This window comes from Telopea speciosissima, chromosome 11 (genome assembly GCF_018873765.1).
Source record: "Telopea speciosissima isolate NSW1024214 ecotype Mountain lineage chromosome 11, Tspe_v1, whole genome shotgun sequence".
Classification (NCBI taxonomy): domain Eukaryota; kingdom Viridiplantae; phylum Streptophyta; class Magnoliopsida; order Proteales; family Proteaceae; genus Telopea; species Telopea speciosissima.
Genome location: NC_057926.1, coordinates 98,274 through 170,362, shown reverse-complemented (window position 1 = coordinate 170,362; position 72,089 = coordinate 98,274). Strand labels below are relative to the sequence as shown.

The 72,089-nt window shown below is 42.0% G+C and overlaps 2 protein-coding genes across 2 annotated transcripts; one reads left to right on the top strand and one right to left on the bottom strand.

Annotated features, from left to right (window-relative positions):
* Nucleotides 1-23,172: 23,172 nt before the first annotated feature.
* Nucleotides 23,173-26,840, top strand: LOC122645569 (ABC transporter G family member 14). Its single transcript, XM_043838874.1, has 5 exons — nt 23,173-23,321; nt 23,534-24,329; nt 25,094-25,279; nt 25,613-25,791; nt 25,965-26,840. The coding sequence occupies exons 1-5, from the start codon at nt 23,202-23,204 to the stop codon at nt 26,625-26,627; spliced, it is 1,944 nt and encodes a 647-aa protein (XP_043694809.1). The 5' UTR covers nt 23,173-23,201; the 3' UTR covers nt 26,628-26,840.
* Nucleotides 26,834-58,162, bottom strand: LOC122645570 (RNA polymerase sigma factor sigB). Its single transcript, XM_043838875.1, has 7 exons — nt 57,888-58,162; nt 56,731-56,909; nt 55,372-55,980; nt 53,666-53,896; nt 53,417-53,557; nt 27,395-27,595; nt 26,834-27,300 (listed from the first exon to the last, which is right to left on the bottom strand). The coding sequence occupies exons 1-7, from the start codon at nt 57,988-57,990 to the stop codon at nt 27,019-27,021; spliced, it is 1,746 nt and encodes a 581-aa protein (XP_043694810.1). The 5' UTR covers nt 57,991-58,162; the 3' UTR covers nt 26,834-27,018.
* Nucleotides 58,163-72,089: the final 13,927 nt, after the last annotated feature.

Genomic DNA, 72,089 nt, shown 5'->3' with positions numbered 1-72,089 from the left:
TGCGAAATCGAATTAACTCGGTGGTTTCGACAGGTTTCGATTGAGTTTTTCTTTCATGCTTACTACACACTTGCTAACTCCAATTTGTCTCTGAATAGATCTCGAGAAATTAGAATTCGAATCCTCTGCAATATATATGGGAGAGGATTAATTCTCAATAAACAATCACCAATCTGGATATTAAACATATATATATATATATATATATATGCTAGAAAGGGAAAGAATCCAAAACACAAAACAATAGTAATTTTTGTGGTTAATGACAATTAATTAAAGCATTGAATGAACAAATGTTATTTATTTATTTAAAAAAAAAAAAATGAATAAACGGATAAGCTATAAATAATGACTTTCTTTGGACACTGGATCTAACCTAGCCATGCATTAGTTGTTGCTTCCTATGTTTTTTGTTTAACAGCCTCACTTTGGGTTTGATTGAAAAAAAAAAAATTTATTGATCAATTTGGTCAAGTTGGCCTAATTGAGGGAGGCTATCATCATCAAGCATGTTTCACCAACCATGGTGATTGGTGGGGCCGGTCACAAACCCACTTGACAACCAACGGTAACTGTTCGATTTACATGATTTCTTGCCCTTGTTGATCATTAGTTAATTCCGAGCTGTCCATTTGATTTATATATCCTGTCTGCTGCCTGTTGGCTGTTGGATCATGATTCATGATCATCTCCATCCAAGGGGAACATGAACATATATACTAGATAGCTAGTTGGCTAGCTAGGCCTACTAGGACGACTCCTCTCATCAGAGGGTCCTTGCTATGCCCAAATGCAGTTTCAATTGATGGAATTTGATAATTGAGGAAGGGCATTTATGACATATCATCCACTCGCATGAATATATCAGTGATATGTGAGGGGGTGTGTAACTTCATTTTTGAGCTGACATTGTGTATAATTTTTTTCCATATATAAATATAAGGAGCATTGTTTTCTGGATAGGACACAAGGACCATACCGCATGTGCCAGCCTATGAGAAAGAATACGCTGTGGCACAAAGAATTTCCACCATACATGGGAGGGGGGGCATGACGATCATTCCGGGCCCTGTTGTGCATGGACGTGGCCCCTGCATCCCACACAGAAAACATTCTCCCATATAAGAATTTCCAGGCTTGTGTTTCAAATGTGGCATCATTAATTATTAAGCGGAATCAACTTATTTGAGAATTGAAGGTCATCATGAAATAGATTTTCATTCACTAGCTAGTAATATATATTTCTATCAGATCAGATAGGGATGGATGACATATATATATTAAGGCTATCATCATATTCTTCTTCTTATTAGTTTCACTTCTGATAGGGCAGAAAGCTATCTTTCTTACTTAGTTCTTACTCACACACCAAAACCTAGCTGCTCAAATTGGAAGCGTTTATCTCTTTAGAGCATGCCAATCTATTCCATATATATATATATATATATATATATATATGTCTTGAAATCATGCTTACGTGATAGTGAGATAGAGAGAAGCTAGCTAGCTAGCACGCACGCGTGCATTCTAAGAGTGGTGTTGGTACATGCCGATTATCATATTCCCCCACCCCCACCCACTTGCAACAATCTAAGATCTGGATCCAATTAACAACAATATTACCTAATGCTGATCTCTCTCTCTCTTTCTCTCTCTTATCATGAGGATATATTGCATGGCCTAAAGAAAGATAAAACAAATATAGAATTGTATAATCCAAAGGCAAACCGACCCCAAATTGTTGATTAGATTATTACCGGCCCCACCATGATAATGATATGTGGATAAGATGCTCTTCATGCTATGCAACGCATGGATTCAACTATACTATACAAGGTGAATTAGTTTTGCTTTAATGTATTAATACTGAAAATTAATTTTTCTAGCAATCTGGTTCTAGCTACTTACTAGCTAAATGAAACCTAGATAACTATTTAATTATGATTAAGATGAAGGCCAGATTTGGTATGATTTTTATTTCAATTTCGGATTGATATCATGAAATAATCAATAAATAGATTATTGAAATTGTTTTGGTTGCATCAATCTGAAATATTTCAAGAATAAGAAATCTATTTGGTAGTTCAATTTATGAGAATAAATTCTCTATATTTCTTCGGAAGATCAGGTTTGTGGTGGCAGTGGTGGAGACGAGGCGGGGCCGGGGCTAGGAAGGTGGTGGTTGTGATGGCGAGGGGGTGGTGTTGGTGGTGGTAGCATGGTGGTGAAGAGGCCATAAGAAGAAGAAAAAGATGGTGTTTTATTTTTTTAACATGAAATTACTGGTTTGCCCATCAAATTAACCATGTGCTCATTAAAGAGCAGAACTTAATCAATTTCAAAATAGAAATGGCTTCTTAGCTATTTCAAAATTTCTATTCCATTTGATTTCTATTTCATTGAAATAAGGTGCAAAAATCAAACCAAACAATTTCCAAAATATAAATCATCCCATGAAATTGAAGAAATCAAGCCAAATCAGGCTGAAGTTTAAAAGCATGCAACTTTCATCTTCAGGATATTAATATATCAAAGAATAACTCTTTTCTTACTAAATAGAAAAAAAAAATTTATTTGGCAAATTTTGCGTAAAAATAACACACACATACACACCAAATCATTGTTTTAATTTTGCATAGAATCTCAATTTTAAAATAATTAACAACTAGAATGGATCTTTCCTACGTAATTACCAAAAAACTAGAAAGGAATCGTCAGCCACACGTAAATGAAATCTAAATTTAGGATTTCAAAATTTTCTCTTTGTAAATATTTCTACAATTAATGGTTCCAAATAAATCCATTTTAGATGCATGATGACTGTTGCCACTGAAATCTGTATTGACAGGGAGACCTGCAAGCAATAGATCAGAATGTAGACAGTAGAGAGGACTGGAGCTGACTTTGGGGAGGACTCTCCGATGCTAAGTCAGAACTTAGAGAAACAACAGGGATGCTGAAAGAGCAATAACTTGAGAGATATTTGTGCGTAAGGTTGAACATAATGTACCTTGTTGTAGACACTGAATTTTGTCACCCTCAGCAATGATGACAACTGGACGGACAGACATCGGTATCTCTCTCAAGAAGGACTCTTGTCCCTACATTTGAGCCAAATCACCCTGACATCCCTAAAAATGACTTATAAGACCCTTTTACCAAATGCTAAAGGAGGTACTGCTCATCCTGAGGGTACGGCGCCGTGGACAGCCCTCCACGGCGCCATGGCAAATTTTCATATCGTCGTGGGAGGTTGAAACGTCATTAGGATGACGTCATCCACGACGCCGAGGAGGACCCCTCCATGGCGCCGTGGGTACCCTCCACGACGTTGTGGTGGACCCACACGGTGCCGTGAAATGTGGGGCTCCTCCTATAAATAGGAGGGTACCCCTCCCCCATTTTGGGAAAAAGAAGGAAGAAGAGGTAGAGAGACCCTCCCATTTCTCCCACTCAAGCTCTCTTGCCCTCTTTTGAGTCATTCTGAGGTGAATGTGAGCGGTTTTGTCCGAGTCATGGGTAGATCCTTTGATTACCCACTTGAGTGACGAATGCTCCCGTCCCAACCCAGCTGCTATTCCATTAGCATACAGATAGCAATAATCTCTTTTGTATAGTCGTTATTCTGTCTGTATACAGATAATGAGAATCCCTTATACAGCAGTTGTTCTGCCCGAAGTCTGAGTAACGAACCCCATCTCATATAGTCCTTACTCTGTCCGACAAGAGAGAAGCAAGTCAATTGTCCGTCTCCACCTGAGCCATGGGACACCGCATATTTCGTATTTGGTATGTTTTCATTTATTTTTTGTATTTCTTGATAGGATCTGTCTCTTTCCTTCTTATTTTTGGCATAATGTAGACCATTAAAATAACTTGCTTTAGTGTTCATAGTAAATGATTTTTTTCTTTCTTTGTCATGTTTAGTACATCATAATCTAGCCTTGTATGATAATATCGGATGTATTTAGTAGAAAGACCGGTTTATCTGGGCGAGGTGGGTGTCTAATACCTTCCCACTCTTGTAACCTGCCTACTTACCCTGAATCTCTGATCAGACCATATGGAATCACGTATCCCTTTCCGCTAATCTCGGATGGGGCTACACCCATTGGGTCATAGGCCCTAATCCTAGGTGGCGACTCCATTTTTTTATGAAGCATGATCCCAATCCCCATGATGATATGTCGGAACGATATGCCGTTATTCATTGAAACCAATCCTTGTCGCCATAAGGCTGAGGAACCCTCATCCCGAGGACCGCGGTATTGACACTTGTGTTTTTTCTCCCTATTTATAGAATATACAGTGGAGTAGTTTGATTCCTAGAAGGAGATTCTGGGAAGGAAGGTCAATCCCAGTAGGAGCCTTGAATGGTAGGAGATATGCACAGAGAGTCTTGTTAGGGAAGGTTTCCATGTAGACGGTTTCCTTGGCTTAAGAGGGGATCCCAATCCCAATAGGAATGTTCTTATTATGGGAAGTTGGATCTCAGTGAATCACGTGTCGTTCACCCATTGGTGGGCGGTTTGGTCTGATCTCCTTTGCCACGTGTCACTCACCCATTGGTGGGCGGTTTTTATGCGTATCAATTACCTCTCAAATTATTGATGCTATCTTTGGCATTGCTTTCTTAGGAAGATGTGTGGGAAGAGAAAGATAAAGGCTAAAAAGGGGAAGTGAGGGAAGGTGTGTCCTTCACAATTTTGTTTGGTCTCATATTCAAAAACCATCTTAAACTTTCCTTCCCTAATTGTGTCCCACATTTTCCATGAGAAACATTTTGGAGGATACACTTCTCCAACTTATGATTTTTCTTTTCCTTAGGGAACCAACCAAACATATATTATATAATTTTCTTTAGGGGTAGTTTCTTAGATCTACGAGATAAGAATAAGAATTACAAGAAAAAAAAAAGTAGGTTTACAAGACAAAGTAAATGTAAAACAAAGTTAAACGTACTTGTTTTGTAATTAATTTTCTTATCTCGTAGATCTAGGAAATTTCCTCTTTTCTGTAATGATTTTTGTTGTATTTAAGGTCGGGTTGGGTGTCGGTGTGGGTCAACCTATATCTATATTCTTTTTAGATGCTGTGAATTTTTTGCTCCAAATTCAAATTCAAATTACAAAGTACAGACACACCCATTTGCATACATATAGACATCAGTATGTTTAGGTAAAGACACACCCATATGTCTTTAGATACCTTAATATATGTACAGGCACACATGTGTATGTACAGTCTCTTTTGTATTTGTATAGGTACACCCATACATGTAAAGGTATGAAATCTATATATGCTCAGTATTAGATGCTTGTGAGGGTTGTTGTTAACTACTACATTGAGAGTATTGTGTGTCTCTACAACAATACATTATGGAGGCTGTATTTCTTGTTCTGTGTTTACCTTCTCTGTTTTCTACTCTAGCGAATTCTGTTAGTAGGTCAGTGAGTTAGTGACTATAGCCTTTGGACTCTCTATGTAATCACATTTAGGAGTGCAACTTAAGTTGGAGGTATAAACGCATGGTCAAACTTGGATTGCACAATTTGGGGCGTTTAAAAACCTAAAGGACAGTATCTCTGATGCGACTCAACTCTAATGTCTATTGTTACCAAGCAGTAGGATTTGCTTGGACGAATTTCTTGGTGATGTGAAGTTCTACATTGACCATTTCAAATTCACTTCAGTGATATATTGCACTACGAATCAGATAAGTCTTATATCGATCGCCAGTTATATAATATTCCTAGAGTTTTTATTTCCTAATCTTACTAGAAAAGCAACAAACGTAGTAGTGTGTGTTTATTTCATTTCTCAAAATAAAGAAAAAGGAGAAGAAGGACAATGTTTCCTCTATCACTTGTACTGTTGCATTGAGAAAGTAAATGAAAATTGGTATAATTATCTAAGGATATCTTTTTTCCATGGGCATAAAGCCTGGCTCAGCCGGTTAGATTGTCAGTACAAAAAATATGCAACATGCATGATGTTGTCTCCTTACAATTCTATCGAGTGCTAGTATATACAAAGGCCAAAAAAAAAAAAAAAAAAAAAAAAAAAAGGATGATGCAATTATCTAGAAGTGATCAGAATAATTTATATGTATAAATATGTCTGTTTGGAATGACCAGACTATAAAAAGAAAATGAAAAACAAAAAAATGACTGAAAATTCGACCAATGACATTATTGGATAGCGTAATGCCACCACCTCAATCAGCTAGATAAGTTCATTAGTACATAAAAACATAACGCATCCACTCTATATAAAAGTAACGATCGACCGACGACATCATTGTATAGCGCAATGCCAGTACCTCAGCCAGTCAGATGGGATTGTTAGTATATAAACCCAACTTATGCACTCTACAGAAAACTAATGATCGACTACATCATTGGATAATGCAATGATAGCACCTTAGCCAGTCAGATCGCATCATTAGTACATAAAAAAACTATGTACCCACTCTACAAAAAAATACTAATCGACGATATCATTGGATAGTGCAATGTCAGCGCCTCATCTAATTAGATGCATGTGATCATTAGCTAGTACATAAAAACCGAGGGAGGAAAATGCAGAGTGTATGCTAAATAGTCATTGTCTTCCACACCGGGATACATCCTGATTGCATCCGAAGCTGTGTAAAGTGAGTGAGTATAACACAGTAGCGATGAATGCAAAAATGATGCAGGGATGCTTGCTAAAAACAAGAGTCATCGCCTTACTATCTATCTCTGGACATGTCCGATTGCATCCGAAGCTAAGTTACATATATATATATATATATATATATATATATATATATATATATATATATATATGAGTTCGCTGAGATTGCGATGATTGCAATACATGTAGGTTTGGTTTATGTATGTATATACATATACATATAAATATCCTCATGCATATATTCACAAATAAGGAACATTAACCTAGAAAACACATTATCAGATTGAAACCCCGATCAGGGTACTTAGCTAGCATGTTAGGTGACTTATATCTCTATTAGATTGAAGTTATTAGAGAGGTACTTAGAAGAAAAAGGTGATTACATAGGCATAAATATGTTGAAAGGAAAATAGAAACCAAAATTACTTACCCTTTGCTTCCAACTTGTCCGGAGAGATATGTTGGCTCAACTGCGCAGGGCCCTTACCGGAAGTCTACAAACAGCCTAGGTACCTCCAAGAATAGTTTAGAGTCTAGTGGGTGTCTCAGATACTCAATCTTGTAGTTCCTCTTTGATTCCATGCTTTGTCGCTTCTTTGTGTTATCGATGGTATTTTGGTAATTTTTGGATTTATCGGGTGAGGAGATTGAAAACTCTGGCTTCATTAATTGAAGGAGAGCCTCCCCTCTGCATTTTTAGTTTTTACTTTCTATTCTAAAGGTTTTTTGATATTTCTAGTGTCACACCCCGAAACCACCCCTTGGGAGGATCCGGCAGTTGCTCCTCTTCGGCTTCTATTGAGTTTCGGTTCGAGACCCGACCTAGCCTATCAGTCTAAGTGAAGACCGATTCCCTTGCTTCCCTTGCCTAGCTGATTGTAGACCACTCTCTCCCGAGTTTCCCTTGCTGACCGAGCTTGGATTTCATGGAGTAGCTAAGGCTGAGTGGTCCCGAATACCCGAAGTATCCAAATACCTGCAGGATCCAGATGCAGGAAATACACATCACAAGCACAACAAACATTAAGGATAAAGACATAGCATTGATCAGAGTACTCGGAAGCTAAGATTTACAAAAGTTATATTCACATTATTTACATTGTTGATCTCCCCATAGCCTAGGCTTACTATATTCTAACCCATTAGGCCAGAAACTAATTATCCAGAAATATTTACAGTGGATCACATCCACCAAAAGAATAGTATAAACATAAAAAAGAAAAGAAGTTCCTTGTCATCAAGCCCCATCATCCCGAGATATCCTAATCACCCGCATAAGAGGGGTCACAGCCATCAGGTCCAAACCAGAATGCTCACAATCACCATCAACCTCCACCTCGCAGTAATCCTTCTCGACACCATGATATCCACCTGCGAAATCATCTAAAAGAAGGAATTCCTCGGGGATGAGCTCCACTGAGCCCAATGAATGAAGATAAACCATACAAATATTTGTAAGCAAATGATCGTAAATGCATGAGATTCAATTTTAACTTTTAATTCCACCTAGCAACAATGCCCAAGTCCCTAAGCTTATGCTACGGTAACAACTAGGGACATTCACGGCTTCTTCTGTACCTCACCACACCGAGTCCTCAGCCATTACCCTAGGAGCCCGCTCAGATCATGGCATCGCATACCACCCATTGGCAAACCCCGATAACCATAGCCTATCCTAACCTGGGCAGAAGACAACTCCTCAGACATTAGGGAGCTATGATCACCCAACACCTGTACCCCTATTGGTAAGAGTTGTAGCATCAGGGTGCGATATTCCTAGCCTTATGCATACTAAATGACATAGAACGAAGTATACAGTGCTCCTGCATCCTATACTACGGCACACCATACCCCTCATTTCCAAGCCGACTACGACATCTAGACTAGCATGGCAATGATTCACATTTCAATACATCACAACATCTCATCAATAACCATCCATAGTTCCATAGTCCATATGCAATAAATAAAGATGAATTAATTGATAAATTTCTAACAATATATAAAGATGAGTTGCATATGCATGCATGGCACTCAACAAGAAATGAAATAAAATAAATATCCCCAAAAGAGTTAATGTCTATCCCCACTCACCTTGCTATGTGTGCGATCGCGTAGTTGAATTGGTCCCCGGGATGGTTGTCGATAGGCCTCGTCGATTGATTGGTTCTATCCTATGATTGTTAAGCCATACACACGTGTTAAAATGTGTTTAAGTAGAGGTGGGGTCCTAGGGTGTCCATGGGATTAGGTTAGATTAGGTTTAAAGATCAAAATTGCAATGACGGCAACTCTGGTCAATGGGAGTGGTCAGTCCTACATCAACCAGAGGTTGGCAGTGCTTAGGCTCATAATTTTCCTGAGAAGGTCATTCCCTAGTCGATAGGAGTGGTCGACCAGAGACATCGACCAGAGATTTTGCAGCAGCAAAATCAAAGTCGAAAACAGGGTTTTTTTGGGAAGGTTTTTGCTTGGATTAGATCAATTGCTCACAGGGATGATATCTAGGGTATAAATTTGAGTCCCTATGACCCAATTTAGGTTGAAGGTATGGACAATTTGATGTATTGGATTTGGGATCATCCATGCATGGGGATTTTGGTTCCTAACACATGGATTCCGCCATGCATGGCTGGAACTAGTTGCCAATGTTTTACTTCAAACATTCTAGGTGAGAGAGATTAGGAATTGAGTTAGAAACAGAGTTACGTTTAGGTATATGGGTTAGGATTTGACATGCATAGGGTAATTGAGTTCCAATTCCAAAGATTCTAAACCAAATTACATGTAACCATGGAAAATAACAAATTTCTATAGTTTTAGATTCTGAAAATAACCTAGTTCTCTTCCTAGGAGTGGATTAGAGGATAGGAATTCTTGTTAGGCTAGGGCTTACCTTGAAATTGAGGTGAATTATATGATTTTTCCCACCGTGGATCAAAATACACAAACTGAAAATAGATAAGAAGAACAACATGGTTCAGCCAAGGTTCAATGGAACTAGAAACTGGAAAGAAAAGAAGAAGGGAGTGAGGGAGAGGTTCCTACCTCAACTTGGTAGCCTAGGTTTCCTTTCCTATCTCTTCCTTTCTTCTTCTTCTCTTCTTCTCCTTCTTCTCTTCTCCTTCTCTTCTTCTTTCCAACGTTTTGAACAGTAGAATAGTTTTTAGGTCTTAGAGTCTGTTTGGCTAAGGCCTACTTGCCTAAAAATAGGTTATTAATCCGATTTTGTGTACGTGGGTCAATACTCGGGTCCCGCATACCAATGCTTGTCGACTAGGAAATTGGGACACGGTGACGAAATCCCTGACTCAAGACACCGGGCCCTGCACCCCCGGGACAGAGATTTGCCAGTACAGCAGCTCTGGTCGATGGGAGTGGTCGATCCCACATTGACCTGAGCCATCAACCAATGTGTGGTTTCCTTTCTGTTTTTGTGTCAGAACACCCCGAGTGTCGATGTCTTTGCGTACTAGCACCCTCCCAACATAATTCTCAAGTTAAAAGCATTAAATCTATGGCTAGGGTTCATCAGCCAGTGGTACTTACCATGATCCATACATCTGATGGTGGACCTTGCAATTGCATGGGGGAGGAATCCATATGTTTGTCGAAAAGTAGAATCTCACTACCGGGGTTCCTTCTTCTCTCTCAAACACCCAGATGATATTCCACAAGGCATTGGGGGCTATGACCTCTGGTTTCGAACCTATAATTGGATTCTGGTTAGGGCTCGAGTTGGAATTTGAGCCAAACAGTAACATCTACGGTGTGAGAATTTCTGGAGAAATTTAGGTAGAACCCCAAAGATTTCACTATTTCTCTCTCTTATTTTCTCTGTTATTTCTCTCTCTCTCTCTCTCTCTCTCTCTCCCCAAAACCAACCATACCTCACGTATATGGGGGATCTTTTTATAGGCCAAAAAATTACCTTGTGCCACAAGGAAAACCCTTGAGGTGTCTCAAAACTGCCAAGTGACAGTCCCTACTAGCAATCCTGTGTTTTTGTGCACTAGACTTATGACATTTGTAATACCCTGCCCCCATAAAAGTATTTTAATTTTGAGTTTTATTGGTGATCAGGCATAGACAGGTTCATTTAGACGGAATCCATTGAGTCAGCCCAACAGAGAAGTTTTGAACAACAAAGATAAATGTGATTCTTCATCATTTACATGTATTTAGTAAGTTAGAATGACCCTACGTCGAGTGTGGACCCTATGGGTGCTCCATATCAAAGAGAATTTAATGGAAATTGTATCGTTTTAGGGAAAGTGTTGACTTCATGGGAGCTTTAAAGGACCTCCATTCGGAATTTAGAAAATCCCAAAACACAAAAAACGTAGGTATTTGAGTTATATACTTTACCAAAAAAGAATCTAGTCAAATGGAGTTAAAACAAGAAAGTTATGGACAATTTACTGGCGAAAGGTCACAAAAAACCTACGCAGAGAACAAGTCCCAGTAGCCTGACGGTCGACCAGATCGTGACGGATGTTCACTGGTCGAACGGATACCATCAATTAGAGTGACTTAAAGCCGGTCAATGGCCTAATGGTCAACCGACAGACTGTGACGATCGGTCATCAGAGCACGAGACAACCCTTTTAAGTTCGTTTTTAGTTCATTTTAGGTCATTCCAAAGCCAGTAAAAAGAGAAGAGAGAGGAAAGAAAGAGGAAAAGAAGGAGAAGGAAGGAGAAGTTAGTTTTAGATCCTTGGGATCATTACATGATCAAAGGCATACATGCCTTGGGTTGAAGAAAGGTTCAAGGCAATTTCAGAGGGGATTATCAGATTGAAAAGGTAAGCCCTATGTTTCTTTTTTATTCTTTTGGATTTCTAGAGATGTTTTGATCTGTTAGAAAGATTCATATTAGTGTTGTGATGCTATTGAAATGAATTCCATGGAAAAGGGATCCCACAAAGTTATGGAAGAAAAGGCAGTAAAAACCCTAGTTTTGGGTTAGGTTTTCCCAGTTTGGATTACTAGTTCGACTTATGGGTTGACCGGTGGTACCTAGATGCCCAAGTAAGGCTACAAAGATAAGTTTAGTTAAGTTTGGATGGTGGGTGATCATTCCCAGTATTCCAAGAGTATAAAAGAGAATTTAATATTATTGATATGTCGTGTAGGGGTCCAGCTTGATCCGGAGAACGACAGAGAGTTAGTAGAAGTACTGTTGAGGACAGTAAATAGAGTGTAATACAAACTAATACAGACAGATGAGGGGAATTCTATCATATCCTTGCTTGTTTTCCCACTTATAGTATATAGTGTCATTGCCTCTGAGATTCATATGTTTTATAGAGAAATGAAATATTGTTTTTGTTTTATAAATGTTTGTAAGCACAGTGAGGCATGGTAAGTTAAAAGCATAGTAAAGAATAGGATAGAACAGTAAAAGATAGTAAAGAACAGAAAAGAATTGAAACTAAAGATTTCATTAGTGTCTATTCCAACAAAAGGAATAAAAGGACAATGGGGTCCCTCAAATTCTACCCCACTTGTATTAGGGGAGAATAAGGATTCCCATCAATGTCTAGCTCACCCTGGAGTTGAGATAGATAGTGAGAACTGGAAATTGAGGTAAATAAAGAAAAGCATAGTAAAGAACTTGTGACTGCCAACCCTTCCCATAAGGGGTCTAGGTATTGGTTGAGGTATACAGAGACAACCGAATCTTAAATGATTCACATAGTAGACAGCCAAACCTTAAATTGTTCCTATAGTTGGATCTTCATAGATCCCCATAGTCGGATCCTTACAGATCCCCATAGTACAAATTTGTGTATCATCATCCAGACAAAGCTAAGTGGCAGATCACCCAGACAATAGATAAAGTAAGCTAAAAACAGAGAATAACAGACAAAGCAAACCACAGATAGAAAGTAACAGATAAAGTAAGCCACAGAAAGAGAGTAATGGATAAACAATGTTTTCATTGTGCATAGTCATGCATCCCAGCTATTGTATGATCAACATAGTATTATAAATTGATAATTATCATAGTAGCATGCCATAGTATGATTTGTATAGCATAGCATGATTGCTTACATTCATGAGCATGATATGAATTGTGTTCTTTCTCACTGGGCTAATGTAGATCACCCCACATATATAATTGTTTTTACAGAGCATACACATGTCGAGTGTCAGTGCGCCAACTGTATCAAGAGAGCAAAAGGGAAGGGAGTAGCTCCTTCTAAGTAGATGAGCAAACACAGAGCCAGAGAGTAGTGATAGACCTTTTGATGTTAGTAGTATTTTGAGTTACAATTATGATGTAAAGTTTAAAGATGCTTTTGATGTATATAATAGTTGTCTCAGAGATGTAACAGATAGTTGATATGGTGTGATGGTTTTTGCCAGATGTTATCAGAGTTTCATACACACTATTTATAGTTTCTGATACAATAGATTTGATTTCTCTGATGCAAATGAAATTTAATGAATGTTTTATAGTTTTTCAAATAGTAAGTAATAGACTACAACCGTTATTTAACGGTGGTCCGTGAGGGCTAGCACCATATCCTTAACTCGGATTTGGGGTGTTACAACAATGATTTCGGGAAAAGTGGTCCTATTTTCATTATCCAAGTATCGTTGGAAAGGTCTTAAGATGTACTATCCAATTATATGAAAATTAGATGGCGATTTGGCCAAAACATGTTCAAAACTAGGGCGAACTTCAAGGTACTTCTTACGGGAATTTTTTGTAAAAGCAGTGGCTAAATCAAATCATTTTTAAAACATTTTTTAGAAAGTGTTTTAAAATGATCAAACACATTGGAACAAAAAAATTGGGACCATTTTGAGAAGGTTTGGGCACTTAATTAATACTAGGGGTAATTTGGTCATTTCATCTAGTAAAATTCTGCTTGTTAGGAAAACGAAAGCTCCTTCAAATTAAACTTTAAATTTATGTTAGATATGATAAAAACACATCTATCCTAGGAGTTTTGGTCGATTCCTGGAGATTTCAATCACAAAAGTAACACCAGGAGCAAAATGGTAATTTTCACCCGACAAAAATTTTCGACACTACAAATGACTGACATTTCTGATGAGACTCCGAGGAACTCCTTCCATCATTGCCCCCACACTTTCCGGGGTTGACAACATGAGGTGTCTACATTATGTAAAATCTTATGCTTTCGAAAATAGGGAAGGACTAGGATCCCATTAGGATGTTCTACCAAAGATGCTCATCTAAAAAATATCATTAATTATCATTTAAGACATTTGCCAGTATGTGCACCTCTAGTAAATATAACTCATATATCTCTCAAAGAAGTTAGGTCCCTCCACTTAATAATATCACGTAACGAATCTTAAGGCATGGAAATAAATATTGTCACCACCTTAATCCATTGTAGTTCCTTATATTGAATTGATTAATTATCTTTTTGCTTATTACAATAAATAAAATATAATTAAATTATATGATTGACCATAGTTAAAGAGATAGCAATCCCTTTAAGATTCTACCTCTACTCACTTTAGAAGCAAAGATGTTGAGCATTATGAAAAGTGGACAAGATCTCAGCAAATTGGAAAGTCAACTTTTAGGAAACTAGATTTGCACAAGCCAACAACCCGAAAAGAGGGTTTTATATATAAAAGGAGGAGAAGGGAGAAGGCTCCACGTTTTTGGAGCCTTCCCCTCTCTCTCTTGTGTGTGTGTGGTTTAAGAAAACTAGGGTTTTTTGAAACCCTTGTGTTTTTTGGTGATCTTCTATTATATTGTGTGGGATTGAAAGCTTCAAAGAGTTGAGCAATTCAATCACATCTTTTGCTCAAGTCGTAGAACAGCTATTATCTAGGGGAGGAGCTTCGCTTGTGGCTCTAAAGTATCCAAAGATTTTTTCCTCTTGTGAATTTTATTTTGTTCTCTTCAATCGATCTAAACAAAAAAATTGTCACCCCGATTCGAATCCGCTGCGTTATTGGGGCAATTCTAATAAGAATTAGGGTTTTATCACCTTAAGGATTTGATGGCCATGAGCATAGTTAGCAAAAATGGGAATAGTAAAAAAACGGAGTCCCATGGTACGGGTTTAAACGGTAAAAAATTACAAACAGATGATCAAAAAAACAGAGAACTGTAAAAGATGGAAAACGGCCAGTACGGATTTTAAACGTTTATATTTTTTTAAAAAAAAGGAGGAACAAAAAAAACGACACTATTCTCATATAAATTGAGGAACTTTTATTTGAAATGTAGCCCTTCATGTCATCTTTACGTTGGTGAAAGAATCAGGTCGATCAGAGTTCAGGAGAGAGAAATATGATCAATTAAGTAATTCGTAATCTAATGTCTTAAAAAACACCAAAAAAAATAGAAACATGTTTTAAACACGTTTAAAACAGGAATACTCATCGTTTGCCTTTATTCCCATATATTTGGCGACAAAATATTTTTAAAACGATAACAAACGGAAACGCATTTAAAACGGAGTTCGTTTTAAACGTAATTTTACTAACAGATATTATGAATGCTAAAACTAGATCTAGCCGTCATATTCACTATGGAAGTGAGGGTGGGGACCATAACCTCCATTTGATGCATATAACGTATTGCGTTTTGTTTCTTTGATTACAGCGACAATAGAGTCACCATTCACCAACATGAACTTATGGTTAAGTAACAATCATGGAGGATATCGCGAAGATTTTGTTTAGGTTTAATTACCATCAAGAGGTCAATGGGAATCTATTTCGAGTTTTCGACTGCATGAGGTGTCAGTTTCCTAGGAGATAGGGATTCAGGTTGGGGCCTCTGAGCATTTTTAGGTGCCGAGTTGCCGTACATGAGACAATGGTAGTCCATCAAACGATTGGTTTGTTTCCGGAAGGCACAAAAAATCGATTTCATATACACATGAGGTGGACGAGATAATATCGTATAGAAAGACTGTGAGAGAGAGAGAGAGAGAGAGAGAGAGAGAGGGGTCACTTCATGAGTGTGGCCTGGGGATCACACCAAATGAGAGAGAAACAAGAGGATATACGCATGGGATTGTGGGGTTTGGTGTCTGGGACTCACTCAGATTCAAGAATATATATATATAAATACATATAGGTCCTTCATTTGCCGACATCTCATAGTCATACTCCTCCACGTCCCCCCCCCCCCCCTCCCCACTAGTGGGCTGGCCATGAGGGTCTTTTTAAACTTTTTCCACGTGACCCAAAGTCTATCTTCTGATTGTCATTCGGGGAGTTGGATTCCCATTAAGCAAAAGACGGAAGGGTTTCAACTTTCAACTGAAACTGTGGGAGCCATATGTTGTTAACATCATCATTTAATTATGTATAATTAGATTCCGTATCTCACTCCCTTGGATTAGTCCTAAACCCCAAGTTCTTATTTGTTTACATTTATCATGGATGAATTAATTAAGAATATTCAAGATGAGGTACCGTAGTGTAAGCTTTTTGCCAATAATATCATTTTAGTGGATGAGACAAAAGTAAGGATTAATACTAAGTTAGCGATGTGGAGATCGATCTTAGAAACAAGAGGATTTAAGATTAGTAGATCAAAGATGGAGTATATGATGTGTAACTTTAATCATACTATAATCGATGATGACATGGTGAAAATTAAGGAAAGAGAGATACCGTCAAATGACTATTTCAAATATATGGGATCTATCATATACAAAAAGGTATAATAGATGATGATGTTTCACAAAGAATTAAAGTGGGATGATGAAGTAGAGAGGTGCGACCGGAGTACTGTGTGACCGACACATTCCTTTAAAGCTTAAAGAAAAGTTTTACAGGACTGTTATCCAACCATCTATGATGTATGGGGCAGAATGTTAGGCAGTTAAGAAGTGTTATATAGTGAAACTATGTGTTGCAAAGTTGAAGATGTTAAGATGAATGTGCGGCAAAACTAGGAAAGATAAAGTGAGGAACGAACGTATTAAAGCTAATGTGGGAGTTGCCACGATCAGCGACAAGCTCAGAAGAATGTCAACTGAGGTTGTTTGATCATGTGCAACAGAGGCCAATGGATGTCCCAATAAAGAGGAGTGATCTGATTCCGATTGAATAAGCTAAAAGAGTTAAGGTAGGCCTAAAATGACCATAGGTGAGGTTGTGAAGAATGGCGTACATAATTTGGGTCTTATGCCAAGTATGACCTCTTCAGATAGAGCTTATTGGAGGGCAAGGATCAACGTCGTCCACACCATGTAGATGAGATTTTCCTGATTTTTTAGGTTATCCTCTTACTCTCATTTTTCATTTTTCATTTCTCAAAATTTTTTTTATTATCTCATTTCTTCATTTTTATTAATTCTTCATTCTTCTTGCTTTCCTTTCCCTTTTTGTGGATCTCAGTTTTCTTTACTTTGTTTTGAAAGTATCCATGTAGACAACCCTATTCAGTTGAGATCATGGTACTAAATATCGTTTCGTTTCGGTGTTTCGGTCTGACCGAAATTTTTGAGATACCGAAATTTCGTCGAAATTTCTTTGAAATATGGTATTTTTCTGTGGGTGTAAAATACCAAAAATACCGAGATTTCTGAAATTTTCAAAACGAGATTACCGAAATTACCGAGATTTCCAAAATTTCTGAAACGAGATGACCGAAATATTCGAAATATTGCACGTGACACTTTTAATGACTTTTTCAATATCTCGCGATATATCGTGAGTCCACGATATTTCGTCGATATTTCACGAGATATCGTCGAAATATGATATTTTTCCATTTCGGATTGGTATCATATCTCGGACAGCTCGAAATATCGTCAAAATTTAACGAGATTTTGAACCTTGGTTGAGATAAGGCTGAGTTGTTGTTGTTGTAATTAGATTTCGTATCTCACTCTCTAAGACCATTTTCAAGCATCTGTTGAGGAAATGAGGAGGTGTGCTTTATAAATGGGAGGCCCATATTGTTGCAATTGGCATTTGCAAATTTGACATATGTATAACCGTTGAAAATTGTCTCATCAAGTACTTCCATGTATTGATAATACAATGAATGTGTTTTATGATCATCAGAAATGAGAGAAGAGTTTAGTCCCACATTAATTGGGTAGTATACAATAATTTAGCTTATGATCGATCCCACAAATTTTACATGTGACCTTTATATATATATATATATATATGTAGCGTTATGATCGAGTAGTCCCCTCCAAGCAAAATTGGGTCCTTCTAACTCTGGTCCCATGTTAATTAGTTGGTGTACTTTTTCCCATTATAGGAGGAATCTTAACACAGAGGAATGCTATTTTTGCCACATGGATCACTGGTGTATACATGCTTTTGATTGACCTGAAATTCGTCACCAATGCTGTCAACAATAATATATCAATGATGAAGTTTGAGGGCCAACTGATCTGTCACGTGACAGGAAAAAAAAACAAACAAAAACAAAAAAGCTTATGCCTAGATCGATCATAGTCTTACATGTGCCCGTGTAAGTTAAAAGCTGCAAAAAGATAATCATAAAGAATATATATAAACACGATCACAAAACACACACCTTTCCATCCATCCAGTAGGTGGTCTGGCTTGGATGGTATCCATCACATTTGTATAAAAACTCATTGATGACGAACACACCACCAACACCAACACCAACACCACCACGTGGGGAAGCCATTTCTTATTAGCCTTACCCCGCCCCATTTACTGCTTACTGTCAAAGGAATCATCACCTTTTTTTTCTCTTGGTTTTTTAGAACCCTTTTTTTTTCCAAAAATGGTAAAGGCGCATGCATGAGTCTATGCCTCTGCCTCTGCCTCACACAAGAATTATAAGAGAATAAATTTCAAAAGAAAGATATGGCATATCTTCTTCTTCATTTTTCTGTGTTCTCATTTATTATTGGACCCACCTCACACCCAAACAATCTAAATCTAAATCTAAATCTAACTCTAAATCTAAATCTAAATCTAAATCTCTGCTTTGATTTAGATTGAATTGAATTGAATTAAATTGAAGCCATGTGTCCGGGTTTTATGAGAGCCGGTTATAGGTTTGAGTCTCAGTCAATTTTGGTCCAACCAGAAAATTATTAGTTTAACCAATCAGAGACTGCTGAATCAAACTAGAACCTAGCTAATTAGATTTATTTTTGGGTGGGTCGGATCCATGATGGGCATGCATTTCTCGACCCAACTCATCAACTAAACAGACTATATGGGGTTGGAATTTTGGAATCTAGCTGCACTTGCTATCTACTACTGTGACTATGAGAGAGAGATGAAAAGGTTTATAACTAACAATCATTACAAGTGTAGGCAGACAGTCTGAGTTGTGTTGCATTTGCATCAAAGGGAGATAATGATGATAATTAACAACCTAATTAATGAAATTGCATAACAACCAAAATACATCTTTCCTACATATAGGTTTCATTTTGTTTTCTTCCTCACTCTTTTCCTTTTCTGTTTTTTTATTTTTTTATTTGTTTTAATTAATTAATTTAATACTATCATTCATCTTTAAAAGCATGCAACTTTTCATGCCTTTACAAGTATATTTCTATTTTTTTAATGTTAGCGTTATTCTTTATCGCTCATCATCATTGTCGTCATCATCATCTTCATCTTTCTTTCTTTTTTTCTTTCTTTCTTTGTAGTGCCATTTTTCCGGTTCGATAGAAGAAAGATAATGTAATTAATGGTTAAGTAATATTAAGGCATCCGGTTCGGCAGTTGTCTCCATCAAAGAAAGTGGAATTTCCACATTTTATGATTCTTTTCGATCCTATGAAGTATATATGAAAACCCATCCCCATTCCCCACTCCACAATAACGGTGCGATGCAACATGGCGGAGATTCACCCACACAATATAAGTGTGCGGATTCTACTCTTATCTCTCTCTCTCTCTCACACACACACACTCCTGTACATCTATATATATATATATATATATATATATATATAAAAATGTGTGTTCGCAATCATTCAAAAAGGTGAAAACTATGTATTACATAATGTTTTTAAGGAAGGAATTCTAGCCCTTTATATATATTAACATAAATATTGGATATGACGACACAAGAAACATTGCCTCCTTCCCAGTTTTTCTTTAATAAGTTGATCGAACTGTAATGGCAAATTAAGATTAATATAGATGATCTCTAAACCGCCCTCCACCCCTCCCCCCCCCCCCCTCCCTTCTTATTTATTTTATCAAAAGAAAAATTAATAAATAAAAATTCTGTTGGAGGAACAGTATATGTACTGGCTGATGATCACCAAATGGAGAACATAGCTAGTGGAGAGCACTTCACAACGGCATCTCATCATATATATATATGTATAAATATTCACTTCTCTTTCTCTTTCTCTTTCTCGAGAGAGAAACTACTTAATTAGTTACATCAGTGTTCCTGGCCGTTCATGTGATCATCATGGGTTACTTATATTTTCTAAGAAGTTGCTTTTTTTTGGTTTGCATGGTTAACCATCCCTTTCCATTGATGTTTGGAATTGGAATCGCTCGCTGCCACTTTATATATATATATATAGAGAGAGAGAGAGAGATAGAGAGAGAAAGAGAAAGAGTATTGTTCTTTGTGCCGTAGCATAGACTGTACCCAAGCACATGAGGATGGGTGCAATGACCACTCTGCCCCCTAAGTGATATACCCATATATATTTAGGTGCGAAGAACATTCACCTTTTATATATATATATATATATGAATAAATGATTCAGATTTAAGGAATATTCTTTGACATTTAACATACAGCAGTATATTGGTCTTAGAATAAAATAAAAGATTTCTAAATAAAAAATTAGGATGATATGATTTAAGATCAACAACTGAAAGAATAGAAGAAGGTTGAAAAGCTCATCAACAATAACATCATAATAGACAAAAGATAAAATTTAAAATTAAAATAAAAAAAAAACAAGGAATTGGGGACTGAGTGGAAAGTGGGGCCCTCCACATCCATCTGCTGCTGCTGCTGCCAATGATTTTGTGGATCGAGGGTGTCAACGTCATCAAAAAATAATATAAAGGACAGCGCACTGATCACAGGAGTGCTTGCCACGTGGCTATCTCTTAACTCCATAAGCTCAATAAGGACAAAATCCTGTATGGGTCCATCCTCCCACACACACACACACACACACACACAAAATCAACTTTAATTAGAAAACCCCTACACCCCAGAACAAGAACTACACAAACAAACCTGAGGAAATTAAGCTACAGTTTTAATTTCAGTATATAAGTCAGTTAAGAAAAAGGTACTTGAAGGGTTAAGGATTAAAGAGGAAGGCTGGGATACTACAACACCAATCAACTTAACCTTATCCCAACTTAATGTGATTGATTGTATGGATCCAACAAAACCAAAGTAAGGAAAACTGAAATCAATACAAAAAATGGAGAACAAAGAAATGGGAACGGGTGTTTTTGTTGAGAAGTTACCATATATGGTTTATGAGATAGGGATACACATACTGCCTGTATGCAGTAAATTAGCGGATGACACCAATGAGAGGTCGTATCACATTCTCATACAAGAATGGATCGGATCTCATACGTCCAAGGCCAACCAAATGGAATCCATTCCTCAGCCCAAAGAAAAGTGGATTCCAAATGACTGGCCTTGGACAAGAATGTGATCAGGCTCCAGTCCACCAATGCGGCTGTGGATGAGGTCTTGAGGTATCATACGAGAGGGATAGGGTCATTTCAAAGGGGAAAAAGAGAGACACAAGTGGGCGCTAGCTTACAGGTACACCATCGATTTCCCATAGTTCATAAAGTTGATTACTGATTAGTAATTAGTAAAGGTATGTTTTGGAAAATGTCTTCTTGTTAGTCCATTTTTTTTAATAAAAAGTTATCTGTATTCTGGTTTCAAAAACAGAAAAACATCTCCTGAAGAAAAGAAAAAGAAAAGTAAAGAAAAGCAACCACAACAGGAAGTCACGATGCACTTGTAGCCAAGTAGAAACCCAATCCAACAAACAAATAAAGAAAGAAAAAACAATAAAACCATTCCCAAAGTCAGGAAGCGCAGAAAAAAAGGTCACCGGCCGGCCAACCCCACACAGGGTGAATGGAGGGTTCCACCAAAAGAGCAAAGTCTTCTAAGAAAGCCCCACGAAGGAGGCTACCTCATCCAGCCCCCTCTCCAAAACACTAGCTAGTAAAAAGGGGGCATGCAGAAGCAGAAATTGGAATCAATGGTTTGGGTTGGGTTGGCCTTTAATTAATCATTTCCTCTTCTTTCCCCTCTCTTCAGTTTAATGATTAATAATAATAATCATTAAAAAAAAAATTAGTGATCATAAAGAAGAAAGAAAGAAGGAGGGAAGAAAGAATTTTAATACCCAATTAATATATGCTTTTAACAACAACTTTACTCTTTGCATCTTCAACTACTGCTTTAGTTCCATGCTACAATATATTTTTTAACTGTTATCGAATATTTGGGCGATACGAATGTCTAAAAGAAAGTCCAAAATCAGAGTATAATCATCCATTTGAAGCATCTAAGAATCCGACGCCTGCCTAGCTCGTAACCATAAAAGCCAAAGGTTACGTCTTTAATATTCCTTTTTTTTTCTTCTTTTTTCCTTTTTCCTTTTTCCTTTTTTATAAACAAAAAAAAAAAAAAAAAAAAAAAGAAGCAGAAGAGAACAATTGACCACCAATTAATGAGATGGTTTCATACATAGAACACAAAGAAAGCTCACCACCCCCTTCCCAAACAAGATTATTATTATTATTATTATTAGTATTGTTTTCTTTTCTTTTGATGCTAATAGCCTAATACTAATAATAGAGAGAGTCAAAAAGAATGAACAGTCATCAAACAGTTTTAAGAGAATGATCATCTGAAAAAGAGAAAAAGGAAAAGAAGAGATACTCCATGCCTCTGCTATAGTCACCCTTTGGTTTTTTTTTTTTTTTTTTTTTTAGGATATCAAAGAAATTGACTACACTGCTACGCTATGCCATGCCTTGCCTTGTCTTCCACCAAAAATTTCAGAAGAAGAAATAGAAAGAAAAGGATATCACTGATTCAGTGTGTAGCCCAACAATCCTCACAGCTCTCATTCCTATTATTATACGAATAATGATAATATAGATTAGATTAGAATAAATTTCTTACTTATTAGTGGTCAGTGTTAGACTAAAGTTAAAGAATGTGGGAGTGGGACCCCCACCATGGGAGGAGGCTAGGAGTAGACATCATTCCCGGAGGCTGATAAGGCATAAATAGGAAATCCTCAATTTCCTCTCTGATCTCTCTCTCTCTCTCTCTCCTACTACTAAGTATTATATATGTATGGGTCCTTCCTTCCATTCACCTTAGGAAACTGAAGGAAATCCAAACAGAAATTATATTACAGACAGACACACACACACACCCTTCGAACCTCTCTCCTCATCCTCCTATCTACCTGCTGCAGCTTCATCAATTCTCTTGTGTCATGCCCTTAGACCACCAGCCCTCCATGCAAGAGAATCATCCTCCTCCTCCTCCTCCTCCTCATCATCATCAACAAGACATGGGAACTCTTCCCAAGCTGTCTGAGCCACACAACACGACGGTCGTCCCATACCCCCCTGTTCCCTCCATTAATCCACAATCCGTTGTACGGCCCACTCTGTTTCCTATAACATTGAAGGTCACTAGCAAGCTTCCTAGCTCCTCTTTTTCCTTTTTTTTTTTTTTTCCTGAATCACTGGTACTGATCGATCGATCATTTGCTCTAATAATAACCTTTGTTACTACTAGCTAGTACTACTATTGTCTATCCAGTACTCTGAATGTGTATATTAGCAAGTTTTACATATAGACAGATAGATTTATGGATATATATGGTTGTTTGCTATGCAGTTTGAAGAAGTGGGATATAAAGTAAGTCTGGAGCAGAAGGGATGTTGCTGGGATGGCACATGGAGCAGCAAAGAGAAGACCATACTCAAGGGGATAACAGGCATGGTTTGTCCAGGAGAGATCTTGGCGATGCTGGGTCCATCGGGCAGCGGTAAGACCACCCTCCTTACGGCCCTTGGAGGTCGCCTAACAGGCCGGAAACTCTCAGGTAAGATCACATACAACGGACAGCCATTCTCAGGCACCATCCAACGACGGACAGGATTCGTGGCACAGGACGATGTACTGTACCCACATCTCACTGTGACTGAGACATTGGTATTCACAGCATTACTAAGATTGCCAGGCACCTTGACAAGGGATGAGAAAGTACAGCACGCAGAGGAAGTGATCACTGAATTGGGACTTAGCCGGTGCAGGAACAGCATGATAGGAGGTCCACTATTTAGAGGGATATCAGGTGGTGAGAAGAAGAGGGTGAGTATTGGTCAAGAAATGCTGGTCAACCCAAGTCTTCTATTACTGGATGAACCCACTTCAGGTTTGGACTCAACCACGGCTCTGAGGATCATGACCACAGTCAAGCAACTTGCCAGCGGTGGGCGCACCGTGGTCACCACCATTCACCAGCCCTCAAGCCGATTGTACCACATGTTTGACAAGTTGGTCTTGCTCTCTGAAGGTTGCCCCATCTACCATGGCCCTGCATCAGCTGCCTTGGACTACTTTTCCTCAATTGGCTTCTCCACATCTGTCACTGTCAACCCCGCAGATCTCCTACTTGACCTTGCCAATGGTATGAGCTGCTGATATCAATATCTAACCTAATCTAGAATCCCTTTCCCTTTCCCTTTCCCTTTCCTAATTAATTTCTTTAGTCGATCGATCACTAACAAAATCTTAGTGCCATAATATTGAACTTTTTAATAAAAAGAACTTTCAGAGAGAGCAAAGAGGGGGGAATGGGGAGCTTTCTCTCATCTCTTTCTTGGTCTTCTTTTTGAAAGGGAGATGACTGCTGAGAGAGAGAGAGAGTCTTGCACGGCCTATAGAGTGGAAGTGGTGGTTATAATTGTACTTCATACATTTCCACCAGAGAGTAGAAACTAATGGAGCATAATGGAAGTCCCCACATTAAGGCCACAACTACACTAGTTCAGAAAATGACCATCCATGTTTCCCATGGAAGATTCAGACACCTTCTTTCTTTTTCTTTTTCTCATTTTTTTTTTTTAGGGGGGTTGGGAGGGGGTGAGGGGTAGGGCCCAAGGAATTGTGAGGTGTTGGTCCTTGCCAACTAACCTACCCATTGGGGCTTGGGGTAAGGCACCTGATTAAACCTAATGTCATCCATCAACTTGAAGCATTTGAAGTAATTGACCTAATTGATTAACAATGGAAGAAATTAATCTACCCTGTTGTTTTCTGCAGCACCGAGCTATTAAATCCAACACTACCATCTCCTGTAGGACTTAAAAGAGATGATAAAGCCTCTGCATTTTCTAGAAAACAATCATAAATGTTTTCTTTGTAACTCATGATGAGCTGCAAAAACTGCAGGGATTGCACCTGATTCAAAGCACATCAGCGACCAAGGTGAACTTCAGGGTAGTGCTGAACAAGAGCAGAAATCAGTGAGGGAGGCTCTCATCTCTGCTTATGACAAGAATATTGCTACAAGGTTGAAGGCAGAGCTTTGCAGTTTGGACATCAATAACTATAGTTGCAACAGAGATGCATCTGCAAGTAAGTATTCCAAAAAGTAACAATCAGTCATTAAGCCCAGTGTCATGCCACTTAGATGCAGCAACATACATTGTTGCTCAAGGAACAGAAACATGAGATTACATTACTACTGACCTTTGTAAATTTAGTTTAGAATCCTCACCTCACTGCTATAGAAACTAAGTAGAAATCTGCTCATATTAGTTAGCTTGCCACCAAGACCTGTATTTTGCTGCTTAATGTGATACACATAGGCATTGTCGTAATTTATTATCTTCTAATGAAACAGTCATTCATCGTTGGCAGTTTTCTTTCGATCGATCTCAGTCCTTTTTTGCACAATGATGCATGCAGGGAAGAAAGAGCAATGGAGCACAAGCTGGTGGCAGCAATTTAAGGTCCTACTAAGGAGAGGATTAAAGGAACGGAGGTATGAAGCCTTCAACAGGCTAAGAATCTTCCAAGTTGTCAGCGCTGCTGTGCTTGCTGGTCTACTGTGGTGGCAGACCCCAACATCTCACATCCAAGACCGAGTAAGGATTGATTTCTTAAACATAAAAAAGAATATATGCATATATATATATATATATATATATATATATAGTTCAGATGATAATTAGACAGTACTGCTTCAATGTTTTAAATGAATTTGTTTTGGTAACATCCTAACGTACCGAAGTCACATTCGTTTTGCTCTTGATTGCAGATTGCCCTGCTCTTCTTCTTCTCAGTATTCTGGGGCTTCTTCCCACTCTATAATGCTGTCTTCACATTTCCCCAAGAACGATCAATGCTAATCAAGGAGCGCTCATCTGGCATGTACCGCCTCTCCTCGTACTTCCTAGCCAGGACTGCAGGAGACCTGCCAATGGAACTTGCCCTCCCCACCACCTTCGTCTTCATAATCTACTGGATGGGTGGCCTTAAGCCTGACCCAACCACATTCATCCTCTCCTGGCTGGTCGTTCTATATAGTGTCCTTGTCTCTCAGAGCCTCGGACTTGCATTTGGAGCTATCCTCATGGATGTCAAGCAGGCTACCACCTTGGCTTCTGTCACTACCCTTGTTTTTCTAATTGCTGGGGGCTACTACGTACAACAAATCCCAACCTTCATTGTCTGGTTGAAGTACTTGAGCTACAGCTTTTATTGTTACAAGCTGCTTCTTGGGGTTCAGTACAAAGAGGATGACTACTATGAGTGCTCAAACGGAACCTTGTGCCGAGTAATAGATTTCCCCGCCGTTAAATCCGTGGGATTGAACCACTTATGGGTGGATGTCGCCATCATGGCCCTGATGTTATTAGGTTACCGGCTAATTGCATTTCTGGCTTTGCATCGGGTGCACTTAAGGACTGTACGAAGGTAGCCAGCCAACAGTCACACGACATCCTCAGCTTTGTCCAGAGAGCCATTCCAACCAAGAAGACACAACGGCTGAAGAGTTTTCTCTTTCTTCAACCAAGGAATAACGTTGGATGAAAAATTAGGATTCCAATCCTTTGTCCTCATCAAAGTAGCATGTAGTTAGTTGCCTTTTGGTATTTGTTAAAAAAACAAAAAAAAAATACTGACTCATATTTTAAATTCTCTGCACAGCTGACTTTTTATACTGAATAAATTCAATGTGCATTATTATAATCCAAAAAGGGGAAGGGGGGGGAGATTCAAAGAGAAAGGAATGGACAGATATATTGCCACTACTGGGTACAACAGTCAACAAGGAAAAGGAAATTAAACCTCCAAGCACCCTGTGGGGCTTAAGAAACCAAATACTGCTGCAAATGTATAGTTCTTTTCTTATTCTTTAGCTTCCTGAAGGCACATGACTCTATCTGCCGGATCCTCTCTCTGCTAACACCCATCAACTCCCCAATCTCTTGCAGTGTCTTCATCCTTCCATCTTCCAGTCCAAATCTCCATCTAATCACCTGTTTCTCCCTTGGATTGATACTGTCTAGCACCTTCTCCAAATCTTGCTTCATGAATTGCTTGATTAACAAATCCTCCGATGTTTCTGCATTTGGATCTGCAATAACTTCCTGAAAACCAAGAGAGAGCACTCATAAACAAATGAACTAATCAGAGTGGGAGAACCCTTGATAGATATATTTGTGAAACAGAAACAGGACATACTGAAAGTTTTAGATCCTGATTCATCCCAGTCTTCTGGTCAAGAGACCTAGGAGCTTTGGGCGTTAGCAGCACAGCTGTTAACCTCTTCATAGACAATCCCGCAGCCTCTGCTACTTCTTCATTATCTGGATGTCTTCCAGTCTCACTATACAATTGCTTTCTGGCCTCTTTTACTCGATAAGTAGCTTCAACCATGTGAAACTGTTTAATCCATCAACAGAGAAAGTGTGAAATTGAAGCAGATTTTTCATTATAATAAGAAAATTCAATTCCAACACTTTTATTAAAAGCTAAGTTGACATCTTTAAAAGTCAAGATCTTAGGGAAGCATAACTTTCTCAGAAAGAAACCCCAGAAATGGAATTCTGTTTTTTTTAATTAAAGGAATGGCTTTTATATTACTCATGCTTGATTCCTCTTTCTTCTTCTAGCTGTGTAAAGTCAGTCAACAAACCAAAAAGTCCAAAACAAGCAGAGGACCCATGGGAGCTAATCACAATATCAGCAGAACATTTCCAAAAGAAGTATTCTCCATGGTCCAGTTCGGTTAGAAGAGATGCCGAGGGAAGTGAAGTGAAGTGAAGTGAAAAATAAATTCTTTATTGGTAAGTTGAAGTGACATACAATGAAAAGGCAACTTTTCAATCGGGATGTTTGATTGGAAGTCGAGTGAAAAAAAGTTAGTTTATCCCCCACCCCCAATATTTTTTTATTACCGCTGAAAGAGCAATATAGTATAACTACTACATATATAGGCCATAGCCTACATACACACGAAGGGTGTATAGTTGATTTTATTTTATATAAACCCACTTCTAACCAAACAGATCCTATGGGCAATTGCAGAAACCATGCCAGATTTTAGAAACTGCAGCAGACCGGACCCACATGGTGTGGAAAAGGAAATTGGATTGGGGGACCATGAAAACGAGAAAAAAACGGTTCACAATGTCCATGTCGTTTTCCACTTCACAAAGGGTCCAGGACCAACAAGACTTCTTTCTCTTTTTTTCTTTTTTTTTGGTGGGGGGGTGTGGGGGAAGGAGGGGGGCAGGTTGTTGGGATTCAAACCAACAATTTATCATTCTGAGTAAGGCTCTGCATGGGTTCAAGTAGCCAGGTATTGTCTAAATTTACATAAGATCAAATGGGCATGGCCAGCATCACAGGAGTCACCAGCTTCATTTAACCATCTAAGCAGGTCATGGTTTCAAGTATCGGTATCAGACTCGCCAAATTGGCTAATCTGTGTACGGATCAGCCAAGGCTGATCATGTATGAGTTGTATCGGGATAGTGTAAGCTTAGATCTCTTCATTCCCACACTGGCTGGGATTGGTCGATATGGAACTGATCCTGAATCCTAATCTCTAAAAGCTAGAAGGAGATACTAAAAGAAATCTGTTGACCATTTTTTTTCATTTTCTTCTTTATTCAGGATTGATATGGGCTTGAGTGGGAAAATAAAAGACGCTTATATCATGGGGTAGCACTGCATGATTTTCCTTGTGACATAGAGAAACCCAAAGCTATATATTTTCATTTACATGTTACAAGTGGAATTCGAAAAGAGGGACCATCACTGTATTCCTATCCTGATGCTTAGTTGTCAAAGCGTCCAGGGGAGTTGGTCGCATTGGTGGCCTTGTTGGTTTTGCCTTGCTTATAGGCGGGGCCAACACCTTGGGTCACCTAGATGCCATGACAACTATATCCTGATGCAGTGGCTGATGCAGTAGTGCTTCCATGGACCGGACAAATCTGATAAAAAAAAACAGACAAGAACTGGATCCAAGTCTGGTTGGGTCTAGTAGGATAAATAAGAGATGATATGTTATCTTCTATTTATTTTATTTTCTTTGGTAGGAGATAACTACATAGGGAGGTAGTAGTTTCCTAGTTTCTTTTAGTTTCCTGTTTGGAGTTGGTTTCTAATTTTAGGAGTTTTAATTTCTTATATATGCTGTAACTACAATGGAGTTTTCAGATTTTATAACGGAAATAAATTGGGTTTTGTTTGAGTGCCTGTGTGGCCTGTGCTTGTGCGCCTTCCTCCCTCTCTCTCTTCTCTCTCCCTCTCTTCTCCTCTCCTTGCTCGACTCTGTCGAATCCTATTCCTGGTAAGTCCTGCCCATTCTTATTCTTTTTTTTTTCTTCATCGTTTTTATCCTTCCTCATTCTCTTCCTTCTTCCAGTTACTTCTATTCTTCCTCTTCTCCTTTCATCTTCTATCTTGTATTTTTCCTCCTGTTACTGTTTTTCAGTCACAAAGTTTGAGTTCGACCTCCCTCTTCTCCAGCTCTTTCCTCCTCAAGATTGGTTTGTTGATGCATATCCTAGGGGCAACCCTACCGGTAAAATCCCTGCCCGAAGCCTTGCTGGAATAGAGAGTTCCCAAGTCAAATTCAGTTCTGGTTCTTGTTCTCCCGTTGGAACTGAATTGCAGAATAAAATATTAATTTATTTTGAAATCTGTTGGTCTGCTATCACTTGCATTCGATAGGGACGATAGGGATAGAAGTTATGAGTTTAATCCTAAAATATCTCTTGGATTAGACTCTTATGGTGTGAGTTGTACCTACCAAATCGAAGGAAGGTTACCGCTAGCTTGAGCATTGAAGTTCCATCATGGTTGAAGAAGACATTCTTCACTAAATTTACAATTATGCCCTTGCCTTTGTAGAATTAATTCTATCTTAGTCCTCACCACATCAAAATATCAGATGGATGATGGATCCCTTATCTTTCAAGGTTAATTACTGTTGTAATATAGGTACAAGGATAGAATTGTGTTATAAGGGTATTTTGGTCTTGTACTCGTTCTAGATTGTTCTCCATATTATAAATAAAGCTGGCCTGTGTCCCATTAGACACAAGTCACATTCACCAAACCCACAATTACTTATCAGCCCCAGCCACCTACTTGTTTTATCAAATAAACTCCTCATTGTGCTATGAAATTATGAAATTGACACTTACCTTGTTTAATTCAGTTGAGATCCATTCGGTTGGTGGGCCCATAGCGATCTGAAACAGGGGGTTTTCGAACCCCGGGATTGCATCAATTGGTATCAGAGTCGAACCTGAGGCTACATAATGGAGGTTGATCCATACGATTCGTTCCGTTCAATTATGGATGAAATCCGTATGCTCCAAGAAAGTCTATAAACAAGACTTCATGATCTCCAAACCGCTTCTTGATCTTCTTCTTGATCTTAGGATAGGTTGTCGAAAGATTGTTTGAAAATACCGACCGATTCTATGATGAGGTGCTGAGCATGATAGAAACTTCAGAGGATGGATCAGAGGTGGCAGAAAAGGTGGACAACGAAAGTGAAGATCAAGATTAAAGAGGATGAATTGATCAACGGTCCGATTGCAAATGTGACGCCCCACAATCAGATTCCAATCGTAAAGATATCATTTGACAATGATCGTCAAGAGATTGTGATGGTTGATCGTGAGATGTGCTGGATCATCGCCCCATCAAAGCCGATGATTGTGGATGCAGATTGAGTGGTTCTAATTCTCCCGTATTACATACCTCGAGGATGAGTTTTCTCCACACCAAGGGAATTGATGCAGCGGCGCTTCCATGGACCAGGCCAAATCCAATCAAAAACCCAAACCAAGAACCAGCCAGATCTTGGGTCTAGTAGGATAAATGAGATATTTATTTTCTTTATTAAGATGATATGTGTTGCGTGTGAAAACCTCCGGTACTCGGTTCGCCCGCGGATGAACCTGCAAAAACCAAGCAATGAGCGCAAGAGGGCCGGTGTGGCTCCGGCCTAGGACTCTCCGATGCTCAAGTCAGGTCTTCAACGCGACAGCGTAACTGCTAGTAAAAGTGAGATGTGGAATAGAGCTCCATACCTGGGTATTTATAGAGTAAGTAGGAGATGAGACGGTGGGAGAGTCCTAGTATGGTAGGAGTCCTTCTTTCGGAAGGTTCTCTCGCGTAGAGCGGAGTGGAGAGTTATTTTCGGGGTCAGACTCTTATTAAGGTAAGAGTCCATGTAGAGTGTGATTCTGTGTTGCGCTGGGATCGTGGCTCGGTCCTTATCCCGTGATTCTCGGGATGTGCTGACGTGGCCCGGAGATCCCCGGTGGGGTGCTATGGGAGTCTGCCATGGAGGAGGGCTCGGCCTACGAGGTCGGCCCGTGGGGTCGGCCATGGAGGTCGGTCCGAGAGGAGGTTGGTCTCGGCCATGAGGTCGGCTAGGAGTCCCTGGCTGACCCGTATAATCTCGGCCTCAGTCGCAGGAAAGCTCGCACAAACCAGGCTTTGTCAGGTGACTTATCGGATATGGAGTCGGCCCAATTTCCTGCTCGGCCCAACTCGGTTCTCGGACTGAGGTCGGGTCGGCCACGTGGCAGCCTCCGATAGGTGGGGTGTTTTATGCCTCATCACAGGCCCCCCCCACTCATCAGGTGTCGGCTCGGCGCTGATGAGTGAAATTCCCCGGGGCGCTTGTCGGGAAGAATCTTGCGGTTGAGCCGAGATTATTTACTGCTCCGGATTTGACGCTGCACGATCTGACGGTTGGGCGTCAGTGTCACGTCAGCAGTCATTATGGCGGGCTCGGGAATTCGAAACGTCCTTTGATCTGGGCCGTTGGATCATGTTGAGCTCTGGTCGACCGTTGGATCAGTAGGACCCAAGGATTATAAATAGGTGACTCCTAACTATTCATTCTTCACTTCTTTAAGTTATTGACTTCTCGGCAAGTTTGGATCCGTCACCTCGGTAGATCTCGGTAGACTTCTCGGCAAGTTTGGGTCCGTCAACTCGGTAGATCTCGGTAGACTTCTCGGCAAGGTTGTCCTCGATCGACTCGGCCGAAGCTTCGTTCGTGATCAACTCGGCTGTCGTTTCATTCCCTCGCTCTTCTTCAACCAGGAAGTCTTCTCCGCCAGACATGTCGGTTTGTAGTAGTCCTATGGGCGAAGCGCTCGCCAGGCGGCGGAGGGCACGAGTCCAAGCCGAGAACTCCCCGTTCGCTCTCCCACCATAGACTGTTGGGCTCGACATCGATGAGCCCGACGTGGTGGGCTTCGTCGAGCCGAGGTGGCCGAGCCCCGTTACCCATGGAGTCGACCACGCGGCCCAATCTACGGCCGCAGTCCGGGCCGAGAACTCCGGGTCGTTCTCATCCGATGAAGAGTCAAGTGAGGAAGATTCGTCCGAGGTGGGGGCTGGCTCGGTCGGCTCGTCTACCGACGCCCGAGCCCGAGGAAGGAAGTGTCGGCACTTTGTTCGAGCACGATCACGGAGGCCGACCTCGACTATCGAGGACGACCTACGCCATCCCCGAGGACATACGACTCAGAGTTCCTAATCCCGGGAGATGGCCCTTCATCGGGCCCGGCGAGGTGGCTCATGCGAGACGCCCTTCAAGTACGGGTTTCGGCTTCCGTTCTCGGCTGGTGGACCGGATCTTGGACCACTTCCACCTATCTCCCGGTCACCGGTGCCGAACTCCTGGCTGGCCGTCTATGGCTTCTACGCCCTGTTCTGCGAGATGGGCCGAGGTGCTAGCGTGGCGCTTTTCTCTCGGCTCTTCTTCCTGAAGAAGTCTCCCGAGAAGGGGTGGTATTATTTCTGCCGCCGATCAGGGAAGAGCGCGGCTCTAGGCGGTCACAAGTTTCTGGTCGGCACGCCGACCTTCAACAAATACTGGAAGCCCCGTTTCTTCTTCGCTTCCATTCCCAACAGCCCTCTCCGAACCGAGTGGAAGGAGATGAATCTGAATTATGTCAATAGAGTATTACCCCTGACCGAGAACGAGATGACCTCGCTCGACCTGATCCCCCAGCGTCCGCCCTTCGATGTTCTCCAGCTTCAGGACGAGGGGTTTCTCCAGAGTTGGCATATGACCCCGGGTAGGAGCCCTTGCCGAGCCTGTCGTTGTTGTTCGAGCCGACCCCTTTACTTAACTTGGCTTTCTTTTCCTTTTCTGACTCGTTTCCTATGTTTTCGGTTTCTCTTGCAGTGGTCGGCCACATTCCACCAATGGACACAGCTCGGCTACGGGCCGAGATCATCGCAGACAGGAAGAAGAAGAATTCAGAGAAGAAACCCCGGGGCGAGTCCTCCAAGGCCTCCAAGGGAAAGGGGGTGATGCCGGGACCATCGGATGCGGTGGTCGGCCTGGAGGCCGAGAAGAACACGGGTCAGGCCGTGTCTCCGAGAAAGGGGAAAGGCCGAAAAGGCGAGAGGAGCCCGCCGAGAGACATTAAACGCCAGAAGCTCTCGGTTAACCTGACAAGTGGCGGCCTTCCGCCCGTGGCCTCCCCCACCAACATCTCCCGATACGTCCTGGGGAGGGCTTCGGCCAACAACGTCCCTGTGAGGCCGACTGGCGCCTCTTCCGGGACTCGGCCTTGGCGTCGGCCGCTCACGCCAAGGAGGGTTGGATGCCGATCGGCTCCGGCCGACAAGGAGAAGCCGGAGGCGCCGTCCGACCCCGAGCTCCTCTCAACCCTATTTCAAGACTTCAATATGGTAAGTTTCCTTGTCGGCTCTTGCCTATGATCGATATGTGTATTTTATCCGATTCTTTGTTCTCATGCTTTTTTGTAGGGGTTCGCCAAAGCAGCTGGAGACTATGCTCCGCTTGAGCGGCTCTGACCGAGAACTATTCCTTGGGCGTCCAAAGCGAAGGCTTATCAGACGCCTGTGATGCCGTTCGAGGCGTCGGGAGACCCAAGAGAAGCTCACCGCCGAGGCCGAGTGGAGAGCTCTCGGCCGAGGTGGCCAGGCAGAGAGAGGGTCCGGGCCTGCAGTCTCGGCTCGCCGAGGCGAAGGAGAAGGCCAAGGAAAATCGCCACGGCTCGGAGCGCGGCGATTAGCGACTATCTCCACTCGGAGGAGTACGCCAATATCCGCCACGAGATCGGAAGCCTCCCTTCACCGAGGGTTTTGAAGGCTGGCCGAGCCGAGCCGGGTGGCGAGATCAAGGCCGCGTGTCTCGATCTCAATCTCTCCCGCTTTGACGACGATGCGACGACTTTTGCAGGGAGATGGGAGATGAGGAGGGGATCGAGGTCACCCAAGCTCACCCACTGAGGCACTGCTCACGATGTCGTCCCTCTGGTAGCTGGACCTCAAGACCCTGCCGCCGAGCCCAACACCGCGGACGCCTCCGAGGCTGCTTCCAAGTCCCACGCCGAGGAGGCGGAGATGTAAAATTTTTTTTTTTTTTTTTTTTTTTTTTTTTTTTTTTTTTTTTGTGTGGGGCCGAGCTGCCTCTTTTGTAACCGTGCCGATCAGTCGGCTTTCAATGAATAAACAATTTATTTTTGTCAAAATTTGTCTAAGTATTTGAACTCGGCGCCCTCAACATTCTTTTCCTTGGTGTATTCTATTTTGTTTGTGGCCGAGCTGCCGAGTTGTTTCCCTAGCCGAGCTTAGGAACTCGTCTCTTTTTTATCCATGTTCCCCGTTGTCGGCGGTTTCAATCATGCAACGCCGAGGTCAATGTGATCCTCACCTTAGTTGTTTAATTCGCCCCATACGCGGACACATGGCCGAATATCCTTCCTGGCCGAGCCCAATGCCTTGGCTTAGTTTTGTACCTTGTTAGGCTTGGCCAAATAAAAATGGCGGCCCTTGAGATGTCGGCCATGTCTATTTGGACAGGTCTTACGACCCGGCTGACAACCTGTGAGGGTCGGTCTTTGATGTCGGCCTGGTCTATGGGGACCGGTCTTATGACTTGGCTGCCGACCTATGAGGGTCGGTCCTTGATGTCGGCCTGGTCTATGAGGACCGGTCTTATGACTTGGCTGCCGACCTATGAGGGTCGGTCTTTGATGTCGGCCTGGTCATGAGGACCGGTCTTATGACTTGGCCGACCTATGAGGTCGGTCTTTGATGTCGGCCTGGTCTATGAGGACCGGTCTTATGACTTTGCCGACCTATGAGGGTCGGTCTTTGATGTCGGCCTGGTCATGAGGACCGGTCTTATGACTTCGACTTGGGAGCTTGCCAATACGTTGAGTGTTGGAGAAAAGACTTTATTGAATCAAATGTCGGAACTCGAAACCGAATACAATCATGTTGAATTATTGAAAAACTTTTTCAAATTTTCCGAGTTCCAGTCTCGGTACCTTCTTGCCCCGGAGTCTCCACGATATGTGCCGGGCGAATTTGCTTGGAGACTATGTACGGGCCTTCCCAGTTTGGTGCTAATTTTCCTTGTTGCCTCGGCTGAGATGCGCTGAGTTTTCTGAGAACAAGATCCCCTTGACGAAAATGCCGCTCTTTGACTCTTGAATCATAGTAGTTTGCCGTCTTCTGTTGGTACGCCGCGTTTCGGAGTAGGGCATTTTCTCGGACTTCATCGAGGAAGTCCAAATTGGCTCGCAGCCCATCTTCATAGGTCTTCTCATCGAAGTTGAGCACTCGGTATGATGAAGCCATAACTTCAACCGGTGCGAGGGCTTCGGTCCCATAAGCGAGGCGAAATGGACTCTCCCCGGTCGGAGTTCTCACAGTCGTCCGATATGCCCATAGGACGCTTGGGAGTTCTTCCACCCATCTCCCCTTGGCCTCATCCAACCTCCTCTTAATGCCGGCGAGTAATGTTCGGTTGGACACTTCTACTTGTCCGTGTGCTTGTGGGTGAGCGACCGAGATGGGTCGGAAGTCAATGTGGAAGTGCTCGCAGAATTCTCGGAAGGCCGGGTTGTTGAATTGCGCGCCATTATCGATGATGAGAACTTTCGTAGCCAACCGGTAGATGACCTTATCTCGAAAAAAATTTCCATGTTCTTCTTGATGGTGGCAGGGCTCGGCCTCGACCCACTTGGTGAAGTAATCGATGGCCACTACTACGTATTTTCTGTTTCCCGATCTTTGGGGTGAAATCTCCGAGAATGTCCATTCCCCACATAGCGAATGGGATTGGGCTCGGCATTGAGGTTAATTTTGTTCTTGGTCGGCTTGGGATTGGCGCGAGCAGTTGGCACTTTTCACACGTCTTCACGTATTTCATGGCCTCTTCTTGCATTCTTGGCCAATAGAATCCTTGCCAAGTATCTTGTATGCAAGAGCTCGGCCGCCATGTGACTCCCGCATATTCCCTCATGCACCTCGGCTAATGCATACTCGGCCCCCTTTGGTCCCGGACATCGGAGAAGAGGGGCCGAGATTGCCTTTGTAGAGTACTCCGTCGATCATCGAGTACTTGGAAGATCGGATCTTGACCTTCCTTGCCTCGTCTCGATTCCCGGGAGCAGAGTCATTCTCCAAGTAGTTGACAATGGGGTCCAACCAGGTCGGCCCATCCTCTTCAATGTGCTTTATGCTTTCATCTTGTAAGGATGGCTTCTCCAATATTTCTATGTATATCTGACCGGCTCGAGATATTGGAGATCGCCTTCGCCAACCTAGATAAGGAGTCCGCCGCGGCATTCTCTTCTCTCGGTATTCGAGTCATCTCGAAGTGTTCGAGCTCGGAGATCGAGATCTCGGGCTCGACCCAAGTATGCTATCATCCTTTCGTCTTTTGCCTCGTAGTCTCGTTGACCTGGTTGACCACGAGTTGGGAGTCTCCTCGCACCTTCAACCGCTTTATGCCTATAGCTTTCTGACTCAAGTCCATAGAAGGGCTTCATACTCACCTCATTGTTTGAGGCGGGAAACTTGAACCTTAGGGCATATTGGACCAGAAAGCCTTCGGGGCTTACAAGAATTAGGCCGGCCCCGCTTCCTCCGGAATTGCTTGAGCCGTCAACATTCATTGTCCAAATAGGGTCGGCCGTAGCCCCGACCTCTTGGATTGTCTTTTCTCCTCCAACCTCATGTTCGGGCCCCGTGCATTCGCAATGAAGTCGGCCAGGGCTTGTCCCTTTATCGCCGTCCTCGGTCGATAACTTATATCGTATTCACTTAGCTCAACTGCCAGGAAATCAGCCGTCCCGAAACGTCGGGTTTGTGTAATATCTTTTTGAGTGGCTGGTCGGTCGATTACCACGATCGGATGAGCTTGAAGTACGGCCTTAGTTTTCTTGCACCGTGATTAGGGCGAATGCTACTTTCTCGAACCCGGAATACCTTGTCTCGGCATCAACGAGACGTGGGCGACATAGTATATCGGCCTTTGAGTTCGACTCTCTTCCCGATCAACACCGCACTGACCGCTACGGGAGTGGCGGCTAAGTAGACTTGAAGTTCCTCTTTTGGTTCAGGTCGGCTGAGAAGCGGCGGGTTCTCCAAATATTTCTTCACTCTTCAAAAGCTTCTTGGCATTCGGATGACCGGATAAAATCTTTTGGGTTCGGATATTCTTTAGGGCTTTAAAGAACGGTAGGCATTTGTCGCCCGATCTCGACATGAATCGCGCCAACGCCGCCACACGTCCGTTTAGCCTTTGTACTTCTCGAATCGTCCTTGGAGGACTCATCTCCTGGATGGCTCTGATTTTTGCCGGATTGGCTTCGATGCCTCGACGAGAGACCATGAAGCCGAGGAACTTTCCCGAGGTTACGCCGAATGCACACTTGGTGGGGTTCAGCTTCATCCGGTTTTTCCTCAATACGCCGAAGGCTTCTTCCAAGTCGGCCAGTGGTGCTCGACCTTCAACTTTTCACCAACATGTCGTCCACGTAGACTTCCATGTTCTTTCCGATCTGCTCGCGGAATATATGGTTCACAGCGTTGGTATGTTGCTCCGGCATTCTTCAATCCGAACGGCATGACCTTGTAGCGAAATTCTCTTGGTCGTTCGGAAGGCCGTGTACGACTTGTCCTCCTCATGCATCATGATTTGGTTGTAGCCGATACGCATCCATGAAACTCGGCATTTCATGACTGCGTGGCGTCGATCGAGGTCGATCCGAGGTAGTGGGTACTCGTCTTTTGGGCAGGCCTTGTTGAGGTCGGTGTAGTCGACACACATTCTCCACTTCCCGTTCGGTTTAGGGACCATGACGACATTGGCCAACCAGGTCGGGAATTTCTCTTCTCGGATGAAACCTGATCGGCGAAGCTTCTCCACCTCTTCTTTGATTGCGTTTGCGATCAAGTGCGTAGTTTCTTCTCTTCTCGCGGATTGGTTTCCGACCGGATCCACATGGAGTCGGTGCTCGGCTATATGTCCGGTATGCCCGACATATCGCAGCCGACCGGCGAATACATCGGCGTTCGCTTTTAAGAAAACTCCGAGCCGCCTTCTTTGATCTTTATTTAGTAGTGATCCGAGCCGACCACCTTGGTTGGGTCATCTTGCCGAGATGAAGTGGGTCAAGTCTTCCACGGGTCGCCCTCTTCTCTCGAATAAGCTCATCCCGCTGATCCTCGGGGAGATGTTCGACGCACATGGCCATTCCTCGAACATTACCCTTGTTTTGCTTGACGAAGGTCGCGTAGCACTCTCGTGCCTTCTTTTGGTCGCCTCGGACCTCGCCGACACCGTTCTCGGTGGGGAACTTCATCTTCAAGTGAGTCGGGGAGATGATGGCCTGGAGGGCGGTCAATGACGGACGGCCGAGTATGGCGTTGAAAGCCACTACCGACCGTACCACCATGAATTTGACTGGGATCGTCGCCTGGCAGGGGGCTTGCCCAATTGTGACTAGTAGATCGATCGAGCCCTTGATAGTCGTGGCCGCTCCCGAGAACCCGTGAAGCGAGGTTCCTTCGGGCTTAAGCGCTTCGTCGCCGAAGCCGAATTGTCGGTACGCTTCCAATGACATAAGGTCCACGGATGCGCCGGTATCGACCAATACCCGGTGTACGGGTCTGTTCGCAATTTCTACCTGCACCACTAAAGCATCGTCATGAGGTAAACTTATACCTTCGAGGTCGGCTTCCGTGAATGAAATCGTCACCGCCGGTTTGAGTTTCTTGGCGGGCATCTCGGCTACCCCGACGAAGCGAGCGTTTGCCTTAGCCTTTCGAGTACCTTCTTGCCCGGGCCCCCCGAGGATAGTGTATATGGGGGCTCCCTTGTCGTTGCTCGGCCCGGATCCGTCCTCCTTCTCGGCTCGGACCTTGTCATCGTCTCTTTCAAGTCGCCTGGTTTCGGCCTTAGGCTCGGTTCTTCTCTGTTTCTCGGTCATCCGCCGACCTCCACGATCTTCTCGGCCTCCTTTGACATATCTCTTCAGTGGCCAGCTTTTATCGACTCTTCGATTTCTCTTTTCAGTGATAACAATCTTCGATGTCGTGACCGATGTCCTTATGGAATTGGCAATACTTGTTGGGATTCCGAGATGACCCCGCTTGCATCGGTCGGGGTCGGCGGATGTACCCCCATCTTGTATTTGCATCGGGATCTCCTCGCGAGATGCATTCAATGGCGTGTAGTCGGGGCTCGAGCTCGATCCGACCTCCGCTCGGCGATCCGTCCTTGGCCTTTTGTCTTCTCTTCGGCGTCGGTTGTCGGCCTTTTCTTGTCGATGCGACCTTCGTTGCCCTTCTCGGCTTGGAGGACCTCGGCCATGTTTGCAAACTCGTTGCACCTCTCCAAGAGCTCGGCCAGGTTTCTTGTCGGCTTAGGGCGAGTCCTTGATGAGGTCCATGTCGGCCAATCCGTTGCTCATAGCCGTATGGGCCGTGGCCTCATCCAAATCCTTGATATCTAAGGATTCCTTGTTGAAGCGGGAGACGAATGCTCGGATCGACTCGTCGGGCCTTTGCTTCACGCTAAGGAGGTTGACCGTGGTCTTCTTATGTTTCATGCTACTCGGAGCGCGTGACAAAGGCTCGACGAGTTGAGCGGCTTTTATGGAATTCGGCGGCAACCAGGAAAACCATGAGGTCGCCGCGCCCGGGATGCAGGAAGGCTCGGCAAGAACGATCTCGGTTCCCCGTACATGGTCATCATCGCATTAAAGTAGTTGATGTGATCGTCGGTCGGTCGTCCCGTCATACATCCAAACGGGGAGGTTTGAAACCGTGTGGTAGCGGCGCGCGTCATGATCTCGGGAGGATAAGGGTGACGCCTACCAAAGAGTAGGCATCCGGGGTCGCTTGTTTCTTCAATCCCTCCACTGCTCGCCAAGTCTCGTAGCCGTTTCTCCGATTCGGTTTCAGTGCTGCTCGCCAACCAGCTCCTCGGCCCGTGGAAGATAGGGTCGGTCATCCCGTTGTGGTCGGCCATTCGTCACTCGATCCTCACCATCTTTCCTTGTTCTTCTTTCTTCTTGGAAGTTGGACCCTCGGGGACTCCCCTGTTGTTCTTCTCGGGGAGGTGAGCTCGGACGCCGGGGAGTATGACGCGATCCCTCTCCATGCCTCGGTGCGCGCCTTTCAACCGGGTCTTTCCTTTGTTCTCGGAATATCCTTGGCGGTTCGTCCTCTCCGATCCGTCCAGAAAATACCGACCTCCTTGCTACAGAGCCGGCTGGTTCGATTTCATGCCCTGTTCGCGGGCTTTGGCGATGTTCTTGTTCACCCCGTCGAGCGCCTCTACTGGGGCGCGGAGGTGGAGTCTTCTGACGAGACGGATGCGAGGACGCAGCCCGACTCGGCTCGGCCCTACGTCGGCCACCATTTTGTTTGCAAGTTTCTTTCGGCCGCGACCGAGCCGGAGGGGCGTGGCTAGCGGCGCCCATCAGCCCTCCTCGGGCCATCCGGTTCGTGAAGGTGCGCACATCTCGTTGGTGTGGAGCATCTCAGCTACAAATCCATAACCTGCCGATTATTTGCGGGGCTTCCGGGTCCAAATTCTCCAAGGTGGCGGTGCGGGTAGGACATTCCCGTCCAAACTTGGCTCGGCCTGTACCCGGCTAGCCGCGGCCGTGGTTAGTGCACCTCCCCCATTCCTGCTCTCTGGAGGTGGAATGGTGCCCGTGATGGGCTGCGCACCACCTGCCCTAGGGGGTCTTCTGTTTATTCCCTGCCGAGAGGCTTCGGGGGGCGGCGATCGTCTCGTCGGCACAACGGGTTGCGGCTCCTCCGTACGGGAAGTAGAGCCATGCTGCCCTGACCTCGTATGCACCATTATTATTGTTCTAGGGATGGGCAGAAACGACGAGGCTTGTTGATGTCGTTCCCACAGACGGCGCCAAATCTGTTGCGTGTGAAAACCTCCGGTACTCGGTTCGCCCGCGGATGAACCTGCAAAAACCAAGCAATGAGCGCAAGAGGGCCGGTGTGGCTCCGGCCTAGGACTCTCCGATGCTCAAGTCAGGTCTTCAACGCGACAGCGTAACTGCTAGTAAAAGTGATGTGGAATAGAGCTCCATACCTGGGTATTTATAGAGTAAGTAGGAGATGAGACGGTGGGAGAGTCCTAGTATGGTAGGAGTCCTTCTTTCGGAAGGTTCTCTCGCGTAGAGCGGAGTGGAGAGTTATTTTCGGGGTCAGACTCTTATTAAGGTAAGAGTCCATGTAGAGTGTGATTCTGTGTTGCGCTGGGATCGTGGCTCGGTCCTTATCCCGTGATTCTCGGGATGTACTGACGTGGCCCGGAGATCCCCGGTGGGGTGCTATGGGAGTCTCCATGGAGGAGGGCTCGGCCTACGAGGTCGGCCCGTGGGGTCGGCCATGGAGGTCGGTCCGAGAGGAGGTTGGTCTCGGCCATGAGGTCGGCTAGGAGTCCCTGGCTGACCCGTATAATCTCGGCCTCAGTCGCAGGAAAGCTCGCACAAACCAGGCTTTGTCAGGTGACTTATCGGATATGGAGTCGGCCCAATTTCCTGCTCGGCCCAACTCGGTTCTCGGACTGAGGTCGGGTCGGCCACGTGGCAGCCTCCGATAGGTGGGGTGTTTTATGCCTCATCAATATGTAATATTTTATTTGGTTTTCTTTGATAGGAGATAGCTATGTAGGGAGGTAGCAGTTTCCTATTTGGAGTTGGTTTTTAATTTTTAGGAGTTTTAATTTCTTATCTTTGTTGTAACTACAATGGACTTTTCAGATTTGATGATGGAATGAAATTGGGTGTTTTTTTTTTAGTACCTGCGTGGCATGTGCTTGTGTCCCCTACTCCCCTCCCCTCTCTCTTTTCTCTTCTCTCTTCCTCTCTTCTCCTCTCCTCTTTCTCGACTCTGTTGAATCCTAATCTCTAGTAAGTCCTGCCTATTCTTATTCTTCTTCCTTCTTCCCTATTCTTATCCTTCCTCATTCTCCTCGTCCTTCCAGTTTCTTCTATTCTTCCTCTCCTCCTTTCATTTTTTATCTTGCATTTTTCCTCCTGTTACTGTTACTCTGTTTTATGGGCCATACTTCAGTCCCAAAGTTTAAGTCGACCTCCCTCTTCTCCAGCTCTTTCCTACCTACAAAATCCCTGCCCAAACCTTGCTGGGATAGAGAGTTCCAAGTCAAATTCAGTTCTGGTTCTTGTTCTTCCATTCTCAATATTTTGAAGGTGCTTGGTGTGAGTTGTTTGATTCTGCCAAATGCATCATTAAAGTTGGTCGACAGTGGTTGGAAGCACAAAAGGGTGTAGTTAATTATGATAGAAATTGAGTACCGTAAAGCCTTCTCGTATGCGACAAACATTTATTTTTTAAAGACTGGTTGATAAAGTATGCTCAAAGCCAAAAGAGGAAACACCAGCAATCCAGCCAAAAGAACAGCATGTCACGGCAAAGGAAGACGATACGATTGTGGTTCATGACGTGGATACAGCCTACCTGTTCAATCCCCTCTAGTGAAGAACATGAGTTTGGTGAAGCAACAAAAGACTCTACTGCAGCGATGGATGTTCTACCGATTGAGTTTGTTAATCCCCACATATTTCAAAATGAGGGAAGTGCTATGGCTAGAGTATATTCTGATATCAGGATTCATTCAATGGACTGGGTTGTGGATACAAAGGAGTTGGTGAGTACTCACAGATCTGATATGGCACTGGATTGGATTCTATCATAAATCCCCTGGAGACTATACTACATACAACAAGATCTTTATTTTGGATTCGTTCAAAGTTCAAAATATCGTTATCCAGGAGCATATCAGTAAATCAATTTAAGATAAATATCATGGACACACCTAGAAACACTAAAAAACTTAATAGACTTATTACTGAACTTTAAAATGCACAGAATACTTAGTTATGCTCATAACTCCTATTTTAATGCATACAAGAGCTATAGGATGACTCCCAAATGATAAATAATACTAAATAGAGAGACTGACTGAATCAACTCATACTTCCACTAACAATGTAGATAAAATCTGGCAACAATTCTAAGCTAAAGAAGTAATTAAACTCGTCGCTCGGGATGGCTCCCCTCTTACCACCGTCGCTGGCATTAAGGCTGAGGCGGCTTCCTTTTTCACCTCCCTCTTCAATCCCCCTCTCCCCCCTCCCTCTCCCATCCCTCCTGGCCTCATTAACAAATTTGTCCCCTCCTCCCTGACTAGCTTTCTTCTTGCCATCCCCTCTGATGATGAGATTACCAAGGCTATCTTGTCCCACAAGACCAACAAAGCCCCTGGCCCTGACGGATTCAGCATGGGGTTCTTCCTTAGATGTTGGGATCACATCAAGGGCGATCTCATCAAAGCCATCCGTAGCTGCCCAGATCAATCAGACTTTCCTTTGCCTCATCCCTAAAAAAGATGGTGCTTCCTCTCTTTCTGATTTTAGACCTATCACCCTCTGCAACCTCCTTTACAAGTTCATTGCCAAAATTCTGGCAAACAGAATCCAGCTTGTCATTCCCTCCTTGGTCAGCCCCAATCAATCTGCCTTCATCGCTAGCAAAAGCATTACGGATAACATTATCCTTTGCTCTGAAATTGTTCTTGGCTTCGACCGAAAATCTCACTCTCCCGCTGGCCTAATGAAGATTGATCTCCACAAAGCATTTGACTCCCTTAGATGGGACTTCATCTGCAATGTGCTCTCGCAGATGGGCTTTCCCCCTCCATTCATCCATTGGATTTTTGCTTGCATTTCCACCCCCTCCTTCTCAGATATTGTCAACGGCTCCCCCGCCAGTTTTTTCCATTCCAAAGCTGGAATTCGCCAGGGATGCCCTCTCTCCCCCTTTCTCTTTTCCTTGGCTTTGGAAGTCCTTTCTAGGAGCATCCAAGCCAAAACTGACCTTCATCTTATCTCCCCCCTCCCCAAGTGCAAGCAGCTCAACCTCACCCACCTGGTCTTTGCGGACGATCTAATGATCTTTTCCAAAGCCTCCCCCTCCTCCATCTCTGCCATCATGTCCTCCCTTCACCTCTTCGAGAGTCTATCTAGGCTCCGTATAAATCTCCTTAAATCCAAACTCTTCCTCTCTGGAGTCTCGGATCTTGAGAAAGATTCCCTCCTCCGTCTTACTGGCTTCTCTCTGGGCTCCCTCCTAGTGAAATACTGTTGAAATAGGCTGCTTACCCGATTGGGGTAAGCAGTCCTAGTTGGATTAGGATTAGTCCTACTAGTCCCAGCTGATTAGGATTAGTCCTAGTCATGTTAGGAGTAGTACTAGTCAGATTAAGTTCTTTTATTTTATTTTATTTTTATTGTTTTGCCCTCAGCCGAGTCCTATTCTGGCATTCCTAGTTGTATTAGGAATTCCTAGTAGGACTAGGACTGAGGTGTTATTATTCCTATTTGTACTTTGATCAGATTTATTTCAAGTTAATATAAATAAAGGGGCTTGGGTGATCGATTCAATCACTCAAGCATTTAGTTCTAAGGGCTGTTAACATGGTATCAGAGCCAATTCTGATCTAAAGAGCAGCTTTCTCAGTTTTTTGTTTTTTATTTTTCACTTTCCCCTCCCCACGGTTTCTGGTTTTCTCTTCTCCACCACTCTCGGCTCCTCTCTCTCATTCAGGGCAGCAACTATGAGGTGATCTGATGAAGATTTAGATGCTGCCCTCAATCCTACCTCATTGAAGACTGAAGATTATTGGTATGACCTAATTCTGCCGGTAGATCTCCTCCATTCTTGAAGATCAAGTTCTGCCTACACTTGAAGATTGATCTTTCCTTTTTTTTTTTGGAGATTATTTTCTGCTATTATTGGTGCATACCTTCCCTATTTGAAGACTGCAGAATTGGATCAAGTATAATTCAGATCCAGACCTGCAGATTCTCCAAACACAGGTTTTTTACCTAATTTCTGATCAAATTAGGGTTTCTTATTGGCTCATCAGAAAGAGCTATTTTTTGGAGGACTTCTTCCCCACTACTGGAGGATCACTCGATCTATCTTTCAGCCTATTCAGACGGCTGAAATTGCTGCCACTTCAAAACCCATACTTCAGATCTGATTCAGTTTTTTGAAGATTTGTGTTTTTTTCAATTTTGTGGATCGGTTTCTACCTGAACTATGGGTGATTCAGAGACAACTACTGCTACTTCTAGAGGGGATGGTCAGACTAGGAATGACTTCTTTCCCTATGCTGCTGCCATCAAGCTTGATGGTACGAATGATTTAATCTGGGCCAGATCACTATCCTTGACTGTGGCTGGTAGGGGATTCACTGGCCATCTCATTGGCACCACCAAACCAGCTGAAGAAGGTGCTGCCCGTACTAAATGGGCTGCCAATGATGCAATGGTAATGTCCTTTGTTCTGAACTCTATGACCACTGACCTTTCTACTCAGTATCTTCTCCTTGACACTGCTACACAAATATGGACAGCTGTCAAGGGCACTTATGGTCGTTCAGGTAGTGGTGCTCAAGTTTATGAAATCAGGAAGACACTCCAAACCACTACTCAGAAGGAGATGACTGTCACCAAATACTATGCTGCCCTCAAGTGCTTATGGCAGCAATTGGATCACTATGCTCGATTCCAGCCTACTACTACTACTGATATTACTGCCTACCACACCTATGTAGACCAATTCCGTGTCTATGATTTTCTGGCTGGCCTCAATGATGACTATGACCCTATTCGGGTGCAAGTCCTTGGACGGGTTCCTTTCCCCACTTTAGAGGAGACTTTTTCTTATGTTCACAGTGAAGAGACACGAAGGGCTGCCATGATGATTACTCCTAAAGTTGAGAGATCAGCCTTACAGACTGCTGGTCCCACTCCTGTTGCTTCTTCGGATAGTGGTGCTGCTTCCACTACTACTACCAAAGAGCCCGTTAAGTGTGAGCATTGTCACAAACCATATCATACTAAGGCTCAGTGTTGGAAATTACATGGGAAGCCAGCTGATTTTGAGGCCAAACGTGGTCGTGCTAAGTCTAAAAACAAAGCCAATCATACTGAAAGTGTAGCTCTAACTCCCACTGCTGCCATTGGTTTCTCCCAGGAAGAACTCCAGGCTTTGCGTCGTATGTTGAACACATCAACTGCCTCTACTACGTCTGCTGCCAATTCAGGTTCCTTCTTTGCCCGTACAGGTATTTCTTTTGCTGGTCATTGTGCATCAGTAGTATCCACTCCATGGATCATAGACTCCGGTGCTACTGATCACATGACAGGTTCTTCTAGCCTTTTTAATACATATTCTCCTGCCTCTGGTAAGGATAAAGTCAAAATTGCTGATGGGTCCCTCTCCTCCATCTCAGGGAAAGGATCCATTGGTTGTTCTCCTTCCCTTACACTGTCATCTGTGTTGCATATTCCCAAATTTACAACTAACCTTCTTTCCATTAGCAGTATTACTAAATCCCTGAATTGTAAAGTGACCTTTTTTCCCACTCACTGTGTTTTTCAGGAACTGGACTCAGGGAAGATGATTGGATCGGGTAAAGTGCATGGCGGATTGTACCTGCTTGATGGCGATCCTACTCAGGCTTTACCTTCGGCATCCTTCTCTTCTGATTTACATAAATGGCACTCTAGACTAGGCCATCCCCCCTTAGGTACTTTATCAAATTTATTTCCAGCATTAGTTAAAGACTGTAATAAGGAAGAATTTTTTTGTGAGCCTTGTGTCTTGGCTAAACAAACGCGTTCAACTTATCCTATTTCTAATAAAAGATCCTCTTCCTTATTTCATATTGTTCATACTGATGTGTGGGGGCTTAGTAGGAAAACTTCCCTGACTGGCCATCGGTGGTATGTCACTTTCATTGACTGCTATTCTAGGTTCACTTGGGTATACCTTATGCACACAAAAAGTGAAGTTTTTTTATGTTTTCAACACTTTCATCAAATGATTAAGACCCAGTTTAATGCCACTCTTCAAATTTTGAGGAGTGACAATGGGAAAGAGTATATGGAAGGTCAGTTCCAAAAATACCTTGCTGCACATGGAATCCTCCATCAGACCAGCTGTGTCGACACTCCAGCCCAAAATGGTGTGGCTGAGAGAAAAAACCGCCACCTCTTGGAGGTGGCTAGGGCCCTTATGTTTGCTCGCAATGTCCCTTCCCTTTATTGGGGGGAAGCTGTCCTTACTGCAGCCTATTTAATTAATAGGCTGCCCAGTCGGGTTCTTCTTTCAAAAGCCCCTATTGAGCTATTACTTGGCTCTTTTTCCTTTATAGTCCCACCTAAGGTGTTTGGCTGCGTTTGTTATGCTAGGGATACAAGGTCCCCTGGTAAACTTGACCCACGTAGCCTCCGCTGCATTTTCTTGGGTTACTCTGCTACCCAGAAGGGGTACAAATGTTACTACCCTCCATCCCGCAGGACTTTTGTCAGCATGGATGTTGTCTTTCATGAAAATGTTCCATATTATGTGTCCCCACCTCTTCAGGGGGAGAGTGTTAGTGAAGATATGCTGACTATTGACTCTCCACCTCCACTTCAGTCTGTTTATCATGAGTCTGAACCAGTTCGGCCTGCCCCTAGTACTCCCTCTGAGTCAGGGGGAGAGGTTCCTATACAGGGGGAGCCCATTTCTATTTAGGGGGAGCAATCTACTTCGGTCCAGACTCTTATCCAGAGGACTATTAGTGAATTTTAGAGGAGGATTGATGCCAGTAATGTGAAGACCTATGCAAGGAAACATAAGCAGGTTCAATCAACTGTTGCTCCAGTACCCATCCAATTGCCGAACCCGGATCCAGAACCTGCCTCTCCACCTGGTAATGATCCTGACTTACCTATTGCTCTTCGCAAAGGTGTCAGAACTTGCACTCATCATCCCATATCTCATGTTGTTTCTTATGATTCCCTTTCCCCATCCTTTCGTGCTTTTGTTTCCTCTCTTTCTTCTGTTCGTATTCCTAACAATTGGTAGGAAGCTTTATCAGACGGAAAGTGGAAGGCAGCTATGATGGAAGAAATGGACGCCCTGAAGAAAAATAACACATGGGAGCTTGTGGTTCTTCCACCTGGGAAGAAAACCGTTGGATGTAAATGGGTGTTTGTGGTGAAACAGAAGGTGGATGGCACTGTGGACAGGTATAAGGCACGACTTGTGGCCAAGGGGTTCACTCAGACATACGGTATTGATTACCAGGAAACTTTTGCACCTGTTGCAAAGTTAAATACTGTTTGTGTGTTATTATCTTGTGCAGTCAACCTTGGATGGGACTTGCAGCAGCTAGATGTAAAAAATGCTTTCCTAAATGGAACACTGGATGAGGAGGTGTATATGGACATTCCACCTGGGTTCTCTTGTGACAGAAACCAAGGAAAAGTATGTAGACTGAAGCGTGCACTTTATGGGCTGAAGCAGTCACCTCGAGCATGGTTTGGCCAGTTCCACAAGGCCATGATTTCTATGGGCTATAAGCAGAGTAATGCTGATCACACACTCTTTATAAAGAGGGTTGGTGAAAAACTCACTGTTCTTATAGTCTACGTTGATGATATAGTGGTTACTGGCAATGATGGTGATGAGATCAGACAGTTGAAAACCTTCCTTGGACAAGAATTTGAGATTAAAGATCTAGGGAAACTACGATACTTTCTTGGGATTGAAGTAGCCAGATCTTCTAAAGGCATTTTTCTCTCCCAAAGGAAGTATGTCCTAGACTTATTGGCTGAGACCGGGTTGCTAGGCTGTCATCCTTCAGATACTCCTATGGACCCTACTGTTCGACTCAAGGAGAAAGAGGGTGAGCCTGTTGATAAAGGCCGGTACCAAAGACTTGTAGGGAAGCTGATTTATCTTTCACACACGCGTCCTGACATTGCTGTCGCCGTGAGTACTGTGAGCCAATTTATGCATGATCCCTACTCTTCTCATATGGAGGCTGTTCTTTGTATCTTGCACTATTTGAAGTCAGCTCCTGGAAAAGGAATGCTTTTGTCTATGCATGGTCATCTACGGATAGAAGCATACACTGATGCTGATTGGGCTGGTTCTGCAGATCGGAAGTCTATTTCTGGGTATTGCTCCTTTATAGGTGGAAATCTTGTCACATGGCGTAGCAAGAAGCAAAATGTGGTTGCTCGTTCTAGTGCCGAAGCTGAGTTTCGAGCTATGGCACAAGGTATTTGTGAGTTACTATGGCTTAAAGGTTTGCTACAAGATCTTGGTGTTCCTATTCGTCTTCCTATGATGTTGTACTGCGACAACAAGGCTGCCATCAGCATAGCACACAACCCAGTACAGCATGATCGTACCAAGCATGTTGAGGTAGATAGGCATTTCATCAAAGAGAAGTTAGAAGCTAGGCTGATTTGTATTCCCTTTGTGACATCTGCGGATCAACTTGCTGATATCTTCACCAAGGGATTGTCTGGAAAATTGTTTCATCCCAATCTAGTCAAGTTGGGTATGATCGACATCTTTGCTCCAACTTGAGGGGGAGTGTTGAAATAGGCTGCTTACCTGATTGGGGTAAGTAGTCCTAGTTGGATTAGGATTAGTCCTACTAGTCCTAGCTGATTAGGATTAGTCCTAGTCATGTTAGGAGTAGTACTAGTCAGATTAAGTTCTTTTATTTTATTTTATTTTTATTGTTTTGCCCTCAGCCGAGTCCTATTCTGGCATTCCTAGTTGTATTAGGAATTCCTAGCAGGACTAGGACTGAGGTGTTATTATTCCTATTTGTACTTTGATCAGATTTATTTCAAGTTAATATAAATAAAGGGGCTTGGGTGATCGATTCAATCACTCAAGCATTCAGTTCTAAGGGCTGTTAACAAATACCTTGGCCTTCCTCTTATCCCTGCCAGGCTTTCCAGCCATCATTGCACCCCCATGCTTGACATGATCCATAAGCGTCTCCAACTCTGGAAGGGCAGGCTTCTCTCCTATGCGGGTAGGCTTGAATGCATTATTAGATCCATGCTCCAATCCTCTTACATTTATTGGTGCGGCATCTTTGTCATTCCTAAAGCCACCATCAAAGCTATGGAGTCCCTTTTTACCGCCTTCCTCTAGAAAGGGAAGGAATCCTCCAAATTTCTCCACCTGATCAGCTGGAAATCTATCTGCCTTCCCAAATCCAAGGGAGGTCTTGGCATTCGCCGCATCCGCAACTCCAACACTGCCGGGATTCTGAAGCTTATTTGGAAAATCTCCGCCTCCATTTGGGTTCAGTGGGTCTACTCTCACCTCCTCAAAAACGACTCCATCTGTGTCTCCATCCCCAAGGATTCCTCCTGGATCTGGCGCAAAATTCTCCTCCTTCGCCCTCTGGCTCTCAGCCATCTCCTCCTCCATTTCTGATGGGTCATCCACCTCCTTATGGCTCGACCACTGGCACCCCATTGGAGTTCTCTATAACTTCTTTGGACCTAGGGAAATCTACGCCTCCAGGATACCAAAATCTGCCCCTCTCTCATCCATCATCTCTCATGGCAATTGGTCCCCCCTCCCCCCTTACCCCCCCTCTCTCCTTGATCTGGGCCTCCCTCCCCCCCCCCTTCCCCCCTGGTCTTGCGGACAAGGTCTGTTGGCTTCCCTCCAACAATGGCCTCTTTAGCTTTAAATCTGCCTGGAACCTAGTCAGGCCTCAAGCCCCTTCTGTCCTTTGGCACAAGCTAGTTTGGTTCAAAGGCTACATCCCCCGCCACAGCTTCCTTGCCTAGAGAACCCTTAACCATTGCCTCCCAACCCAAGCCTTCCTATCCCACCGAAAAATCCCTGCCCCCCCCCCTTGCATTTTCTGTTGGAATGGCTCCGAGGACATTGACCACCTTTTTTTCGCTTACCCTTTCACTTCCACCATCTGGAAAAAAGCCCTGTCGTTCATCTGGCCTCGCAGCAAGAGCACTCTTCCATTTGCTCGAGAGTGGCTTTGGATGGTCATGACCTTCCCTGGATGCACCACCTCCCTGGATGCACCACCTGCGACATCATTGGCAAGCTTGTGTTCGGAGCTACTCTTTATCACATTTGGATGGAGAGGAACCTTAGGAGATGGACTTCCAACTCTCGTTCTTTTGACTCGATTTGGAAAGCCATCTCTTGGGAGGTATCCTCTAAGCTTAGTCTTCTGCCCCATAAGGCCTTTTTGGATTCCCCAAGGAACAGGCATGTTGTTGTATCCTGGGGCCTAGATAGTGCTCTGTTACGCCGCCCCCCTTCCCCCTTTAGCGGGGCCCGGGGCTTCCCCCCCATCTTTTCCCCCTTTGTACATCCCCCCCCCCCCCCGCTTTTTCCCTCTCGCCCCTCTCGGGCTTTGGTAATATAATTTTTTATTCACCAAAAAAAAAATTTTTGATTATAAGCTTTTAACTGTAATTAAGGATTTTAAAAGATTTAAGTTGATGAAAATTAGTATATTAGTATTTTGTACATTAATTGGCTTAGGTCCAGAACATTTATTCAACATGCAAGGAATGTAATGAATAACTTCTTTTCCTAACAAAATACAAATTTCACACATGAACCTCATATCAAATAACTTTGCACTTATTTATTTTCATTTTAAAAAATACAAAACTAATAGAATTGTAACTCATAAGAAAGAGTTAGGCGTTTGGACAAATCCATATAATCATTTCACCCTTCAATTACCTTTTCTGTGAGAAAAAAAATAAATTTAATTCAATAATAAATTTTTCAAAAACAAAACTTGTACACAAAGATAAGGAATTCAATGCATCTACATAATTATATTTAAGAATAAAAAATATTAAGTTAATTTCTAAAAAAATTCCTAAATTATAGAAAATGGACTCAAGTACATGATTTCTGCTTGATCTACAGATTTAAGCAAACTGCGTGATCTCATATTGTTAATAAAGCTTCCCAACAGCCTCACTTAGAAGATGATTTTACAGGATGAAATCTCACCAAAAAAATAACTAAATAAATGAAGTGAACATGAGGAAAGTACATGAATAACACACTTTTGGTTTGATGAAAAATTAGTCAATAAACAGGCCACTTCTTTCCAAACTTTCATAAACTCTGCATCATATTTGTGGTTTGGGTGATGGAATGTGATTTCAACACACCACACATGCATACACATAACGGAGGAGAGGTACTTTTCCAAAAGAGGAACAGATTAACATTATAGCAAAGAAATATAACGAATTAATTACAGACAATGGTTCAGAAATGCCTATCCACCCTTATCTAGTATCTACATGTGAAGAAATGACACAGCACCAAACAGCCAGAATCAAACTTATCATATCAATAAAAAAAATAGATCCTGCGGCCCATACTGTCAACGAAACTTCAAAACATGATTTCCCTAATCTATTTGCTACCAACCAGCCAGCCCTGACCCACCCATCTATTCCATATCCACCAAAACCTTACTTTTCTCTGGCCCTACATTCCTTTTAGCAATTAGAATTCTTCCCTATGGTTGCCCACCACCTAAATACCAACCCTTGTTCTCAGTCTCCACAGAACCATCCTCCAAAGCACAACACACCAATTACCAAACTTAACAGAAACACAATACCAAAAGCAGGGTGTCACACGCAATGAGCCATAATACACTAAAGGTACTAAGACAGAGAGTGAGACTCCAAATTGTTTTGGCCAATCCACAAAATAGAATAAGATGCACCAAGTCTTCCATATTCTTCTCCACCAGTGCCATTTGTTGAGGATCCTGAATGTGTGTATCCATCCAGTTAGTCTCATTCATCTTTTTGATAATTCTAAAAGTAGCCTGTGGGTTCTCTAAGTTCAGATTTTGATAATTCTTTAGTTTAACAACTGTTTCCCTCAGTCAACTTCTTCATACTCTGAATCAAAATTGCATGAACCTAAAAAACTAGAGATCCTTCAGATTGTTCAACATCAATGCAGTAGAAAACTGAATTGTCAAAGGGAACTTACTGGCAAGCGAATTGTCCTGGACTGGTCTGAAAGAGACTTCCGCACCGCCTGTTTGATCCACCAGTGTGCATAGGTTGAGAACTTGAATCCCTTTGAAGCATCAAACTTTTCTGCACCTCTTACAAGGCCTCGGCATCCTTCCTGATAACAAAGATAAGTATCAAAAAAGGTTGCAGGGAATGTCCTCCAACATGAATTACAACTAAAATGGTAACTAATTTCATTTCACATCATGCAAGGAAAAGAAACCTGAACAAGATCCTGAAGGTTCAACCCAGCTCCCTGATAGTTTTTTGCAATAGAGATAACAAGCCGTATATTGCTTTTAATCATTTTGTCTTTGCAAAAGATACCATAGTTCAAGCGCTTTCTCAAGGCCTTCTGGTCAACACCAGCAGCAGCTGCCCATTGAACAAAAGTGGGTTCACCCCCACATCTTTCTGCAAGCTCGTCACGGAGCCTTTCGAGCTTCAAAAGGTCCTGCATTATATCCATCAATGACAGACCTCTATTTACATACAAAGTATCGTGAAGAGAAAATATTTTACAAGTACAGATCAAACAACAAAAAGAATGTCTTTTTTCAAAATCAAAGGACATTTCCTGGTCTAAACTCTATCCATTGATGACCCTTCTTAGCAAGGTTTAAAGTATCGGTATCGGGTATCATATTAGAAGGGTGATTTTAAGAAATGTATATATTGGAGAGACGCAAGATATGCTAGATATGTATGGAAATGATCAAAAAACATATGGAAATGCTTACAATATATGCAAAATACAGTTTTGAAGCATAAAACACTAAATAAATAATATGCGAATATCATGTATAAAAAGGAGAATAAAGTACGACGAGACAAGCATTCAATTAATTATATACACAGGATGAGATTTCTTACATCTATTAATACCAATTTTTTTTAGGTATTTTATCCATACCGCTTATCATATCGGTACCATAAAGATACGATATGTATTGATTAGTATCGGTGATACAGAAGGATACTTTAACTTGGCTTCTTAGAACCAAAATAATACCAAGCTTCCTCATGTTTATCACAGGAGATCTATATTACCCATTTCATTACGAGCTGCATACAATCTCATGGGTAACCAAGAAGAACTCAGAGGCCCCGTTCAGTGGCCCCACTTAGAACATCTCTGCCACCAAAGATTTTACTTATCACATGAATGTCCAACATCCGGATCCAATGATTTGTATCCATTTATTCAATATCGTATACAAATCCAGATACATTTGCCATCCAGATGGTAATCGGATATGAATTTCGATACTATTGTATCTGCTCCAAAACTATCACTCAGGTTAATTTAAGATTGTAGATAAAAAATTTAATAACTTATATTTAATATGTATTACGTATTCCATATTTACTTATACTTCTGTAATGTAGAAAAAATTATGTACTATTTTATGTTATTTTTTATTAATATATAGTAAAATTAATTAGATGTTCCAAATCCTTGGCAAATACCAATTTGAATACTGAGGTGAAATATTCAGCCGAAATGGAATCAAATTCGGAGAGCGGTGTATTCACTTTGTTTACATCATTATCCCCCTCCGCATCCCCCCCCCCAAAAAAAATAAATAAATAAAATTTTCCCCTCATAAAATAAATAAATAAAGAAAACTATGGTGGAAAAAACCATTCCAGCATCCAGTTCATCTCCCATCCTTATGGTGTACCCACAAACACCATGTATTTCTTCTTTTGGCAGAACTTGGAAGGACTTAAAGATAAATGCATGCACAGACTCTAAGGCATCTATGAGAAAATGAAGGAAATAAACTAAGGTAACTTTCAAGCAGCATAGGTTGAACAAAATAACTCACAGCGGAGGTAAATGACAATGTCAAAACATGAAGAAAGGTCACCCAAGACAGCAGTTTCCTATTGTTATTAGTATCAAAAAAAAGTGTGAGAATGAACCTGTATTCCTTCTGACAACTCCAGCTCTTCAGTTGTAGTGAGAAGCCTAGAAGTGCTGGTAGTTCCCCTCAAGTAACGCAGGGGATCAGAATAATCTACATCCTGTATAGCAGCACGCTTTTTCCTACTAGCCGAACAAGACTTCACAGAGACCACATTGGCAGCAATCTTCTCTGCTGCCCTTGCTCTCCTGGCTTGTCTTTCTATTTGGCGACCAGATCTTACTGCTATATTCTTGGAAAGATGCATTTGCAGAAGTTCAAGATCCTCATCTGCTGGATCCAAATTGTCAGGATCTTTAATGGGAACTTGTGCATAATGTTCTTCATCTTGTACAGCTTCCAATCCCACAGGCTGGCCTATTTCGTCGGCTTGTTCCATCTCATTGAGCCGAGCCCTCTCAAGCCGGAGAATGTCAGCTTCAGTTGGAAAATCTGAGTGCCTACTAACTGATTTTGCAGAAGGGATGCCACCAACCATCAGGGCTGCATCCTTGGCAACCTTAACAGCAGCTTTTGCCAGAGCAATTGCCTCTGCAGCAGCAGCAGCTATGGTGGCTTCTTCGCCTGTAAGGAGTGTTTCTGTAGCCAAAGTTGCCTCGAGACTATCCTACAAAAGGGGGGGGGGAGGGAGAGGGAAGATTGTGAGTTCATAAGGTAACAAAAGGATGCTAGGTACAATTAGATCTGGTACTTTATAGTGTTAGAAATGGCATTCACAAAACTGGCAATGCAATAGATCCTTTTGGTCGATCAAGATTGGGCAATATGGCCTCCTTCTAAAATCACACCAACAGAGTAACCCAATTCATCCAAATAATTAATTCAACTCCTTGAAGCATTGGCCCAGCTGAGTGACTCATAAAACAAAGAACAGGGGTTGTTTGGATGGGGATAAGACAGTAACAAGTACAAAGCCTGGATTGCGGCAAGAGTGGAGATTACATTACTAACAGACAACCATGCTATAGAACTGGTATGAAATACTAACAAGTACAAGTATTAAGATACTGCTCCCAAAGCATGACCAGAGGGGAAGTAAGTAATGAGAGTAACCAATCTGAATTGCCTAAGAATCTGCAGTCTTCAATCTGCCTAGAAGTTCACATGACTTGGTCAAGTTGCTTCCATGATGGACTTCTATATGTAAGAAATCTGGAAGTCAATGCACCACATTCCACACAAATTAGCAAACTACCACATGGCACGTGCCCTGGCCTTAGTCAGGAACCATTGCAACCACATGATAGGGATAACTCGTGCGTTAAGAAAAATAAGTAGGACATACCATTGGATCATTTTTCTGAAACATGAAATATTTTTTTCTTGTTTACATCATATATATATAGCCAATTCTAACCTTTATTGGTGGACCAAAGGCTCTTACATACGTCAAGGGTTGGTTGCCTGCTACAGTACTTGAATGAGCTTCTAAAGAAGGCAAACTCAGCTTCCCCATATCAACCACCGTAGTTTCCATCGCTGTTGTTGTGGTGGAGAGGACAGATTGTACCCGGAAGCAGGAATCCCTAGATTTCACTGTACATGTGAAACAGTTAATTATTTAAGGGAACCCCATTATTATTTTCTAAAAACTCAAGTAAAAGATTCTCCAAAAATCGAATGATAAAGAAAATAATGTGAACCATAAAAAATAATATTATTTCGTTATTTCATAGCTTAGTATTAAACATGACACTAAAGATAACTAACCCACTCCGGATCTGAAACTTAATAAGCTAATAGCTCTAAGTGATTCATGTAAAGTGGTAATCTATGTTCTGGAATGTGGGCTGATCAGATTAAACATTATGGTCCAAATGTACAACAATCTTCATAAGAAGCGGATAAGAAACCAATGGACAATATATGATGGAATTTTGTCAAAGCAGGTGATGTCACATTTATAAGTAATACAGAAGTTTCAAAATTAGGAGTCATTTCACAAGCGGAGGAAGAAAAGGAGAAGAGTGATGAATTTATCCCGAAATACACCAGATGGTTTCTTAAGTCTGATGAACTGAATATCCAAGCTAACTTTAACATGATTATCAGACTTTAAAATGAAGAAAAAATTGTACTGTCTCCAATTGAAGGCTGAGACACCGTCAATCTTTTTTGTTTTCTTAAACCCCCCCTTTTTTTTTTTGGGTGGGGGGGAGAGGGTTTTTAGGAGAAGGGCGCTTTGCATTCTAGCCAGCCAATACACCCTTCAAGGATATGGGGAAATTTACAGGAAAAGCAAATGCCCCCCGAAATTTAAAAAGAAAACAGGGGGTATGGACATCATCAATGAAATAATCTAGTAGTAATGTAATCATACCATGGGGGAATGAGACAGAATTTTCATAATGCACAGTAACAGATAGAATACATACAGGCACAGAAACTAACCAGGCAACATAAATCACAAGAAGCATCTACTAAGCTTAAGAGCGGGGTTGCACCAAAAATTTAAAAAAAAAAAATTAAGATGGGGAGAAAGAGGGGATGTAAAAGAAAATGCGGTCAACTTACATGGGTGGAGATTGGAGGAGTGATGGTGGTGATTATGATGGGTTCTGAAGTGAATGGAGAGGGTGTCAGGTGGGCTCTTGAACTGCGGCAGTAGGCACGCCATCTTCTCCCTCTCCCTCTTACTCTCTCTACATTTAACGAAGGGATTAATATATAGAATGGACGGAAGGATGGATTGAAAGGATTAGGATGTGGAAGGGACCTTGTACCAAAGCAGAGAAGAACCTGTTAAAGAGTGTTTTGAGCTCTGATGGTTTCGGTGTTTCACTGGAAAACTAACAGAAGGGGGATGGGAACAAGATATATGGATAAGGCGGCGAAATAGCTCCTGAGGATGAGAGAAGGACAACCCGACCATTAACTCCACAATCAAAACGTTTGTATGATCCTACGACCAATATTAGCTAATCCGTTAACAAGAGTCGTAGATGTTCGTTTGGTGACTATATATGTGACTTATGTCCGTGTTCTTACTTCTTACTTCTTCTGAAAAAACAAAAAAAAGGAGAATGTTCTCCGTGCGGCAGGTTGAGCCTAGGCATATGGAGGCCTGCCACTCAGGGGTAGGGTGGTTATTGCGTCCACCCCCTTGTGCCTGGGCACAGCCTACGCTGCGGCACATAGGACAGCATCCCAACAAAAAAACAAGACTTCTGTCCGTGTGAATTTTGAATCGAATTTGTGTTTACCGATATCAAATCAAACCGTTAAAACCATAATCAATAAATTGTATAGTTGGTTCGGTCATAAGACTCAGAACCGATAAACCCAGTAACAATTGATTCTATTTCAGTTTTGGATAATATAAAATGGGAAAAAGAAGTCCGTGCTGCCTTGTATAGATTCCTTTATGCCTTTCTCACATAATAAATAGTGGGACCCATCAGCCTCTCTGGAGTCGAAGTGAAGGTAATTTCAAAAATCCTTATTGATAGATTAAAATTGGATCTGAGTGGTATTATTTATCGTTTTCAATCAACTTTTGCCTCAGATCGTTTGATCTCAGATAATATTTTTATTGTTCATGAACTATTCCATTATATCAAAAACCAAAAAAAATAAAAAAAAAGGTTGGTAGGCATTAAACTTGACATGAAAAAAGCTTATGACAGGTTACAGTGACAGTTCATTAGAGAATCACTCTCTAAAACGGGTTTTGTAATCAATAGGTTAGTCTTGTTATGGAATGTATCACTTCAGTTTCGTATTCTTTGTTGGTTAATGGGGCATTAATGAGTGGATCCTTCTTCCCACTAGAGGCATTCGGCAAGGGGACCCTCTATCCCCTTTTATTTTCATTTTATGGTCACAGCTTTTTAGCACAATTGTTGGGGCGGCAGAAGAAGGCAATCTTATTAGAGGCATTCGAGTGAAGAACCGAGCACCTCAAATCACTCACCTCCTATATGCAGATAACTGCCTCCTCTTCTCTAAGGTTGAATTGCAAAACATTGATCAATTTACAGATTGCCTGGAGTTGTATTGCAAAGCCAGTGGCCAAGAAATCAATCTCAAGAAATCATGCCTCACTTTCAGCCCTAATACTCCCAATCGCTTTAAGAGGTAGTTCTCTCGTATTCTTAAGATTCCATATGGGAATGGCCCGTCAAAATATTTGGGACCGCCATCCGAAATAGGAGTGTCCAAAGCGGAGGTGTTTAAGGAGTTGACTGCTAAAACGAGTAGAATAGTTCAAGGTTGGAAGCAACAGCTTCTATCCCCAGCAGGAAAAGAAATTCTTATAAAATCAATGGCGTCTTCTCTATCTACTTATGCAGTTTCTTATTTTATTCTTCCCGCTTCCTCGAAAGACTATGTCAAATTTCTTTTGGGGCCAAAATGAGGAGGAAAAAAAAATGCACTGGATCTCTTGGACCTGATTGTGCCAATTTAAAGAAAGAGGAGGTCTTGGCTTTAGGGACCCAATCCTTCACAACCGAGCTCTTTTATCTAAAGTAGCCTAGAGGTTGTTGGAAAATCAAGATTCCTTATGGGCTAGATTTATGAAGGCGATCTATTTCCCTCATGGAAATTTTCTTGAAGCTTTGGTCGGCAATAAACCTTCTTAGGTGTGGAGGAGCATTTTGGCTGGCAGGAAAGTGCTCGAGAAGGGTCTTCTTTGGAGGATAGTTGATGGGGAGAGGATCGACATTTGGGATAGCAATTGGGTTCCTTCTTTACCCAGTTTTAAAGTTCAAAGGCCTAAACCTCCTGATTGTTGTCTTGAGAAAGTTAGTGATTTAATCGATCACCTTAATAGATCGTGGAAAATGGAGGTGTTAAACACTTTCTTCAACCAGGCTGACCGTGACGCAATTCTAAAATTCAGGCTCAACTTAATTCCTCGAGTGGACTGCCTCGTCTCGGGTGGAGCCCGTAATGGTATTTTCTCTATGAAAACAGCTTATCACCTCCTCTCCAACCAAAGAGACATCCAAGCGGAAACCGAAGCTTCCTCTTCCTGCAGACCTGAATGGAAAGAGATCACCCCAAAAGTCTGGAAGCTTATTTGGAATTGCAAGACTCTTCCCAAAATAAGATCATTCCTTTGGAAATGTTGTGCTCAAGGCCTTGCTACCGGTGAAAACCTCAGAAAACGAAACATCCCCATTTATCGAAGTTGTCCTAAATGTGGTGTAGAGATGGAGTCTTGTAAGCACTGTCTCCTGGAATGCCCATTTGCTATAGCCACCTGGTTCCGTAGTGAGCTGTCTTTCATCGTCCAAAGTAATGCTCCTCCTCGACTCGAGAGAGTGCTGCAAGTGTGGGATCAATTCGGTTTTCCCTCTAAGAAGAGCAGTGCTAAAGTTCTAAGCCTCTTATCCTTTGTATGCTAGTCTCTCTGGCTCGCAAGGAACGAACTGATTTTAAACCATAAGGAGCTCACACCAATGGAAGTCATCTCTAAAGCTCAGCAAGCCTTCAGGGAATTCAAGGCCATTGAGGATGGTAAGGGCGCTGTTGATGCCCAAGCGACTTGCTCGATTAGGGAGGCCCCTGTTCCAAATTGGATGCCTCCTTCCCCTGGTACCTTGAAATTGAACTGTGATGCGGCTCTCCCAATCAACTAAACTTTGGGTGGAGTGGGCTTCATTATTTGAAACCACTTGGGTATCCCATATCTGGCAATTTCGGAACCTCTCTCCTTTTATGAAGCTCTTATTGATGAAGCTCTAGCGGTTCTCAAAGGCATTGGTGTGGCGTCGGATGTTGGGTTTCAACAAGTGGCTATCGAATCTGATAACCTAGAGTTGGTGGCACTTCTTACTGGTGCCAACACTCATCCTCCGCTATTTGTTGCTGGTATAGTGGAGGACATTACTCATGTGGCCTCAAATATTCCTCATTGTTCATTTGTTCATGTTTCTAGATGTGCAAACATTGTTGCACTCTCTCTAGCTAGGATGGCGCTATCTTTGGCAAGTAAGATGGTGTGGCTAATATCCTGTCCTTGGCTCCTTGATATATGTAATCAGGATGCCTTGAGCTCCTATTGCCCTCTTCAATAAAATTTCTTCTTACCAAAGAAATAAAAATATATAGTGGGGCCCATATTGAGACTTCCTTCTATTCTAACCATGTGGATCCCATATGAATAATACCATTCTTTAGCGCCTCATTGGTGTAGCATATAGATTCCTCTTACACTGTCCATGTAAGAAACTCTCCCCCAAATTAAAAGAAGGAAATAGATTCTCTAAGCCCCTGTGGTGTTGTAACTTGTATGACTTCAAATATAGTTGATTGGAGAGGAAGGATCCATGTACCTAACCCCAATTAATTGGGACAAGGCTATGTTGTTATTGTATGCTGTATTCTCTGAACAGTTGGGGTAGGATACACTTATATGCATCAATAATCCCACATCTTTATGGCGTGTTGTCTTATCCACCTTTGGCTTGACCCAAACCTCACTCTTTTGCTAAAAGCTTTATGCTCTAGCCTGAATTTCCACCAGTAATATGAATCCTCATCACTTATTATTGCCTCCTCCTCCTCCACCGCCACTACCTGAACCCCTCCATTCCCAAAACCCATACCCAACGAAGAGAGTTTTGACACTCATGGTGTCTTCATAGTAGATGATGAAATTGAAGAATCTCTCTCTCTCTCTCTCTCTCTCTCTCTCTCTCTCTCTCTCATAGTGCAATCCTTACCCTAGCGGATTTCATCCTTGCTGGTAAGCCATATCACAAACAGACAGTGACTAAAGCTTTACTTTTGGCTTGGAACACAAACCAACCAGTCTTTGTTTCCCCTTTTGTCACACATACATATCTCTTTTGGCTTGGTCGGTTGCTGGAAATCTCATAGTTCTTAAAAGATGGAAGTCATTAAGGGACTGGCTTTTCACCAAGACTGATTTCTAGGATCACATTCACGAAATTCCTGAAGAACTTCAAGATCTACAATTGGTGGCACATCTGATACATAAGATTGGTCCTACAATAAAAGTTATGCTTATAGTTGGCTTTCGCTCTGGCCAACATTTTCAATACTTTCGAGCAAGACTCAAAGTGGATATCAAGAAGCCTCTAAAAGCCTCCCTGAAGATCAGACGTCGCAATGGTCATAATCACTTGGTCAACAGCTGATATGAACGTCTCCCTTTATTTTGTTACTATTGTGGTTAGATTTTTTTGTTGTGTCATATACCAGTGGAGTTGAATCATACATTGTAGACACTGAATTTTGTCACTCCCTCGGCAATGATGACAATATGACACAGACAGACATCGTTATCTCTCTCAAGAAGGACTCTTGCCCCTACACCCAAGCCATATTACCATCACATCCCTAAAAATGATTTATAAGACCTTTTTACCAAAAGCTGAAGGAGGTACTGCTCACCTTCCCTGACCACAACTTATGAAGAATCAAAAGGGAGAAAAAGACCCATAAAAACTCAGAAAAAGCCCATTTTGAGGGTTGGGGGCACCCCTCCACCGCAGCCCCGCGGATCTTAACTCCTTGCGAGGCCGCATAGAGGGGGGACCACAAGCTCGTGTCAGCCAAATGACCAATTTACCCTTATAAAGAGGGGTGCCCCCACCCTCATTTTTCAAGCTATAAAGACCCTTGGACAGGTTCCACCCCCATCTTTCTCTCATTTTTGCTCCTTTTAATCCTTCCCATATCCCTTTTAGTCCCCCTTTTGGCAGCTTCGATCATCCTTCCCCCATGGGTAGATCCTTCGATTACCATACCTAAAGGTTGTTCTGGTTTGAAGTCTTGCTTTCCCTCAATCTTGGACCCACATTTAGCCCATATATAGTCATTGCTCTATCCAGGTACAAGTAGCGAATCCCATATACAGTCGTTACTCTGCCCAAAATCTGAGTAATGAAATCCCTTTTTACATAGTCATTACTCTGTCCGACAAGAGAGAGGCAAGTCGATCATCCGTCTCCACCTAATTTATGGGACATCCTATATTCATATTTGGTACATTTTCCTTTATTTATTTAGTTTCTTGACAAGTATTTGTTTCTTTCTTTCTTATTATTTCTGGAACAATGTAGACCATTAAAGTTGTTAAACCCGTGCCCAAAACTTGGTTTAAACCCGATCTGATTTGAATCTTGTGTGTAGAATCGACGGGGAGATACGATAGAGACTTGTGGGCGATGATACTCAAGCCATCACACGAGGTTATCGACCGTGACACGGGAAGGGTCATCGAGGAAAGATTCATTGATAGGGATAGGGGGAAGTTTGTCGACAAAGGAGTATTCTGGGCATACCCTCCTACAGACCAAGGCCCGCTCTGGTTTCCTCCACTTTTGGATGACTAGAGGTAAGCCACTACCCATGATTGCCAACTCAACCATGCATTATAATTATCACATTTAGCTCATGCAAGTCACTGTGTCGAATGCTTGTATGCATGTGGTGAGCTATGATCCCCATGCATTCTATTTTAATATGAGTAGTAGCACATAAACACTAAATTGGGCTTAGGACCTCAGGATTCGCCCTATTTATGATTAGAATCTGGGCTACAGGCCTAAGTGGGTTGATGGGCCCAATGACTTAAACCAGGACCTAAGATTAGAGTCTAGCCAAACAAGCCCTAGCCATTTGGACCTAAGGGTTCATCCCGACCCAAACACACCCTAATATCCAAATGAGTAAAGTAAATAAGAATCTAGGGATTCACTATTCACTCCACCAAGCAACCCCCAAAACAATTTGAGAGGAGAAGGAGGGAGTTGGAGGAGGACCTCACCTCACCTTGTTTCTCCTTGGTAGTTACACTCTTCCTCATTCCTCTCTCTCTCTCTCCCTAAGTAATCTATTGATGGAGTTCTGAAGGAACCATGTCCTACCATTAATGGAGCTCCACCTACCAAATGGGGTGTGCCATCAATGGAGGACATTAATGCCTCTATTCTTGTACTAAATGAGCTTTGATGATCCCAATCTTTCTTCCCATTCTAACCTAAGACTAGTTAGGTAAACCCTAAGCTAAGACCAAGTGAGCTTAAGGCCTTCCAAGGATTTTTTAGTCATTCTTTCATGGCTAGGTATTAATCAACTCATGGAGACCTTAATTGAGTCCATCTATCCCTCTTGTACATCTCCATGTACTAAACCCCATTATTGTGTGTGGATAACCCACCAAACCCTAGGGTTTATGCACCCAATTGATTGGAGGAGATAAAACCCTAGTTTAATGTGATCCTCATAGCTAGGAATATATGTTAAGACCTTAGGTATACCTCATTTGAGCCCAAAACCAAACCATGAAATGGGCAATTTTCGCAATCCGGTAGATATAGACGGGCAAAACTGGCAGAGTGCCCAGGAGCCCATCTACCGGTTTCTTTCTGCTTCAAACCGGCAGATGAAATCGACAGATATAGGGTTATATGCATCTGTCGGTTTGGGCAGAATGCATTTGCCGGATTCCAAATAGGTCCTTTTGGTTCTTGTATCGATTCCCTTTCTTTTGAGGGGTTTAAATAGGGATTAATTACACATTGTGCCTATACTTAAGGCACCCTATTACACACAAAGATGTGTCAAGATCTTGGGCTTTGGATCTTATACTAGACAATTACATCGGAACATTAAGTGAGTAAATTGGACATTTGGCTTAACTTTGGAATGTTTGATGCTTTCACTTTGTATATGTCACCATGCCTATGTTACAATATGTTTGTCGATGCGATGTGCTATTACACTGGGTTACTTGGAAACTTGTACCTTGTACGAATTACCAAATCTATAATATGTGTTGTGGAATATCATCATGTTGAGTGTAGACGATAGGTTGTGTATTTACTTTTTTTTTTTTTTTGGTAAACGTTGTGTATTTACTTTTTAAAACTTTGATGATGATGAGATTATGATAGAGCATATGGTTGTGTGTTGTAATTGAGAATGTGCATGAGATGGAATGATGAGACGGGTATGTGTGTTATGAATGGATAGGGCTATGTGTTAGATTATGGATATGGTTGAGGAATGTGAGATGTGTGAGATTGATGGGATCCAAGTGTTGTAGTGTGCGCCAGACTTGGGATCAATAATTGAAAATAACCGTATGTATACGTGTAAGCTAGAGGGGGCGAGAGGATAGCAAGCTCGGTGGAGGGACTATGGACTCGACCTCTAGCCTACACGTGTACGTACCCTATTTTGCATTTAGATTTTGTTGGTTAGGGTGACACTATATCAAGTGCTATGATCCTTGCAAACAGGGGTTTATGTGTTAGATAATCCTCCATGGGGAAACCAACGATTCCGATTGAGGACTGAGAGCGGTGATTCCAATGTAGGACTAGAACCGTGGCAGTAGGATTAACTACGGGGGTTCGCTAGGTAAACCAGCGATTCTAATTTAGGTACTAGGACCGGCGATTCCAATCAAGGACCGGGACCGGTAGGCTCCCTACGCAACTCAGGTTTGACATTGTCGGATAGGCCATCCGGGTGTGAGAGGTAGAGGTCCAGGGATGCTACCTAGGGTGTTGCAGTAGCACTAGACCAAACTTAAAATGTGATGTTAGGTGGAAAAGCCATTAATGCATTCATGTATTTTGTGTTTGCTTGTATGGTTCAATTTGCTCATTGGGCTTAGCGGAGCTCATTCCTCGAGGAAACCCCTTTTAGATGGTGATGCAAGTATTGAGGAGCCGGGTGGCTCGGAGTACCTGGCCCCTGAGGGTGACAGTGGTGAGGACTGGTGGACTCCTAAGGTAGAGGAGCATGGACCAGATTGCTACTACGAGATGTGCTACCAGGGAGAGTAGCGATGTTGGGCTGGTGGCCATATTTTGATACTTGATTTTTGTTTTGATTTTCGTCATGAGAGATGTATTATTTAGATATCATTTAATATATAAGTCCTGATGGGAATAGAAGATAATTTGATATACATTAATGTGATAAAATGAAGACTCTAATAAATTTTGACAGTTGTTGTATCTACAGTACAACTTAGCTTTCGATACTCTGAATACTATTATTATATATTTCAATTTGTCTTCTTGATCTATCTTGTGTGGTATCGATGAGTTAGCTTAAATACTGCATCAGTGATCCTGGTGGAAGTGTGGAGCAGGGTCACGTATTCCAATGGTACAAGAATCTGAGCGTGACAAAAGTAGTTCACTTTAGTGTACATAGTAAATTATTTTTATTCGTTCTTTCTTATGTTTGATGCATCATAATCTAGCCTTGCATGTTGATATAAGATGTGTTATTTTGGAAAAATCTTCTAAATCTAGCATCTAGTAGAAAGACCAGTTTAACCGGGCGAAATGGGGTGCTAATACCTTCCCATGCTCATAACTTGACCACTAACCCAAAATCTCTGACCAGACTATATGGAATCATGTAGCCCTTTCCGTTTGTCCCAGATGGGGCTACACCTATTGGGTTCTAAATCCTAGGTGGCGACTCCATTTTTATTTTAATTTATGAAGCATGGTCCCAACCCCTTATGTTGATACATCGAAATGCGATGCCATCCACAAGCCCTTGTCGCCAAAGGGTCACATAAACCTAATGGATCCCGCCCGTAAGTTGGAGAAACTGGCAACTGGAGGCCGCGGTACCTACATATATTAATCTTCTTCCAAAAGTAAGTTATCCAAAGAAGGCTGATCAATTCCACCCTATCAACATGTGTAATGTGGTCTTCAAAGTCATTACACAACTTATTGCAAACCCCTTACAGGGAGCTCTATATCACATTATAACACCAACCCAGTCAACTTTCATTCCAAATTGTCTTATTTCTATCAATATATTAGTGGCACATGAAATGCTCCATTATATAAAGAAAAAAAAAGGGAACAAAATTTCTTGCTCTCAAGTTGGATATGTGTAAAACATATGACCGTTTGAAATGGAATTTGATAGAAAACATATTGCTGAAATTGGGTTTCCATCATCACTGGGTCGGTCTAGTTACAACAACCATAACCTTATCCCAACTAAATGGGGTTAGCTACATGGATCCGATAGAGGTTAGGACAATAGTAGGAAAAGGAGAAGTAAAAAGAAATAAAAATGAGTAAAATGAGGTAAAAAGGAAAAAACAAGTAAAGGAAGAAGTCAAAGCAACATCCCAGAAACATCCCCTTACAAGGAGTCGACTACACGGGTCCTTGTCCTCCAAACAACTCTATCCGCGATCATAGTAGGATTGAGCCCTACCAGATGCATATCCTTTCTTACCACTTCTCTAATAGTCATTTTAGGCCTGTTCCTACCTCTTTTAGCTCCGTCAAACTGAATCTGGTAACTCCTTCTTACTGGTGCATCCATAGGTCTCCGTTGTTCATGAAAATACCACATCAACCGACTATCACAAAGTTTGTTCTGGATTGGTGCAAGTCCCAATTCGGTTCTAATAGAATCATTTATTATTTTATGTCTCCTGGCCTTACCACACATCCTCCTCAACATCCTCATCTTCGCTACACTCATCTTATCTATATAACTCTTCTTAACTGCCCAACATTTCGCTTCATATGTCATAACTGGTCTTATTATTGTCCTGTAGAATTTCCCCTTAAGCTTAATAGACATGCATTTGTCACATAACACTCCCGATGCACCACTCCACTTCATCCATCCTACTTTAATTCTGTAGGACACATTATCTTCTATATTGCCCTCCTTGTTAAAGGTTGACCCCAGGTATGTAAAGAAATCACTTTGTGGTAGCTCTCGCTCCTCAAGTTTCACCACTTCATCACCTCTCCTAGCTTGACTGAAGTTACACATCATATATTCTGTCTTGGTTCTGCTTAACTTAAAACCTCTTGATTCCAAGCTTGATCTCCACAATTCCAGTTTTGCATTAATCCCTTCCACTGTCTCATCTATCAAAACAATATCATCCACGAATAGTATACACCAAGGGACCTCACCTTGTACATGCCTAGTTAGGTCATCCATGATGAGTGCAAACAAATAAGGGATTTGAGCTGATCCGTGGTGTAGCCCAATTGTAATTGGGAATTCATTTCTTTGGCCCTCTGCAGTTCTAACACTAGTCACCACGTCCTCATAAATGTCCTTAATTATATTCACAAAGTTACTTGAGCTCCTTCTCTTCCTTAGGACATGCCAAATGAGTTCTCTAGGGACTCTGTCATAGGCCTTTTCTAGGTCGATAAAGTTCATGTGGAGGTTCCTTTTGTAAGCTCTAAAATTTTTCATAAGTCTCCTTAGAAGGTAAATAGATTCTGTCGTGGATCTCCCTGGCATAAAACCAAATTAGTTTACCGATATATCAGTATCTCTTTTTAGGTGTGCTTCAATGATTTTTTCCCATAGTTTCATGGTATGACTCATTAGTTTTATGCCTCTATAGTTATTGCAGTTCTAGAATCCGACAGGAAGATCCCCTCTCTTAATATATATTTATCATTTTCTCTCAAGCCCTTATAACAAGTTACTCATTTACTTTTTGCCGACTATTACCTTTTATTTTCTCAGGTGAATCTCCAAGAGATTACATCTCTCAAGCAATATCTTGATTTATATTGTCAGGCAATAGGTCAATCTATTAATCTCCAAAAATCAAGTCTCACTTTTAGTTTGAATATGCATGCTAATTCAAGCGATGTTTTTTAAAGTTATTAAAAATTCAATATCGTAAAGGACCATCAAAGTACTTGGGCTTACCAACTGATTTTGGCATCTCAAATAAAATTCTATTTCAGGATGTGAAGGAGAAAACTATAAATAAACTCCAAGGATGGAAACAAAGCCTATTATCACATGCTAGCAGGGAGATCTTTCTCAAAGCTGTAGTATTGTCTATGTCAAATTTTGTAGGATCTCATTTTAAATAACTGGCATCTCACCATGATTTATTTAGAAAGACAACTTCAAAATTTATTAGGGAGCCTCAAAACAAAGGATAAAAAATCCACTGGATCCCATGGTCCAGGCTTTGTCGCTCAAAGGAGAAAGGGGGGCTTGGATTCCGAGACTCAAAGCTCCACAATCAAGCTTTATTACCAATGGCGGTATGGAGATTATGGTCGCCCCTAGATTCTTATTGGGCACAATTCATTAAACATATCTACTTTCCATCCTCAAATCTTCTTCATGCTAGATTGGGTAGCAATCCATCGTGAGCTTGGCAAAGTTTGTTGGAAGATAGAAAAGTTATTTAAAAGGGGCTTTTATGGCAAATTGGTTACGGTGATCAAATCAGTATATGGTCGAATTGTTAGGTTCCATCGCCAACCCATTTTCAGCTTCAACATTAATCTCAACCCCCCCCCCACCAATTGTCAAATTAAAATGGTGTCTGAGGTTATAGATACTGTAACTCGAACTTGGAAGGTGGAATTACTGAATTAGCTATTCCAGCCATTATAAGAGATTTCATCCTTTAAATTGATCCAAGTCTATTCATAAGAGATAAACAAGTCAGGGGAGCCTTTGCAAACGATATGTTTTTTCTCAGTAAAATTTGCATACTATATGTTTTCTAATCATAATCATGCCTAAGCAACCTTAAGAACATCTACTTCATATAGCCACCACTGGAATTAGATCTCGAACTCAATATGGAAGCGCACTTGATCAATACAACTCCCAAAAATAAAAGTTTTTATTTGGTGAGTTTGTGCTTAAGGGATTGCATTGGGGAAAGGCTTCATAATCGACAAATTCTGATCGATCCATTGTATAGATGATGCGGAGCTGCAAATGATTCATCAGCTCATATTTGAATGGGATGCCCTTTCACAAAGGTGGTTTTGTTTGGAAGCTCTTTATGCTATTTGCTAATGGAAGGTCAAGAGCCTCTTATTACGAACTAGTTAAGAAGTTGGGATTTTTTGTTTTGAAATGATAAGAAAGTAGCGTGTGACTCACTATCAAGAGCTTCTTTCATCTGTTGGTATCTATGGCGTGTTAGAAATGATCGGGTTTTTAATATCAAAATTTGGTCTGCCCAGTAAATTATATCTATTGCAAAACATGCATATTGGGAGTATCACACTGCTATGACCAATATTCATAATCATCATCTATCAACTGCATCAAGTGTACCTTCTTCAAACGCTCAGTAGAAGCCTCCCGCATATAGTTTTCTTAAAGTTAATCGTGATGCAGCATTACCTAAAGGAAAATCAATAGGTCGACTGGGTTTCATCTTTCACAATCACTTGGGATGCCAAGTCCAAGCTATATCAGTGCCTTATCATTTCAGTTCTGCCATTTAGAGTGAGGTGTTAGCAATCCGAACTGCCCTCTCCAAACTCTTTCTGCAACTTACCAACACCTTTAAGTAGAGTCCGACAACAAAGAGGTTGTATAGTTTCTCAAAGGAACAAATTAAGTACCACCCCTAGCTACAATAAGGGTTCTCTATGATGTGAAACTTTTGTGATTCCTTCGTTTCAATTTCTTTCCACTATATTCCATAGTCGCTGAATTGTGTAGCAAATGCCTTAGCAAGGAGGGCCTTGTCTAACATGTGTCTGATAGAATGACCTACATTCACTCCTTGGCTTTACCGGTACAGAATGGGATACCGATAGCAAAAGTTTCACATCATAGAGATAAAACATATCAAAACATGAAGATAAAAAAATAGAATCAGGGGGAATATTGTTAGAAAACTAATATCAAAGGAAGGAGAGGACGGAGAGATAGCCTGAGTCGAACGAGAACGCTCTGTCCTTAAGACAGTATTTGCACCCTATTACTGCACTGGGTTGCAGCAAATTTGCCTCCCAAGATAAAACAGGCTGGACTGATTACTGATTTGCAGAGACAGTAATCACTTGAAACTATCAGAGAATTTGTTAATGCCTGACTGACTGAAATCGTACCATAAAAATTGAATACTTTGGACTGTCCATTTCACCTTTATTTATAGTGATAGATGTACCTCTTCAAGACACCTCAAGGAATGGGTGTGTCCATTGACATGAGTGGACAGGATTAAGAGATTCTAATCCAAGCACTTATATGTAAGTGTCTCTTGAAGATATCCCATGGTATAGGTGTGTCTCTTGGAGATATCCCATGGTGTAGATGTATCTCTTGGATCAATGATTTAGATTAAAAGATTCTAATCCAAGGGCTATGAATGCACCTATACAAATGGATATGTCTCTTTGAAGATACATGTCCCTTGGATATGTCTCTTTGAAGGTGCATGCCCCTTAGCCAAAAAATTAGCCCAACATTGAACCAAATAATGACCCAAAATCGTCCACACAATTATTGAAAAAATTCCAATAATTTCTCCCAATTTTTAAAATAATTGAGTCTCAGTCAATAACCTCTCTGTACCTTTAAATCATACGTACATAAAGGTGTCTTTCAATTTGAACCTTCATGTTGTCAAAATACATTAGGACTTATCAAAATCAAAGTGGACGAGGCCTTGAACTTAGAATTTATAGCGACAAATCTCATATACTAGACATATGATTTACTTGATATAGTTTCAAAAATACCTGCACATTTATGGCCTTGTGCTTTCATCTTAGGTTTTCATAAGTGCCTTGAAGACAAGCTTTAAATCTCGAAGAAGCGGCCCCACTTCCTGCACTTATATAGGTGAATCTAATAATATGTAAATGTATGACTTGCATTTCCTATACGACATAGATTCATTAAAGGATTGACCCTATCCACTGTCTGTTTCTCCATACATACATGCACTACCTTGAGATGACAAGAGATATTATCTCTACTAATTAAGTGCAT

Coding starts and splice junctions, on each gene's coding strand:
- LOC122645569 (XM_043838874.1), top strand. CDS start 23,202: ATGGGAACTCTTCCCAAGCTGTCTGAGCCACACAACACGACGGTCGTC. Junction 25,280..25,612: donor CAACAGAGATGCATCTGCAA/GTAAGTATTCCA, acceptor TGATGCATGCAG/GGAAGAAAGAGCAATGGAGC. Junction 25,792..25,964: donor CATCTCACATCCAAGACCGA/GTAAGGATTGAT, acceptor TCTTGATTGCAG/ATTGCCCTGCTCTTCTTCTT.
- LOC122645570 (XM_043838875.1), bottom strand. CDS start 57,990: ATGGCGTGCCTACTGCCGCAGTTCAAGAGCCCACCTGACACCCTCTCC. Junction 53,897..55,371: donor AGTTGTCAGAAGGAATACAG/GTTCATTCTCAC, acceptor GATATAATGCAG/GACCTTTTGAAGCTCGAAAG. Junction 27,301..27,394: donor ATCAGGATCTAAAACTTTCA/GTATGTCCTGTT, acceptor CTTGGTTTTCAG/GAAGTTATTGCAGATCCAAA.